The sequence below is a fragment of the Dromaius novaehollandiae genome, chromosome 15 (assembly GCF_036370855.1).
Source record: "Dromaius novaehollandiae isolate bDroNov1 chromosome 15, bDroNov1.hap1, whole genome shotgun sequence".
Lineage (NCBI taxonomy): Eukaryota > Metazoa > Chordata > Aves > Casuariiformes > Dromaiidae > Dromaius > Dromaius novaehollandiae.
This window is the reverse complement of record NC_088112.1, coordinates 14,090,341-14,151,288: the sequence shown is the minus strand read 5'-3', so window position 1 is coordinate 14,151,288 and position 60,948 is coordinate 14,090,341. Positions and strand designations below refer to the sequence as shown.

General features: G+C 60.2%; 7 protein-coding genes across 16 annotated transcripts; 3 read left to right on the top strand and 4 right to left on the bottom strand.

The window, feature by feature from the left end:
* Nucleotides 1-1,563: 1,563 nt before the first annotated feature.
* HIGD2A (HIG1 hypoxia inducible domain family member 2A) lies at nucleotides 1,564-2,474 on the bottom strand. Its single transcript, XM_026122665.2, has 2 exons — nucleotides 2,263-2,474; nucleotides 1,564-1,924 (listed from the first exon to the last, which is right to left on the bottom strand). The coding sequence occupies exons 1-2, from the start codon at nucleotides 2,375-2,377 to the stop codon at nucleotides 1,758-1,760; spliced, it is 282 nt and encodes a 93-aa protein (XP_025978450.1). The 5' UTR covers nucleotides 2,378-2,474; the 3' UTR covers nucleotides 1,564-1,757.
* Nucleotides 2,475-2,518: 44 nt separating this feature from the next.
* NOP16 (NOP16 nucleolar protein) lies at nucleotides 2,519-5,480 on the top strand. The gene is made up of 5 exons (XM_026122581.2): nucleotides 2,519-2,740; nucleotides 2,981-3,095; nucleotides 3,745-3,814; nucleotides 4,632-4,738; nucleotides 5,029-5,480. Exons 1-5 carry the CDS (start codon nucleotides 2,634-2,636, stop codon nucleotides 5,170-5,172), a joined length of 543 nt encoding a protein of 180 aa, XP_025978366.1. The 5' UTR covers nucleotides 2,519-2,633; the 3' UTR covers nucleotides 5,173-5,480.
* Nucleotides 5,481-5,801: 321 nt separating this feature from the next.
* Nucleotides 5,802-9,916, bottom strand: ARL10 (ADP ribosylation factor like GTPase 10). Of its 2 annotated transcripts, XM_026122605.2 has the most exons (4): nucleotides 8,967-9,869; nucleotides 8,136-8,298; nucleotides 7,772-7,947; nucleotides 5,802-7,314 (listed from the first exon to the last, which is right to left on the bottom strand). In XM_026122605.2, exons 1-4 carry the CDS (start codon nucleotides 9,159-9,161, stop codon nucleotides 7,138-7,140), a joined length of 711 nt encoding a protein of 236 aa, XP_025978390.2. In that variant the 5' UTR covers nucleotides 9,162-9,869; the 3' UTR covers nucleotides 5,802-7,137. The 2 variants fall into 2 exon arrangements, with proteins under 2 accessions (XP_025978390.2, XP_064377024.1); XM_064520954.1 differs by lacking the exons at nucleotides 5,802-7,314; nucleotides 8,136-8,298 and having other exon boundaries at nucleotides 7,777-7,947; nucleotides 8,967-9,916.
* Nucleotides 9,917-10,268: 352 nt separating this feature from the next.
* On the top strand, nucleotides 10,269-18,527 carry KIAA1191 (KIAA1191 ortholog). Its single transcript, XM_064520953.1, has 7 exons — nucleotides 10,269-10,541; nucleotides 10,627-10,817; nucleotides 11,798-11,924; nucleotides 13,401-13,525; nucleotides 15,552-15,658; nucleotides 15,974-16,113; nucleotides 16,651-18,527. The coding sequence occupies exons 1-7, from the start codon at nucleotides 10,514-10,516 to the stop codon at nucleotides 16,857-16,859; spliced, it is 927 nt and encodes a 308-aa protein (XP_064377023.1). The 5' UTR covers nucleotides 10,269-10,513; the 3' UTR covers nucleotides 16,860-18,527.
* Nucleotides 18,528-20,455: 1,928 nt separating this feature from the next.
* On the bottom strand, nucleotides 20,456-30,131 carry SIMC1 (SUMO interacting motifs containing 1). 8 transcript variants are annotated; one of them, XM_064520947.1, is made up of 10 exons: nucleotides 29,958-30,131; nucleotides 26,603-27,340; nucleotides 25,991-26,211; nucleotides 25,119-25,188; nucleotides 24,528-24,673; nucleotides 23,899-24,078; nucleotides 23,247-23,375; nucleotides 22,080-22,236; nucleotides 21,913-21,997; nucleotides 20,456-20,919 (listed from the first exon to the last, which is right to left on the bottom strand). In XM_064520947.1, exons 1-10 carry the CDS (start codon nucleotides 30,069-30,071, stop codon nucleotides 20,699-20,701), a joined length of 2,061 nt encoding a protein of 686 aa, XP_064377017.1. In that variant the 5' UTR covers nucleotides 30,072-30,131; the 3' UTR covers nucleotides 20,456-20,698. The 8 variants fall into 8 exon arrangements, with proteins under 8 accessions (XP_064377017.1, XP_064377018.1, XP_064377022.1 ...); XM_064520948.1 differs by having other exon boundaries at nucleotides 25,991-26,208; XM_064520952.1 differs by having other exon boundaries at nucleotides 26,603-28,130; nucleotides 29,958-30,096.
* Nucleotides 30,132-30,134: 3 nt separating this feature from the next.
* Nucleotides 30,135-33,152, top strand: THOC3 (THO complex subunit 3). The gene is made up of 6 exons (XM_026122738.2): nucleotides 30,135-30,388; nucleotides 30,522-30,678; nucleotides 31,488-31,692; nucleotides 32,046-32,207; nucleotides 32,297-32,397; nucleotides 32,732-33,152. Exons 1-6 carry the CDS (start codon nucleotides 30,206-30,208, stop codon nucleotides 32,893-32,895), a joined length of 972 nt encoding a protein of 323 aa, XP_025978523.1. The 5' UTR covers nucleotides 30,135-30,205; the 3' UTR covers nucleotides 32,896-33,152.
* Nucleotides 33,153-35,355: 2,203 nt separating this feature from the next.
* Nucleotides 35,356-49,915, bottom strand: CPLX2 (complexin 2). Of its 2 annotated transcripts, XM_064520945.1 has the most exons (5): nucleotides 49,757-49,915; nucleotides 44,245-44,344; nucleotides 37,527-37,638; nucleotides 36,980-37,155; nucleotides 35,356-36,800 (listed from the first exon to the last, which is right to left on the bottom strand). In XM_064520945.1, exons 3-5 carry the CDS (start codon nucleotides 37,555-37,557, stop codon nucleotides 36,603-36,605), a joined length of 405 nt encoding a protein of 134 aa, XP_064377015.1. In that variant the 5' UTR covers nucleotides 37,558-37,638; nucleotides 44,245-44,344; nucleotides 49,757-49,915; the 3' UTR covers nucleotides 35,356-36,602. The 2 variants fall into 2 exon arrangements, with proteins under 2 accessions (XP_064377015.1, XP_064377016.1); XM_064520946.1 differs by lacking the exons at nucleotides 44,245-44,344; nucleotides 49,757-49,915 and adding an exon at nucleotides 39,580-39,643.
* Between the last annotated feature and the right edge of the window lie 11,033 nt (nucleotides 49,916-60,948).

Below are 60,948 nucleotides of genomic sequence, written 5' to 3'. Positions count from 1 at the left end.
CTGCTCTTGAGCCTACTCCAGTCATCTTCCACACAGCTGCTGTTCCACAGGCCCCATTCTGCAAGGGAATGGGTGTCTTCAGGCTGTGAGAGCCGTCAAGAGCTTAAGCTTCCAGAGAGCTGCATTTCAGCAGCTTTACACACACCCTCTCCATAGTGGGCCAGAGCTGGAAGTGCCAGTGATGTAGCCAAAACCAGAATTTCTTCTGGGAAAGATGTACTGACCAGCTAATGAAGGAAGAGGAGCAGCTCGGACATATTCCCCAGAGCAGGCAGAGTCCCAGGCTCCTCCGGTGCTGCGGTGGAGCTCACCCAGCTCTTTCTGCTCAGCTCTGATGATGGATCATTCCAGTGGGTGAGAAGAGCTCAGATCCATTCAAGTCTTCCCCCCAAGCAATGCCCTCCTTTCCTTGCCACGGCCCACTGGCACCACAGCACCCTGGATGAGATGAGCCCGCATTCGTCTGCAGACAGAGGCAAGCTTCCTTGGCACTCTGACTTCCAGAGCAGCTTGCAAGGACAGAGGATTAGCAAATTGCCAGGCAGCTGGCTGTAAAGTTACCCAAGGCCAGAGAGAGTTTGGGCACATGAACTGACAGGCAGACACACAAAGAGCAAAGCCTTCTGCGTGGATCAAGGAAATACTTTGGGCACATGGGTGGTTGGAGGCATCACATCATCCTCAGGGACGTGTGCCCTGCTCTCTGCCTTTCCCCCTCGCAGACATGTTCTGCCTAGTGGCAGGACACAAAATCTAATCACAGCAACCCAGCAACTAGATCTGATGGCCCCACTTACTTCCTGCTCTGCATCTCTGACACAAGAGTAAAGCCTCACTGCTCTTGTCACCCACAAAAGATCCTTGATATGATCCGAATGATTTGGATGCAGACTGCGGGACTTGAGCCCCCTGTGAAGATGTCTGTCATGACACAGGAAATGCGAGTCCCTTTGGGAGCAGGATACTTGCACAGCAGTCAGTTCAAGATCATGAGAAGGAGTAAACTCCACAGGAACTTGCTTCCTAGTAAACGCAGCTGAAATAGCAGCATGTTCCAGAGAACGTAGCCATACCCCATGTTGGGGCTGAGTTCCCAAGCTGTTTTCACAGGGAGTTACATGTCTTGTGCCCTACTTGTATCACCACAGCTTCAAGGCAGCAGTGCCTTCTCCCATTCCTTCCTACGCTGTTTGTGCTTCTGCCTTCTCACTGCTCTGAAACTCCGTATCAGCCAGAATCTTGCTGCCATTAACTTTATTGCCCACAGGCTGCAACTGAACAGATTACATATTCTCTCCAAACAACTCATCCATTGCATATGAACTCTGTCCTGCCAGGATCAAGCCACAAACAGAGCTGTCCCTTCCTACCCAAGCAGTTCATTTCTCAAACACTTGTGCACCACTTGATTAAATCTAAGTATCAGTACAGATCATTATCCACCAAGTTACAAAGGAAATGATTTTAACAGACAATGATGGCAATAGGCCTTAGTGAGATACAGCCTGTCAGCATTGTAGGAGAATAAGTTCTCAGGGAACCAAAAAAATGCCATGGCCGAGATTTCAGGTTAATAACAGAGGTGTATTAGCTGTATTTCCAATACATGGGAACACAGAGCATCTTTGACAGTAGCTCAGCCACCACAGTTGTCTCTCAGGGAATTCATACGAGAACCCTCTCCACAGCCAGAATCCATCCTGCTACCTGGGCTGGTAGGTGCACACCCACAGCTGCAGTTCATCTCCTGCCTGATTTCACTTCCTAGATTTCATCGCTGTGACCACCATACCTCCCAAGAGGGCTGCAAAGGTGAAGCCCTGGGCCAGGATACGTGCCCTCATCATCTGCTGAGACCGGCGGATGTTGCCTCTCTTGAAGTTGATCAGTCCATAGGTCAGGACGCCGACAGTGCAGAGGCAACCTGCCGAGAGGGAAGGACGGAGGGACGGCATGAGCGGAGCGGGGCCGCGAGCTGACAGGGAGCGCGCAGAGGGGGTGCTCCGAGGGCAGCCCGCACTGCCGCTCCCTGCACCCGAGCTCCGCGGGCTCGTTAGGCAACGCATTCACCCCAGGGACACCCGCTCCTGGCGGCGGCGCCCACCCAGTGCCCGCAGCCCCCTTGCCAAGGGGGTCTGGGCTCCGGAAGGATCCTGCTTTGCTCCCCCTCCCCTCCCCCATCCCTCTCCGGGCACCCCCCCGCCCCGTTCCTCCCCTTTCCCCCCGCCGCCCCCGGGCCTCCCCTCACCGCCGCCCCCTCACCGAGGGGCACCAGGGGGTTCTCGCGGGTCTTGCGCAGGAACTTGTCCCCGAAGCCCTCTTCGCGGAACACGGGCAGCGGCCTCGGCTCCAGCGGCGGAGGGGGCCCCGCCGCCATAGCCACGGCCCGCCCGGGAAGGTGACTGCCCGCAACCCTCCCCAGCCGCCGTAGCCTAGAAGAGCGAGCCCTCGCCGCCGCCAATGGGAAGCCCGCTCCCGGCAGGCTGCGCGCCCGGCCCCCCCTGCCGCGGGGCACGCCGGGGGCTGTAGTCCTCTACGGGGAGCCCCGCAGGCGGCGCGCCGCACGCGGACTGCGCTTCCCGTAGTGCCCCGCGGCCCGGCCACGCGCGGCGGCGGCAGCGCGTGGGTCCGCCATGCCGAAGGTGAAGGGGAAGAGCCGGCGGCAGAAGTTCGCCTACAACGTCGACCGCAAGCGGCTCTACCGCAGCGCGCGCCGCCGCGCCGCGCCGCGCATCGAATGGTGAGGGCCAGGGGAGTCGCGGGGCCGCGGTGCTTGTCCCGGGGGGGTCGCCGCGGGACACGTGTCCGTGCTGCGGCCTGGCGTGACAGCGGCCCGTGGGGCGGGGGGGCGGATCCCGCGGGGGGCGGTCGGGGGGGCAGGAGCCCCGCGGTGCGGGGTGGTCCCACGCGGTGGAGGGGGGGCGGCTGCCCCACGCGGGGACACGCGTGGGCCGGGGCTGAGCCGTGCCGTTGCCCGCAGCTCCCACGTGCGCCATGCCTGGGACCCCGCCAAGTCGGTGGCGCAGAACCTGGCCGACATGGGCCTGGCCGAGGACCCCAACAAGGCTGTCCCCATCACGAGGAAGAAGCTGCTGGTGAGCGCGGCCCTGTCCTCGCACCTCCGGGGGGCCGGGGTGGGCAGGAGGGAGGGAGGGAGGGTACCGTGGGGAACAGCACCTGGGGTGGGCGGCTCTGGGATCCCCAAGGACTCTTCTGCCGAGGTCTTGGCACGGGGATGAGCGAATGTATCAGAGAAGGAGAGCGGGCTTTAAAATCAGAACAAATAAGCCCAATCCCCTGGGACTTGCCTGAGCGAGGTGGGGATGGGAACACTGCGGCCAGCTTGCTTTAGGTAACAAGGAAACCCACTTAGCGTAGAACAGTGTGAGCGCGGGCTGCCTGCACTCGTAGGCGAGGCTTCCAGCCTAGCAGTGGCCTCGTGAAATTTCACTTTTGTGAGAAAGAACAAAAGTTTCCCTGTTTGCTGTGGACACTTGTTTCTGTTCACACACGCTGTCCTAGGGCACAGAGATTGCTCATGACGGGTAGTGCTCTGCTGTACCATGCAGGCTTGCCTATAAGCTAGCTTAATGGTGCAAAAAATATCTCTATTTAGGCCATCTGAGATTCCCTAGTCCGCAGGGCCATTATGGAAGTAGTTAAGAGTTTTGGGAGCAGGGCATAGAGGGCCAACCGTCCTCCAGATGGACTTTCTCAAATTGCCTTGTCTCTCATTCAACACAGGGGACAGAGATGGAAATCGATGGACAAGAGAAAGGGAAGAAAACTGTGCGAAAGCCCTACGTGTTGAATGGTTAGTGCTGCTTTTAACCTACTCGGGGAGCACAGCTTCACCGTACACAGCCATGGCAGGTTTGCGACTGCCTCTCACTGTTGTCATCGCATTTGGGGCTCTGTTCCCAAGGCCCTGTAGGTCATTTTGTTTCTCATCTTTGTGCTGCAGGACTGTCCTTAGCTGTTGTGCTGTGCCACTGGCAAGGAAGGCTATTAAATCTTGTATGTTCTTTGCTTTGCTTTAGAGGTTTTAAGACTCATGGGCTTGTAAAGGATTACTCACCCGGCAGCTTAGGGAGTTCCCAGCCAAGGCTGGAGCTGAGCCAGTACAATAGTTCCGCCTCCCAGTGTGCAGTCTCTCTCATGACTTTCCTTTCCCTCCTGTTTTGCCTCTTCCTTAAGGCTTTTGTCTGCAGCCCTAAGAGGGCTCTTGTCACTCTGAGACGTGCTAATTTCGGACACCGGTTTGACAAGAAGCTGTGGCAGTGCTACCCCGAGGGTTTTAGCAGTGGCTGCGTGGTTCCGAACAATCACATGCTGCAGCCCGGGCAGCAAAAGGTCTGTTCCTTCCTCAGGGTGTGAGCTGGGCAGGAGCAGCAGCCTGGGCCTAGACACCTGCAACATACGCAAAGGGCCGTTCTCTTACTCCTTCTCTTGTGCTATCATGCTGGTGAGCAGCCCAGTGTGTGCAAGCAGCAGAGCTGCACTGCAGGAGCCAGCTCCTCTTCCTCCAGTGCTGACAAGGTCAATCTGTGGAGGCAGCTGGCACCTCGTGATGTGCTGCTTGGTCCCCTTTCATGCCTGCCTGCTTCACAGTGTCTCTGTCCTCTGCCTAGAGATGGAATATGAGGCCAGTCTCCCTGAGAAGAAGTCAAACACACTCTCACGAGACCTCATTGACTACGTGCGATACATGATACAGAACCATGGGGAGAACTACAAGGTAGGTACTGGCTGTCCCAGAGCAAGGAGAACCTGGAGCTTCTCACTACTGGCTACTGCAGAGAGGGAAATGCTAATGGGTCTTTGTGCTGGAACCTATTTCCCAGCCTGGCTGATGGTTAAGGGGAGGCAGCGCTTTGAACCGCGGCCAGATCCTTGTCTGACTCAGGTGCCGAATCGCAGCCAGCCTGGGTGGACCTGCCTTTTGAGAGTGGTTCTGATGACTGGGCTGGCTTGGGTGTTTGCTTATGTGGCCGCTCCTCTAAATTGTCCTCCTTTTCTCTGTCACAGGAAATGGCTCGAGATGAGAAGAACTACTACCAGGACACTCCCAAGCAGATCAAGAGAAAGATCAATGTGTACAAGAATTTCTATCCTGAGGAGTACAAGGTTTTTGTTGCATCGCTCAAGCAGGAAAAGATGGATGTGCAGTGACTGTCCTTGTTGTCAGGTTTGCCTGCAATTGCAGGCTTGAAGCTATCGCTTTCCGAGCCAAGAGCGGACAGGGAATGTATCTCCATGTGGTGGTCACCCACAGGCTGTGGCTCCTGGGCCAGGACTCACTGCCTGCAAGTTGAACTATACAAAGCCTCTGGGAATGGAAGAAGGACCTTCATGAGATGGGGACGGTTATGGCCGGGCATGAGAGACTCTTGGCTATGGTTTGCAGTCTTGGGGCTGAGTGTGCTGTGCCACTCCCCACTTCTTTTGCCTTGTTATAATAAATGGCTTTTTCAAACTGGTGTGAATATGTCTGGCTTCCATTCCTGCTCTTGCCTGGAGCAGTCCCTGCTTTAAAGAGTTCCTTGTGCTGACCTGCAGGGCTTGGGCATTGGGCATGTGTCACTGACAGGGCCCCACTGCCACGTCTGACACTGACGCTGTCACTGACAAGGCCCTACTGTCTGGGGTGCTCATGGGTGTGCAGCTCTGCTGCTTTCCCTGCAAGTAGCAGTGGTAGGAGAGGGGCCACATGCTGCTTCCCCTGGGAGAGACCTCCCTTCCTTCAGCTCTAGCAGCCTGGGCTGGGGATGCCTTCCCTTCCAAGGAGCTGGAGGACAAAGCAGGGTGATCAATCTCTTTTATTGAAAGGAGTCACTATACAAAAGATTTCACAGCAGAGACCAACCAGCACATGCCCTTTCTTCTTGATGTGTTCTCCAGCTTCCCCTATCAGTTTTCCAGGGCTCCGTGTACTGTGGCCTAAGCAGCAACCTTTCCACAGGCAGGCAGAGCTTGTGGAAACCCTGAGCCTGGCTCCAAACCCTGAGCCTGGCTCCTTCCCCTTCCCTGGGGCAGCTAAGAGGGAGGGAGACCAGAGGGTGGGCAAATTCCTGCTTGCTGCGATTCTTAACAACCACCACCTTATTCCTGCTCAGGGTGAGGGGGTAGTGCAGGGCTGCCCGATTCCTGCTTTTACCTCTCTCTAGTAGGGCTTTAAGTACAAAGTCTGGGGGAGTGCTGAGAGCTGGGCCTCCGCCCCAGGTGAGCAGCAGACCAAGCTGGTTATTCCCACTGGTGTGCCCAATGCTGGCCTGGCTGGCTGGGGTGGCAGGGCTGTGTAAGCAGTTACTCAGCATGTTTCTCAGGAGGGAGAGTCCACGTAACCTCTATCAGTTCAGGAAAGCTGCCAAGACAGTTCCTCTGCTGGGACTGCTGCTCTGCACAGCCCTGGGAGCTGACGGGTAGCGTTCTTCCCTAGAGCCTGGGTAAAATGGAGCAGCTGTTCTCCCTGCCCTGCACCATATGTTGCAGGCTATCATCCCTTCCCATCCCTCATGCGAGTGAGGGGCCGTATCAGCCTGCTGTCAGGTACGTATCTGCATGGTGGCTCTGGGGACCCAGCTGGCGCAAGACACTGTGCCCGAGGGGTACTGGTACTGTCCCAGTGGGGTGAAGGAATTGCTCCCTTCCATAAAAGCCTCCTGTGGGCGCTGCCACTCTGCTCTGTGCCCTCTCCATCATCCTGGGGTAGCCGGTCTGTGCTGGCAGTTGAGCAGGCTGGTTCACTCGTTTAGCCCCATTCATTTAATAGCTTGCTTGGCTGCTGTGAAGGCACAGGACCCTGCCCCATGCTGCACGCTGCCTGCTAACCTGGAGGTAAAAGCTGTGCTTGTGCCTCTGTCCCAAGGGAGACTTTGCCCTCAGTTGGGCAAGGTGGCTGCCCTCTCCCCTTGGCAGAGATCGGAGCCTGCTGCTCGTGTTCCCCAAGGGCTGCCGGCACCTCAGCTCTATCCCAAAACCTCCCAGGGTGCAGCAAACATACTGCAGGGCCAGCAGCCTGCTAACAGCGCGACGAAGCCCCCCGGCTGCTCCCATCCCGCTGGCTCTGTCCTAGCACTGCAGTCCCAGAAAAGGCAGCTCTTTCAGGCTCAGAGTCTGAGTGGGCACCCCAAGGACTCAGGGCTGGGAGAGCAGGCTGACCAGCAGGCTTTTGACGTGGAGGACGCTGGTGCTGGTGCTGAGGCTGGCCCAGGTCGCGCTGGTGGGCAGGAGGAAGAACTCACGCTGGTCGCTGAGCGTGTGCAGTGCCAGCTCATCGTGCAGCTCTGCCGCGCTCAGGGCATCGCTCTTGTCCTGTGACGGGGAGAGGACACGGTTCCGGAGGGCCACCCAGCCGGATGGCCCCACTCACCTGCGGCTGTTCCTGCAGCCTGGGACCAGCTCCTGGCCGACAGGAACCCCGTCCTGCCTGCGCAGCCCATGCACGGGCAGGGCCTCTTTCCTCTTGCATCTGAGTCACTTCAGTGCAAAATAATAGGAAGCAGCACCAGGCACGCGCTTGGCCATCTGCCTGGATACCGTATTTCCCCTGTGGGTCTTTGCACACTGCTGTGTGCCTAGGAGTTTTCCCGAAACTCATTAGCTGAGGCAAGAGGAGCAGCTCCCGCCTTGGTAGCAGCAGCCTCACCTTGTGATAAAGGCTGGGGGAGAACGTGGGTTTTGCGAGAGTCGATGGATATATCGGGCTTTCCCCTCCGGGCCCCAGGAGGGACAATTCCCCTGCAAATAGTGGCAGGGAGCAGACACCCACCTGCTTGTTGGCCAGCACGACCAGGGGCAGCCGGGGCTCCTCAGCCAGCAGCGCGTGCAGCTCCTGGCGTGCCGTGAGGAGGCGCGACCTGTCCACCGAGTCCACCACGAACACCAGCACGTGGGCCTGGCTCAGGTAGTGCGGCCAGTAAGCCCGCAGGTTCTGGCTGCCGCCCACTGCGGGGAGAGAGGCACGGTCAGGCGCCCAGTGCGGGAGCGAGCCAGGGAAACAGCAGCTCTCACGGGGACAGAGAGCAGCCCGGGGCACGCTGCACCCCCAGCCCGCTGCGGGTATGCAGGGGGGCTTTTGGGGGGCTGCCAGGGCCAGGCACCGTCCACTGGCAGGGGAGCCAGGCCAGCCTCACCCTCCAGCAGGTCCATCTCCAGCCCCTCAATGTACAGCCGGGCAGAGTTGAAGCCCTGTGTGGGCGCGATGCGCTCCTTGGCTGTCTCGCTGCAGATGTAGTGCAGGACGCTGCTCTTCCCCGCTCCGTCCAGCCCCAGGACCAGCACCTGCCTCCAGTCCGGCTGCGGCAGAGGACAGTGTGGGGCCGGGCAGGGGCAGCCCCATATTCCGGAGCCCCCAGCCCCGTGCTCGGGCAGTGGGTGGTTCAGAGACCAGCCTGCAGCAAGGACTCCTGCCAGCCCCACGGGGATCTGCACCCTGTGCCCCTTTTCCCAGACTAATGGGCTCCCGGGGGGGATCCCAAGGGTTCCCGGACACTCAGACAGGCTCGGGGAGGATCCCGGCAGGATCCCAGGGACACCCACAGCCTGCACCCTCCTCTCCACCCGACGGATTCCAGGGTTCAGACCAGTGCCCCCCTTGCCAGCACGACGGGCTCCAAGAGGGCCCTGGGGGGATCCTGGGGGGGATCCCAGGGGCTCCAGGCCCTAAGCCCCCCTCCCCGGCCTGGTGGGCTCCAGGGGCACCACGCGGCGAGCCTGACTCTGTACTTCCTTCCCCAGCCCGACGGGCTCCGAGGGGGATCCCGGTGGCAATCCAGTCCCTGCAGCCCCGACAGTCCCAGCGACGGGAGTGCGGCCCCGTTCCCCTCCCCTGCTTGGTGCGGAAAGGGCTCCCGGGGGGTCCCGGTCCCGGTCCCGTCCCCCTACCCCCACCCCGTCGGGGTTGGGAGGCTCCCGGCGAGGCGGATGGGGGTCCCGGGGCGGCGAGCGGGCTGCCGCGCTTTTACCGTGCCGTCGGGGGGGTCTCGGCTCTGCTGCTCCCGCAGCTCCCACAGCTCCCGCTCCCACCAGCCGGCCCAGCCGGCGCCGGTGCCGCTGCCGCGGAAGTAGATCTTCCAGGCGATGAAGAGGAGGGAGCCCAGAGCGGCCACGGCGGCCCCCAGGGCCAGCGTCAGGTGCCGGAAGGCGCCAGGCGGAGCCATGCGGTCCCGGCGGCGGCGGCGGCGGCGGCCCCGGCGCGCTCGGGGCGGCCCCGCGCTGCCCGCGCCGCTCCGCTGAGCCGGGAGCCGGGGCCGGGGCCGCCCGCGCCGGTGCCTCCCGCGGCGCACCGGGAGGGGCCAGCGGCAGCGAGGGCGGGCGGGAGGCGGTGCGGCGCCGCGGGCGCCCGGAGCGCCGGTGCCGGGGCGAGCGCGGGCAGGGCGCGAAGCGCAGCCCCGGCCCCCGGCAGCCCCGTGCGGAGGCGGGATGGGGATCGACGGCGGTGCCCTGCCGGCAGGGCCCCGCGGGCGGCGGGCTGCTCCGGGCGGCGGCAGCCCGGTGGGTGCAGCGATTCCAGCCCGCGGGGTTTGCGGGGGACACGGAGGGGCAGGCGGACATCCCCCACGTCGGGGCACCTGCGCCCGCACCCAGAGCAGGCCGGGCCCTGAGCAACCCCACCGGGCCTTGGCTGGTCTGGGGCTTCGCCGAGGCCCCTTTCCGTTAAATCTGCCCCTGATTTTGACGAGCAAAGCGCAGCAACCCCCCGGGCCCCACTCAGCTTCGTCCGTCTGCTCCTCTCCTGGCCAGGTCTGCTGCTTCCTCGACGCCCTTTCAGCCGCACCGTTTCCCGGTCTCCCTGTCCCCCCCGCCAGCGCGGGACGCGTCAGGGAGCAAACCCCAAGCCTGCCCCAACCTGCCCCATGCTCCCCAAACCTCTCTGTCCCCTCAGACCCACTCTGCCCAGCCTGCCCCATCCCAGAGCCTGCCTCGCCCCCCTGAAGTTACTCTGTGCCCCCAAACCTGCCCCATGCCCTCCCCAGCCTGTCCTGCCCCCCAGGTGCCCCTGTCTCCCCAAACCCACCCCACGCCTCCAAAACGTCCCTGTCCTCCCCTCGCCCCATCCCCTCCCCAACCTGCCCCGTCCCCCCAGAACATCCCTCTCCCAAAACTTTCTCCGAGCCCAACCAACTGTCCCTGTCCCCCAAAGCCTCCTGGCCCCCGCACCCGCCCCGGCCCCCCAGACGGCCCCGGCCCCCCACCGCCCGGCCGCCGCTCGGACTACAGCCCCCAGCGTGCCCCGCGCGCCAAGTCTCGCGAGACCTCGTCCGCCATCAGCTCCCGCCCCCGGGGGCGGTGCCCGCGGCGTTTCCCCGGCGGCCGGCGGCAGCGGCGTTCCGCGGCCCCGCGCCCTCCGCCATGGCGCCGCCGCCGCCGCCGCGCCCGGTCCCGTCCGCCGCCCGCCGCCGCCGCGCGCTGCCGGCCCAGCGGCGCGCCGCCTGTTAGCCCCGGCGGCACCCCAAGCCGCCTCCCCGAGCCCCCTCCCCGGCGGCGGCCCGAGCCGCGGCGGCGCGGCGCCATGAGCGCGCGGCAGCCGGACGCCCCCGGTAAGGCCTCCCCCGACCCCCGGTCCCCGCGGCGGCGGCGGGCGGGCCGCGACCCGGCGCTGAGCGCTGCCCCCTCTGTTCGCAGCGCTGGAGCAGGGCGGCGGCGCCCTCGCGGGCAAGATGTCGCTGCCGCTCGGCGTGCCGCGGCGGGCCTTCAGCTACGACGACGCCCTGGAGGACACGGCGCCCATGACGCCGCCGCCCGCCGACCTGGGCGCCAACGTGCTCTGGAGGCAGCCGGTGATCCCCGAGCGCAAGTACCAGGAGCTCGCGAAGGTGCGCGGCGGCCCCGGGGCCTCTGCCCGCCCCCGGCGGGGCCTGTGGGCAGCGAGCGAGGGGAGGCGGAGGTGGAGGTGTGCCGGGGTCCCCGCCCCCCCTGCGGAACCCGCAGCTCAAAAAGCCGCAAGTTATAAGCAGATGCAGTTAAACCTTTTCCAGCAGCCGTGGGGATGCTTTGAATGCAAACCCGGCTTTCTTTAGGCTAGAGGCTATTTTTTGAGTTGAAGAGGAGCGGGATCTTGAATAGAGGTTAAATAACTGTGAATCCCTTTGAGCTTAAACTCTGCTTTTGAGCGCATTCTGTCATCATGATATTTCTCTTCTGAAAGAACACCTGAAACGGGGCTTTGGCACACAAAGCAAGCTCTCCAGTCTGGGAACAGTAATTCCTGCGTTATGAGGAGGAAGTCTGTGTTTCACTTTAGAGATCCCATTTTCTGGCAGTCATTACTCTGCTCTTTGTTATGAGGGTCTCATGATCAATGGCAAAGGCAAGTGCGTTAGATGCACTTTCAGTAACAAACTGGAAATATAAGAAACGAAAGAAAATAAAGTCTAAGCACCGGCCTCTGAGCTACGTGGCTCTGTCATTTTGTAGCTATTTTGTGGTTCTGAGCTGTCTGTGAAAGAGGATTCTTGTCCACTCGACCTTGAAGTCCAATTTTTGTTATGAGAATGGAAAAAACAGTTGTGTTCTAGTTCCTTTCCTGTTGACCTTTTCATACCTAGACCAATAACCTGTTGGCTCTGAGCCCAGTGTAATTTCAAATGTTTTAAAAAAAGTTGCTTGTTCATTGCTAAGACTTAGCAGGTTCCATCTCCGAATGTTGCTGGGCCATTGCTGGAACAGCACAAGAATTTTTCCTTGGGATAAAGGCTAGTTGCTAGTGCAGCTTGGTCTTGCATCTCTTTTAGTTAGAGATGTGGCCTTTGAGGTACCTTCTTGTCTTCAGCTGTATCCTGCTTCCTCTGCACAGGTTGAGGAGGGGGACGCTCATGTGAATGCACCAGTCATAACGCCTTCATCTTCCACTGAAAGTGTGAACAAGGTACCTGTGGTGAAGGCCAAGGCCACTCATATCATCATGAACTCTCTCTTCACAAGTAAGCACTCTTGTTCTTGTATCTTGTAATGCCCAACAGGACGTGGGCCTAGGAGTGTGCTCCAGCTTGGTAATGCCTCAGGGGGACTACCAGAGTCCCTGGGCAGTTTGACTTTAGACTTGCTCTGCTCTTGAACTGTATAAGTTTTTGGAGGGTACTTCTTGAAGGAAGTGAGGAACTAGGTTAAAAAGCCTGACTTACTGCCTCTGCGTTTTCAGGTGTTGGAGTTGGGTGGTGAGGGAGGCGTGCAGTGACTGTTATTTGCTGATAGGGGATTGCAGTCCAGACCACCTTTTGCTAAAATACAGGGGCGGGTGCTGCTGCTACCATGTGTTTGCTTATTAGCTTGCTGTTACTGACTGATAAGCAAGGCTCTAAATTAAATCAGAGTGATGTGGAGAGCTGGCATGTTTAGCTAATGGAGCACTTGCTGGCATTTATGTTAGTTAATAGCAGTGGCTGTCTTAGTAATGGTAACACTTGCTTTTAAAACAGCTCATATAAATAATGAGGCTTTAAAATTAAATCGTGTCAGTTATGTGGGCAGAGAGCACCTGCCCATTTGCAGTAAGAGAAGATAGTCATGTGTTACTCTGTCCCTACTGCCTCTTCTTTTAACAGCTGGGATGTGAAGCTTCGTTTTTCTTTTTCTCCAAGCAGAGCTTCCGGTGACTATGAGGTTTTAGAACAGCATTTTGGAACATCTTTGAGCTTGTGCTTCTTTGTCTTTGCTCAAAGATAACCAACATACCTGAAAGTAATATCTAGTAATGCAGACCTTCTGCTGGAAAGCTGCTTCTGTTCCAGTCTAATGTAGTATTATAATCTAGTTAAAAACATGATGGCCTAGAAGGTTCTTGTGCAGTAGGAAGTCAGGAGTCCCAACCTACACATCCCAGGAAAAACTTCAGGAAATAAACAGGCAAATGTAATGTGTAAGCCCCCTACATCTGTGATGCTTGCAGAGATGGTACATTATGTATGACTTCAGCTTGGCAAGTGCTATCCTTATCTATTACAAAAGGAGACATTAAGCTTTTTCAGTAACTTTTTTTGTGCCCTAAGTCCTGTTAACTTTGTTCTTGGTTCCACTGGGGAGTGAACATCCTATGCTGATAGATGGTCACTTAAAATATCCAGTTTACTGGGACCTCTGAGATTTAAGGAAGCTTTAGTCAGGAGTGATGCAGCTTCCTGGATCCGATGGGTTTAATTACAGATGTTGCATTTGTGATATAGCCTGTGATCTGGGAGCAATCATTGCTCATCTGACTCAGCCCTATGACTCAGGATACTTTTCAAGTCAAAATAACTCTGTAGTTTCATCTTGCTGCCTCTGTCAACTCATCACAGTGTGTAGGTATGAATGTTGAAAACTGACTGGGTCTTATGTGTGGTTGCTGGAGCTGCCTTTGTGTTTGCTGGAACTGCATGTGGTGGTGTTTCTGTGTGAATATGTGCTCTTGTCCATTCTAGAGCAGACTCAGGAGAGCATTCAGCGCTTTGAGCAGCAGGCAGGGCTGAGAGATGCTGGCTACACTCCCCACAAAGGCCTCACTACAGAGGAGACAAAGTATCATCGAGTGGCTGAGGCAGTCCATGTAAGGCATACCACTTGTATTTTGCATTTGTTTTATTTTGTTTTTTGGGCCGTATACTGGCTTAATGCCTCTCTGGTGATGTAACTTTTGGAATGTGTTGCCAGGGCATTCCTTAACTTGCTTACTCTGATGGCGTTCAGCTTTTTGTAAAAGGGATTACCAATTTTTATTTTAAAGTTAGTGTTAGCCTTTACAGTTTTGAAACAAATGACTTTCTCTGAAAACTGCCATGTCTCACAGTCACTTCAGACTTAAAATCTTCTTTCCAAGCAGGGACATCTCCATACAGAATCTAGTCTCTTGCTGTACTGTTGAATGGTGCCCAGCAATTGACTGTTGCAGCTGTTTGTCCCAGCACTGTCTCTAAAGGGTTAACTTACAGAACATACTAGTTTTCTGGAGTTTGGTGGCAAATCTTGGTATTGAGGCTCTCTCTGGGGGTATTTGTTTCTATTGTGATTTTTCTGTTAAGACTTGGAAGAGACTTGCTAGCTCAAAACCTTTCTTTCAAAAAACATAATTTGAAGTTGTTCAGTGCAGTTTCTCTTTTCTTTCATGTGATAAGTACTTTGAAAGGAAGGAGGTATTTTGAAGTGGGTGAGGCACTCTCCAGCCTTCACTGTACAGAACAACACTAATATGTGGGGGTGGGGAAGGGAGAAGGCCTTTGACACTTATTAAAAATCAATGTGTTTGAACTGTGGAAGGGCTTGCCAGTCCCATCCCTGAAGCAGGTAACTTGTAGAACTTTAAAGGTCCTGTTGACTTTTTCCAGCTGAAACTCGTTTTGATAATCTTCCCTCATCTCTTTCCATGCTACTTTCCCACAGGTTAAGCAGCAAAGTACAGAAGGTTGTTCTTTACCAAATGTTTGCAGTAGTAGATAAGAGTGATGGGTAGAACTCTCCTCTTGGTTGCCTGAGTGGTGCCACTTCTCATTTGACCCTTGTAATGAATCCAGATATTCCTGGTGCACTTGAGCAGTAGTGCTAGTCAGGCTATCTTACTGCTAGAAGCAGACTAGACGGATAGCACTTGTAAACCATGCATTTCCAATGTGGAAAGTTAGAAAATGAAATTGGGCTTGTTTCTAACTGCAGATAAAGACAAAGGTCTTAAATCAACATATTTCTGAACTCAGTTACCCATAGTAATTTTGCAGTTAGAGTTTATTAATAGTGTATCCTCTGAGTGTACTCCTGCAAGGTCAAAGTTACAATAACAATCTTGTTAGTGAACTGCATTAGTGTGGCTTGGATGGCCACAGGAAACAGTCTGAGAAAGTGCCCATGTAGTCACTGTTTGAATTGTAACTGCCCTTCAAGTGACTTCTTCAAAGTTCAGCTTGTACTGTCTGAACGCCTTGTAATAGCCTGTTTTATGTACACCCAGTTCCTGACTTTTTATGACAAGGCATACCCTTGAAACGCAGTTCAGCTGAAAGTGTTTTAGAGCAATGTTTTCCTCTTGTCCTCAGTGGATTACTTCTCAGGGTCCGGTAGGTCTTACATTTGTTATACAAGGTCTGGTCTCATCTTCATTAGAATTTGTGTTAACGAACTGAAGTTGAAAGCTCTGTTGCTCTGAAAAGTGCTGCAGACAAACAGTTGTTGTGGCATATAGACTTGTCACCAGCTAGCTGAGTTGCTGGGGACAGGGTGCGTTCTGCTATGTTGCAGGCAACCTGCCTGTGAATGCAGGTGTTGAAGCAGTGCACTGCTGGTGGGCAGCAGCTGTGAACTGCAGAGTGAACAGTGTTCACTTCCTGCTTCTAGCTTGGAGGATATGTTTTGAGTGCGTAGTGGACTTCCAAAATGTTTAGATCTGACCTGGAAAGGAGCTCAAGGGCTGTATGCAAGCATTTTAACACTGGGTTTAAGCTTTAGGCGAAATAAGACTTAAATCCTTTATCACCAGTGACATCAATAATTGTCTAGTTTTGACAAAACAGCCTACTGGCTATTTGTTCCTTACATCTTGTATTAAAGTTCTGTTGCCTATGTGTTTCTCTTGCCCCTCCTAACAGAAGTTAAAAATGCAGAGTGGAGAGATGACAAAAGAAGATAAACAGACTTCCTCTGCTCAGTCCACTCCAAGCAGCACTCCCCACTCCTCTCCCAAGCATAAAAACAGGTACTCGTGTTCCTGGCAGGCTGCTGCCTCATTGGATTTCGTGCAGGAGGTGGTGGGAGTTACTCAGATAACCCTCTTGCCGACGGGGGCGTAAGGGGTGAAATTCAGAGCTTGCTATCGATCCATATTTGGATGGAATTGATCATGTTGAAAACTTATGGAACTTGAGTATAGCTTCATCCTGGGTGGTAACAAGCTTATTAAAAGATCTTCTAAATTGCCTCTGATAACTACAGGGAAAATTTCTGGCACAGTGGGACCACCTGAAGTATTTACTCTTTTCATGTTCCATGCATCTTAATGATTTTTCCCTAGGGGTTGGTTTAGTCAGGGAGCCTCCGCTTCTATCACTGGCCCAGACTTTGTTGCCATGGAAGCTGGTGGGGACAGACTGTCATCTGAAAAATGGAGCTTTTTTGGACCCAAAGCTATCCAGAAATCCACCAATGATCCAGGTATGTCCTCTAAGATCTATTAAACTGCAAGAGTTAGGGGAAAACTGTCAAGCAGCAAATTCAGTGGCTACTTCTGGAGCCTTATTTTCTACTTCTCTTGTTATTTTCTGGGACCACCTTGTCAACATGTACCATTCATATCACTTCAGTACCTAAATGTAAAGCTATTCGTGTTTTCTTTAAAAAAAACAAACAAACAAACAAAAAAAAAACAAAAAAAAAACAAAAAAAAAAACCATGGCCAAGGGCTTGAAGGTGTCAATCACTTGCATTGGGCTGCAGTGAAGACCAGAGTGTGAAGGTGACAGCTTGTTGCTCAGCTGCTTTCTCTGTCTGGTAGCTTCCAAACTGGAAGTGTCAACCCTTATGTGGAATAGGCTTTATAAGTGATGTAAGGTTGCCAGGACTTGCATAGGCTTTTCTGCAGTGCTGAGTGTCAGTGGTATTGTGCCCAGCATTGGCAGCAGTGGAAAGGAGCTTGGCTAGTTTCCCTAGCTCTTACTTGCTGTAATCTGTTTTTTTCCCCCCCTCCATCAGGAGGATTTACCATCCAGTCCTATAAGGGTGCCCAGAAGCCATCCCCAATGGAACTGATGCGTGCCCAGGCAACTAGGATGCCGGAGGATCCAGTGACATTCAAGCCACCCAAAATGGACATTCCAGTCACAGAAGGGAGGAAACAATCTCCACGTTCCCATAATATCAAACCCCGGGATCTGAATGTGCTCACTCCAACGGGGTTCTAAGAAGGATGCTTCTGGTGTCTTTAGTGGATTAAAGGGTGTCTTAGGCTATGCTTCCCTATCTCATTGTGCTGCAGTAAAATAGGAAAGTCTCTCTTCCAGTTCTTCATCTCAGTAAAGGAAACGGCTGTCACTGTTCCTCTAAAGCCAACCCTGAATCAGTCTTTGGTTTAGTACTAGCACAGGAGTTTTTCAATGTAAACCATCCTGTCTGCTGTATCTGCACCAATTCTGTCTGTGAGGCTGCACTGGGAGACATGCTGCCCAGTACAGTACACTACAGTAAAACCTTGAACCATGTTTTGTGGGAGAGGACAGCCTTGTGGTGTGCAAGTAGACTGGCTTGTCTACCTGTTGTCTAGTTGTCTTGTCCTGCTCAGTACTGAAGTATTCTCAAGAGGACCATTGTTCTGACTGGCATGCACAACACCAGCAGAAAACGAGGCAAATGCAAGCCAGGAATAAAATGGACCATTAACTGGCTGAAAGAACTTACTCTGGGAATGTGGTAGGTTGACTTTATACATGGAATTCCCTTATTTTCCAGTGTCACCTTATGATAGTTCAACACCTAGTGCTTATTTATTTGTTCTTGGATTTTTTTTAAAGGAAAAGCAGACAGTGACCATTATTATTAGAAAGTCAAGGAGCAGAACCTAGTGGGTTTGGCAGTAAAGGGGAAGAACAAGTGCTTCTCTTTTAACTCTTAATGTTCCTCTAAAAAATGATGGAAATGACTAGAGTTGGTGTGGCTTGAACCAAGTAACCCTCCCTCTTTCCTTCCTGAATTCCTGCAAAACAACACTGTCCTGCCTCCCTGTATAGAACAGACTTAACAGTAGTTTTGATGCTCTGGATGCTTCTTGATTGTTTCTTAGCATCTTGTAGGAATCGTGTAGAAGTGTATTAGACACACCAGTGGCACTTCTCAAATAGGGTCTTTTGTTTCATGAGTGTTAGATGCAATTTGCCAGCCTGAGGCAGGAGTGAGGGGCAGATTAAGGTTAAATGTTCCTCCATGATATATTGATAGAGCTATATATTTTTTTTTTGGCCTAGTCTTGCAAATAATTGCTGGAACAGCTACCACTTGCTATTCCTTCCTGGAAAATTGGGAAAGAAACTCTTATGTACCATCTAATCCCTTGAGCAGTGTAGGGAGGGATGGGTATAATCTCTGCCTGTCTGTGGCAAGCAGGTCTCTTCTGTTTCTTGATCCCATGATTGCATGTATTACATTGCTCCCTCAGCCAGCTGCAGGCTTTTGGTAGCAGTGAGGGGGTAGTCTTGCATCTGGCATTAGAAGCTTTTATGTTACAAGCACATTATACAGAGGTAGCTTAACTACTGGTAATCACTGAGCCCTGGGGTTGCTGCCTGCTCAAAACAAGCATTCCTGCCCGGGGTGAGTGGCCAAGGTACTTGGCTAATTGGTATCCCCCTCTGAAGAAGTATGTTTTGTGGCTCTGCTCCATCTCAAGCTTTAACAGCAGCGCCGACAGTGTATTGTGTTGAAAGCCTCCTACCAGCCAAGCAGTTGTCACTGTCACTAATCATTCACATGTTTGCAATCAGAGAATCTCTGGTTTGACATTAATTTATTTGTGGTCTGTATTCATGTCTATGTCCAATTTTGTTTGTTACAAAGAAAATAAAATCCTTGTGAATGGAGATCCTTGGTGTGTGTTAGCACTGGTAAAACACCTGTGCAGGAAACATGGGGCTGGTGAATCTCCACCAGGCCTCTTGCTGCTGGCTAGTGAGTGGGGTTAAGGTTCTGCTTAACAGTGTGGCGGCAGCACTTGCTGAGGTAAAATTTGCTGCATGAAATTCCCTTTTAATAGGGAGAATAGGTTTAAAGCCACGCTTGGTCCTGTCTTCTCTCATGCCTTGTGTTGATGAAACTAAATCTGAAAGCTTTGTACTTTCTCAAGCTGTTTGAATAGTGATGGTTTTTTTCTTCCTGCTTCAGAGATTGCTTCTTGCAGCTTGTGTGCTATGTGTGTACCTGTATTGTGGAGGTGGGTATGGATGTGGGAAGCAGGCTACTATTCACGTAGAGATGTCCTGCTCCACATGGTGTAGCTAGCCCTCTGCTTTGCCTTTGTTGTGGCATTCATACCTGCCAAGATACCCCTCGTAGAGTTCAAAACAGGGGCTGTGCAAACTGCTTTCCCAGAGTGGGGCTGACCAACCTGAGCACTGAAGTTCCTCATGTTTCCAAAGCATCAGGCAGAGCTAAAAATGGTGAAACAGAGCCTGAAGGGCACAGGTGCTGTCTGTGCTGCTGCAGGTCTTGGTTATGCAAGCTATTCCTGTAGCCCTTTGGAAGGGCCTGGGTTAGAGGGTGGCCTCTTGGTGTGATATTCTAATACATAGCTCTGTGTATTTTGCTCAAGCACCTTTTCTGGTGAGTGGAAACCAGAACTAGGTAAATGATTAAAGGTTTAACTGAAGAACAGATTTAAATGAGTACACTATAGAGGAAGAGCAGCTTTCTGTAGCAAGGAGCACTTGGAGTATGTGCTGTCAGTAACGCTTCTGGCCTATTACTCCACAAACAAACTTCCTCCTTTCTCCACCAGGCTTATCCCTGTGTTAGACAGAGGGGAGATCATGTATAGGCTCCGTAAACAACGAGGAGCAAGCCCTCAAGCCCCAGGTCATGTCTGGCCCTAACAGACTCTTCCAAACTGTTTAGGGCTCTCTGAAGCCAGGCTTCCACATATGGCCTGGCTGCATACGGGTGCCAGGTCCTCAGTGTGTAAAACACTGAAATAAGGACTACAGCATTCCTGGCCATGGCTGCACTGCTGGATCTCCCTGGACTCTCGTCTCCTCATAAGACTATTAATCCCAGCATCTGTAGAGTATGTGCTGCTAAATGGCTGGGCTGGAGCATAGGTCACCCAGGCCAGGGGCAGATGAAGGAATAGAGGGCAGGTACAAACTGAGTCTTTCCTCTGCTTGCAGGGGGGTGAGTCTGTGTTACTGCTGAACTGTCTCAAGGGCCCTTCCATGGAAATGCTTAACTGCTGTCTGACCGCAACTGTAAGTCTCGGCATCTGAGTTGGGTGGCAGTGGATTTGAATTTAGAGATTTGTGGTTCATTCTGCCTGCTGGATTGAATGTGGTGCCTGTTCTTTCAGCACAAGACCTGAGTAATGGTGCTCTTCATCTTCATGACAACATGCATGCTTCTCTGCACTGCAGATGCTTGAGTAAACTCTGCAAGAAGTGCAGCCTTTTCAGCTGATGCTGCTACCCCGACCTTCCTCTTGACCTGGCTAATGAACTTGGGCAAAGCCATGTAGATGTATTTGATTTGGAATGGGAAAGTTCATCCCCTGCCTGAGGATTGACCAGGAGTTGGGGAACTGCACTGTGAACCCCCTCACTGCCCTGCACACCTGGGTTTCTCTGAAAACAATATCAACCCTTCCTAATACTGGACAGGTCCTAGCATTTTGCTTGCTGTGCAGACTCTTGTCAAAGTTTATGGCTGCTCTAGGCTAGTGCCATCCTTGGGTACAGCTGCAAAAGTCAGAGTTGAACACTTCCTTTGGACAGGGCTGGCACCAAGATAGAAGAGTCTCAGAAAATATGAAAATAATTTATTTTTTAGAAGTGTACAAAGTGCCTTGTAAAACTGCAGGACAAGAGACAAGTTTGAGAGGAAGCTCTGAGACTGGGCAAATCAGAGATGTTCCATACAAATGTATAAACAAAACCATGTGATGGATGACAGTTGAGGTTGCAGCATAAAATGGAGAGTTTTTACTGCATAGCTTGTAAAGGAAAGAGGAGGCCCTTTGTGACCCCTGCCACAGTACTTGTTTCCATCACGTAGCAGTGATGATAAGGAGCAACTCTCGGAGCATGCACACTTTCTCCTCGATCTGCAGGGGGAAGGGCTCCCCCAGGACCTGCTGCAGTCGGCTGAGGAAGTCCTCTATGTTCAGGTGAATGTCCAGCTGGGTGATGTCATCATCATCCTGGAGCTTGGGCTTGGCTTTTTTAATGATTAAGTCCATCCGCTCACTGAGTGCGCTCCGTAAGTGCCCTAAAAGAGGAAATGCTGGTAGAAAGGGGCAATACACAAAGGGGTAGTGTCTGACTTGTTTGGGGACAGATAGCAGCATGCTCCAGGCAGTGCTGCCCTGTGGTGAAAAGCAGTCAGGGACAGTGTGCAGATCCTTTCCTGGTTAGCCTCGATGCTTGTTTACAAGACTAGCCAGGTAGAAGAAGGAACTGTCACCTCCTGGAGCTCAGTCTCGCAGATGGAGAGGCCAAGAAATAGGGAGGGGGCTGTAACATAGTTTCCTTCTATGCTAGTGGCAGATGGACAACTGTCTAGCTGGAGAGGAGAGTGTCTAAAGAGCTTCTCAACTAGAGTGATCTTCTGAGGGCTTCAGGGAGCAAGGGAGGAATAGGATCCTCTGCCCACATGTTTGTGGGTTCCTCTGCATTCCTCCATGAGAACCTTACCCTGGTCTCAAGCAGCTGAAGTTGGGAGGACACTTGAGCAATTTTCCAGTAAAACTGAATTTTAGGGATTGCCCTTTGACTGTGCCACTCTCCTGGTGTCAGAAATATTGCTTCTTCCAGGGCTACTGTGGGTGGTGCTCCCTTCCCAGTCTGGTAAGTGCTCATTGTGTCCTGGCTTCACTACCCCTTTGCCTTCTGCTTTTCCTCTTAAATGAGCCTATTCTTCCACCCACTCTGTGTGCAGCTTGGACAGCAGCTGATACAAAGCACCCCCTTGCCTACTTCCCAATGCTGTGGTTGATCCTTTAGGAAGTAGGCTATGTCTTAGGGGGTAAACTTGGCAAAACAGGTTGTGCTCTCTTCTTGATGTATCCCCGCAACATCATTTCCTAACCCTGGCTGCTGGGAATAGTTACCAGCAAGGATTGAGATACATCACCTTTCTAAGACTCAGTGGCTGTGAGTTCATTCAAGCATGACGTGAGGAGAGGAGGAAGTATGTTTTGGGCTGTCCTGCTGCAGCCTCTTGATTAGATAGTGTGCATTAAGGTCAGAACAGGCTGCTTACCCAGTACTACATTTTGATAACTCAGCAGCAGCAAACTCAAGTACTGCAGCATCTCATCCCATCTTTCCCATGTTGCTGCTTCTTCCTATGAGAGGAAGCAGTATTTGGTTATTAGAAGAGGTTTTCTCCTGAGAAAAAAATTACAAGGGAGAGGATGGACTAGATACCTGGTATTGCAGCAGCACAGAGGAGTGGCTCAGGAAATACAGGATCTTGGCCAGAGACAAGGGCATGTTTGTGGGCACTTCGCAGCTGTGCTGGAACATCAGCTCTAGCACTTTGCAGCGCAGGAGCTGGCTGTCCATGGTGTTCAAGAAGGCTTCCCTGAAAGACAAAGGGATTTACCATGGGGGAGACAGCACAGCCTCACCAGGAACAGCTGTTCCCACCATGTTCTTGGTGTCCTGCTGGTGCTGCTCCTGCGCAGATGTGGCGTGACTGAGGGGGCTGCCCAGTAGGGCAGTGGAAGCAAAACCACCAGATGTGAGACAAAGACCTTCGTTATACAGCTTGGCCACAGACGTGTTTATGTCGTCAGGTCTGACCTGTGACAACTTGAGGTCGGTATGGTCTGGGAAACAAGCTTAGCTGCCTTGCTTCACCCTGCCCAACAGCCTGTGCAGATGTTATCCATTCCTGCTGACTTGCAGGAAGCGCAGCCAAGCAAGTGTGAACAGGTCAGCTGCCAACTGGATCTAGCGGATCTGTCCTGGGATGAGCAACAGCTTGGTTAGATTTATTTTTGCTTGATTAGACCCAGCGTGTGCTCAGAGGGAGTTGTGCTAAAGGATCTGGAAGGGTTGTCTGCTGGGGGGCTGCCTGCTGGCATTGGCAAGCATGGGTTTGAAATGTCTGTAGGTCTAGTGGTCTAATGTCTACACTAGAGCCAGTCAGGGTCTGGTGCCTTGGCTTCAGATACTGCATTTCTTACAGAAAAAAACAAAAGCATATCAAGGCAAAGCTGTAGGAACTGCGTGACACTGCTGATGAACTTCTTGGTTGTCCCTGGGAATCAGTGACGTGTTTACTAGTAAGTGACTGTGCTGATGCCAAGTCCTGCTTTTTAAACTCTTTGCAGTTGTAAAGTCCTTCAACTTTAACAGGTGGCAGAATCAACAGTTTTCAGCAAGGCACCAGCTGGGGAGGTGCATTCAGTTATCATGTTATATCCCCGTGGGATCTTTCTGTCCAACAGCCGTGCTCTCACTGGCTGGGTCATAAATGAGTCTGTCTTTCTGTACCCTGTAGTATTTTTGTGCATCCAGATTTGGATGTAATCCAGGAATAAGACTTGCCCACAAAGGCAGATGCTGCCTTGCACTTGTTTGTCTTACCTTTGGCTCCTCACAGGAATATTCAGTATAAAAGGGAATATCACATCTGCGATTTTACAGGAGCTGCAGTTGGGAGATCTGTCCACTTCCACTGCGATGGACAACATGCGTTGGAGCAGGAGCATCACCCTAGGTTAGGCAGACAGTCAATACTGGGAGACACTATCCCTTGGCTTGCAAGTAAAGCAGTGGGGGTGGCATCTAGTTCAGATGCATGCCTTGCAGTGAGGGACGTAGGGGGAGCTAGCAGGTTAGATTTGGTTAGCTTCCTAGAAAGCCCCATTATGTCTCTTAGTGACGTTTAAATCCGATGCTCTTGGAAGAAAAGCTAACCCTCGGATGGGTCCCAAGTAGGTCCCTGCGGTATTGATGGGGCAACATTGGGCAGCTTGTGCTGTCCCTTGTGTGGGCTGAGAGGGCTCTGACCTTATAGTATGTGCGAGAGGATGGAGCTCAGTGAGCCACTTTCCGGCCAGGTGAGCAAATCTCTCGCTCACCAAATCTACGTCTGTCCTGGAAGAAAACTTCAGATGCCTTCAGGCAGGTAACCTGATCACAGGTACAACGTGGCTTCCCTGACTGGAGACCCTGGCTGCTCCCTGTCTTGGGCCCCATGAGCTAACAGGAGGGAGCCAAGACTTCTGGGGCTTACTTCTGGGAGAAGAAGGCTGGTGGAGCCGCCTCTGTCTGGTCAGTGCAGTCTGGCCATGGTGCAGATGAGCTGCATTCGGCTCTTGCTTCTGCCAAAGAAGTCATGGTTTCTTGTGGTTGCCCTCGGGGCTGGGAGAACCCGACTCCTGTAACTGCTGCAGCCAACCATTCGACCACCTCCCTGGGAGAGAAGCAGGAATGTTAGTGGGGAATGGGCCTGGCTTTGCTGCGTTGTGATCTCTAGCTTCACTCAGAGGTCAAGGAAAGACTTTGAGGATGCAGGATGTGCCCCACCCATTTGCATAGGCTGGAGAATAGCTCTGTTGAGCAGCCTAAGATTTATGTGCTTGTCAACAGGAGTGACTCCCTCTCAGTCCAGAACTGCACAATGCAAATCTGATCTAATTCCTGGGAAAACACCTGCTAGGCTGTGGCTGGAAATGTTTTGCATTGTCTCTACTCGTTTGCTGCCATAAACCTCCTCCTGTTCTTTACATCCGTGCCCTAAACTTTTTCTGTATCCCATGCTTGTTTCCTGGAAAGTCAGAACTGGAACCTCGACACACATTTCCTGAGCCTCTGCCTCTCAGCATCTGGTTGGAAGGTGTAGCGGGGAGGAGGTGTCCTTACTTGACATTGCTGAAGCACATGTCACAGGAAAGCACTTTCTTGGCAATCGACTTCTGCAGGAGGTGCAGCCGCAGGTTCTGCTGGAAGTCGTCCTCCAGGGTCTGCACTACGTACTCCAGGAACAGGAGTCGGCCAGGAGGCTTCTCCTGAGGGGAGATGCAGATGGTGTGAGCCTGGCAAAGCAGGAGGGCTGAGGAGAACCAGGGAATTTGGCTCTCTTGGGAATGGGCTGATTTATATGACTGAGGAATAGCCTGTTTGTTCTCCAGGATGGGCTGCCTGGCCCTGGTGCTTGACTGGACCTGCTCTACCATTGCACTAGGGCTGTTGCCCTTGCAAGTCCCTCTAGTTCCTATGTTGTCTTCAGATTAGACAACCTGCCTCCAGCTGTGCAGCAGTTTATGAAGCACCATGAATAAAACCAGGAGACACACCTGGCACAGGCTGCCATCAGCAACTGCATTAAAACTAAATCCATTCTGCAGCAGAGCAAGGGCATGTGAGGTCCCAGGGCAACACCTAGCCCTAAAAACTGTGTACTAGGTGGTCCCTGCCTGATGGTGACACATGCAGTCAGGAACTGCCAAGTACCTGGTCTTCCATGATGTATTTCAGCAGTGTCCAGTCCCATCCCACTGTGGCGGCATTGGCTGGATGGAGCCTGCAAGGAAAACACTGCCCATTTACGCTGAACTGCCCGACTGTCTGCCTGGAGGCAAAGTACCCCCTAACCCAGCCTTCCGTCACCAGCCTGCTTGCCCGAGGGCCCGTACTGCCTTCTCTAGCACCATCTCCTCTCTGGTCTAGCCCTCTCCCTTTCTTCTGCCCTGTCCACGTTCATTCTTCGGAAGCACCTGACTGGAGGTGTGCTCCGCGGAGAGCACCAGCACTGCCAGGCCTGTGGCCTCGGGAAATGTTGTGCCTCAGTGTGGGAACCCTGAGTGCTGTAGGTGAGCTGCCCCTGCCATCTCCAGCCCATGGCCCCTGCTGCAGCCCAGGGGAGGCATTTCTGTCACGTCACTGCAGCGAAGAATGAGATCTGCTCTTCAGGAACAAGGCAAACATTCCTCTATCCCAGAGGACTCCCTGGTGTCACAGGCAATCCCTGAGTCGTATGAAATGACTTAAATGCTCTCATGAAATAGCTGGAGCTGCTCTCCCTATTTTCTCAGCACCCCCTGCCTCTCTCACCCTCATCCTTCTTCCATTTGGGACTTTAGAGGCTCCGATCTGGGCCAGTACTGGTCCTGACTGCCCCCCCAGCCCCCAGACAGCCTAGGGCTGTGTCAGTTTTGGTAACCTCTGTGAACAGAAGGCAGAGGCAGAAGAAGGATCATCCTGGATTATAGGGGAAATTGCTTCCTGTTCTGTGGGTAAGGAATGCAGAGAATAACCCTTATGCTGGGCAGACCCCAGGGAGCATCTACCCAGCCCCAGGGCACCACAGCAGAGGGAAAACATACATTTGGATTTTCATCAGCAGCATGTAGGTGTCCTTCAGGATCTCCCCCCGGCGGGAGTTCAACAGGATCTGTCTGATCAGGTAGGACACGGTGTCTTTAGGAGGGCAGTGCTGGCAGGAGACGAACTCGCTCAGGAAATGCAACGTGCCCTCGAGGAAGTTCTCCTCAATGGTGGTGTGCACCATGCTCATCTTCCCGCTGGGGATGAGCTCCGGTTTCTGCTGCGTGCAAGGCAAGGCAATGGGTGAAAGCTGGCTCCCCCCGGCCTGTGCGTAGCTTGTATCCACTCTGCACCCACACCTGTGATGCCCTCACCCTGCACTGTAACAGCACGCGGTTTGCGCAGTGCTGGGCAGTGCCCTGCTCCAGGGCTGCCTCACTGCATTGATGCCTTCGCAGGTAAGTCACAACTGCCTTCCAGTTGTGATGTGCAGCCCACCGTTAAGGGAACCGCAGTAACCAGAGATCCCAACTGCTCAACAAAGCTTCCCCCGAATGAGAAGCAGCGCAGGGGCTTCCCCTGCTTCCTCCTCTACCTCTCACCCACTGCGGGACCTGTCACTGAGCAGACTCCAGCTAGGCCTGGGAGCGGCTGCTCTGAACCTCATTTACCTGCCGCATTTCTCTGTCAGGCGCTATGTCTTGGAGGAAGAGGTGATGGACTCCGGTCCTCCTGAAATAGAGCAGTTTGTTCAGCCAGGCCTTGCTGTCAGCCCGGGTCCTGGCTGGGGCCACTTGCTGCGTCGCTGCACGTGGTGCCACATCACTTGCTTCCAGCATAGGCCTTTTGGCTCCCGCTGGGGCGGGACTCAGGCTTGGGGGGAGCTCCCTTTGCTGGCAAATGGGGGGAGTCTCTTCCTCTGCACCACAGGCTCTCCAGCTGCAGCTGCTGTCCAGGCTGGAGGGGGACAGGGAGAGCTGGTCCGAGTCCAGCGGCATGCTGGCCAGGGAGCCCAAGTCACTGTTAAAAGTGGTGGTGCTGCAGTTCTGCCCAGGGCTGCACGAAGAGCCTTGGCAGCTGGAGGCAGGAGAGAAGCTGCCTCCACTCCCAGCGCTTTCCGCTGCACCCGTGGCGGAGAGAGGCTCTGCGGGGGTGCCGTGGGAGGGCCCTGCAGGCCTCTGCTCCACCGACTCCTCCCTTTCTTGCTTGGTGGGGAGGCAGAGCCTGGGCAGGGAGGCGCACGCTGCCTGGGAAGCAGGTGCTTGCCCGGGGTCCCGACCAGCACAGCCTGTAGCGTCGGGAGGGCTGCATGGGTCCTCCTCCTCCTCCTCCGTCAGGTCAATGATGGTGAGGCTGGCGCATGGCGCCGGTTCTGCGCTCGCCTCCTCGCAGGTCAGGTCGATGATCTCCTGCGGGGACAGAGGGGTCAGCGCTGTCTGCAACAGAGGCACTCGGGTGCCTTGGGCCTCCCCTGCCAGGAGCCTCTGGTGTGTTGGAACCATCCTGCTCCTCCCCAGCCCACGGGAGAGGAAATGGAAGGGAAGGGGATGGTCTGCACCAGCGCAGGAAGAGAAACCAGAAGCAAAGACCCTGCTGCCCGGCTGAGGCGGGCTGTGGGGCGGCAGCCTCGAGCTCTGCTGTCAGCCTCCTCCAGCAGCACAGCCGGGCCCAGGCCAGTGCCAACCCCCGCTTGCCCGAGGGTGCCTTACGGCTGCCTCCTTTGCTTCAAAAAAATCAAAAATAAAAACAAAACCCCAAAGCCTGGTGTGCAGCGTGGGGCCCCGGCTGTGCTCAGAGAGCCCGGCAAGCAGGGGGACCGTCCCCTACATTCAGCTCTTTGGGGCCCAGCCAGCTCTAGTGGGTTTCTCCAGTGCCAGGAATGGCCCTTGCTGCTGCGTTTGGCTGCAGAGCAAGGGGAGTTTGGGTTGTTCCCTCCTGCCCCCGTATAGCCGCAGGGCGGACGGGAAGCAGCCGGAGCGGGTGCAGGCAGTAGCTGTCCCCTGCTTGTTCCCGCGACAGGCTGGCTGACCCCGGCTCCCCCAGCCCACCCGCAGCGGGAAGCTTTGCCTCCACACCTCCGTCCTGGGGCCACGCAGCGCCGGGGTGGAGAGCTCTGCCCCTTCGTGGATCTGAACCTCAGCATCCCCTGCGCTCTCCCCATAGTACTCGCTATCCCAGGCCCGCGGGAGGGGGCTGCAGCTGCACGACAGAACAAGGAAGGCTTTGGCAGTTGGTCCCACGGAAGAGCTGTCTCAAGCGTGGGACAAGGGTGCCATCCAGTGCCCCAGCAGGTCTCTCCCTGGCAGCAGCATTTTTGCGGGAGCCAAACCAGCTGGGCCAGAGCTGCTCAGCAGGGCACGTCACCACAGCTCCCCCGGGGCCAAGATGGGCTGGAGATGTCTGCGAGCCCCACCAGCATCCCCCTGCGGCACAGCCTCACCCGCTACGCGGACACGATGGGAAGGGAATAGAGCTACCTTCACGTCCATGACACCAGACCAGATCTAGAGCAGCACAGAGACTTTGGGGGCTTCCCATCCAGGACTCGCCGGGCGATGCAGCCTCTTTAACCCCGAGCTCCAAGGATGTGCATCTACAAGGGGCCGCAGGAGCAGGCAGGGGGAACGCATCTGTGTCCGCACCAGCGGCAGGCAGGACACAGCACGTCTCAGAAGGTGCATGGAATCATTACATGCCCAGGAAGGGTCAGGGTCTTTTTGCTCTTGGAAAAAAATCACAGCGTCTCAAAACAGGAAAATGTTTTGAGAACATCTTCAAGAAAAGCCATTTAAATCCATTTCTTTTTCCTGACCCGCTGCCTTTCCCAAGCAGGTGGCTGCACTTGCTGTGAGGAGGTGACAAAACCCAACAGGCCTTGCTTGCTCAGGAAAAACAGCGGGGCCAAAGGAGCGGGGAGACCGCCGTAGCTGCAGCCCGCTGGGCAGCCCCGCCGCGCCCTGCGGAACTGCCGGGTGTTTGAAAGCTGCATCAGAACCAGGGCCAACGGCTCCCAGCACGGGGGCCGCCGGGCCGGTGTCCCTTGCTGGCAGATGGGGCAGATGGCCTCTCCCGCTGCGCTGCTGCCGTGCGGAGCCATCTCTCGCCCCACCGGTGGGGCCACACAGGTAGGCTGCGCCCTGGCTGCCCGAGCGTGACCCGATTCGTGTGGCTCTGCTACCCCCTGGGGCCGGGTGCTGGAGACGTGCGGCTGTGGGAGGCTGAGGCGGGACGAGGTGAGGCCAGGCCGGCTGGGGTGCTCCGGGGGGGCCCGAGCCCTGCAGCTGGAGGCCACATAGGGATCCTTGGTCAGGCTGCGCTCCGCACGGCATGGGGTGATGGAGAGATGGCCACGCTCGGGGGCCACGTGCCCACAGCACCGCTGCCTGGGGGCACACAGCTGCCCCCGCACGAGGCCTCAGGGGCCAGGATGCCTCGGGGGACATGGCAGGGGTGACTGGGACCCTCCTGGGGGGCTGTGGGCAGGGGGACTGGGACCCCCCGAGGGGACATGGCCAGGGGGACTGGGCCCCTCCTAGGGGGCTGTGGCCAGGGGAGCTGGGACCCTCCTGGGGGGATGTCCCGAAGGGGGGCTGGGACCCCTCAGGGGGACCTGGCAGATGGGGCTGGGACCCTCCTGGGGGGCTGTGGCCAGGGAGCCGGGGACCCCTCAGGGAGACGTGGCAGATGGGGCTGGGCCCCTCCTAGGGGCCGGGAGGGGGGCTGAGCCCTCTCGGGGGACGTGGCTGGGGACGCTGAGAGCCCCCGGGAGGCGCGGCGCGGCCCCGCGGCAGCCCAGGGCACCGGTGTCTGTTGGCCGTCGCGGCTCAGCGCTGGGCGCTCGGGCCACGGCACGTGCCGCGCGCCCGCCGCGGCGCCTCGAGGCTTTGTGTCCCCGCGCGGCACCCATCCCCTGCCGCGCCGCCAGCCGCGACGGAAGCGCCGCCATGTTTGTGAGGGGCAAGCCGTGCTCGGCGCGGCGGGAGGCACCGCCCGCCGCCGCCCGTTCCCCGCGGGCCGCTGACTCACCGCGGGGGGCGGCGAGGGGCACCGCGGCACCTTGCGGCGGCGACGGCAGCGGCGGGGCGGCGAGCGGCCGCCCTCCGAGCCCGAGTCGCTTATGAGGATGACGCTGTCGGCCATCTTCGCTGCGGGCGGCGGCGGCTCCGCCCCCTGAGGGCCGGGCGGGGCGGTGGCGCCCGCCGGGACGGAGCGGGCGGAAGTCGCGTCACGCGTCGGCGTCGGCGGGGCGGGCGCCCTGGCGGCGCGGCGGGGCCATGGCGCTGTCGCCCTACGTGCTGGCCATGCAGGAGCTCTTCCGCGCCAACACGCGCAGCCGCGAGTTCCCGGCGCACGGCGCCAAGGTGCACTCGGTGGCCTGGAGCTGCTGCGGCCGCCGCCTCGCCTCCGGCTCCTTCGACAAGACCGCCAGCGTCTTCGTGCTCGAGAAGGACCGGCTGGTGAGCAGGCCGGGCCTAGCCGGGCCGGGCCGGGCCGCGGCGCGGGGAGGGGCGGGAGGGAGCGGGCCGCGGGAGGGAGCGGGGCGCCGGGCCGTGGTCCTCCCCGCGGCCCACCGCCGCCCTCTGCCGCCAGGTGAAGGAGAACAACTATCGCGGCCACGGGGACAGCGTGGATCAGCTCTGCTGGCACCCCAGCAACCCCGACCTCTTCGTCACGGCCTCCGGCGACAAAACCATCCGCATCTGGGACGTCCGCACCACCAAGTGCATCGCCACCGTCAACACCAAAGGTGGGCCCCGGCTGCCGTGGCAGAGCCCCCCTCCTTCCCACGGTGGTGGGGATCCGGGGCACCTTCGCTGGTCACTTTTGTCTTTGCCTTGTGCTCATCTAGCTCAAGCAGGCATGCGGAGCGGCAGAGAGCACGAGGGTGACTTCAGTTGGTGCCAGGACTGGAGAAACCTCTGATATATGATGCTGGTTGTTAAAATGTCTTGTGTACTTGCCTCTGGAGTCTACAGGTGCAAGGAAAGGCATGTTTGCAGAGAGCTGTGGTGGAACTAAAAGTTTACGTGGATTCAGAAAGCAGTTAATCAAATTCATGGGCAGGTTAAAACAGATACCATATCTGTCTGAGGAAAGCTCCAATTTCAAATTGATGGGTCTGGGGACAGCATTGCAGGATGCTATAGCTGCAACTTGCCTCATTCTTACCCTCGTGCATATGTGCTTGTTGTTGGTTGCTGCTTTTTCTGGATCTCGAAGATCACTGGGTTAAGAGGCTCTTTGATTTGATCTTGCTTGGTCATTTCTGTGGTCACATCTTGGCTGAACTGGAAAAAGGAGTGGTGCAAACATGTTGGCTTGAAGCTGTGGTTCTGTTAAGTTTAGTTTTCATTAACTCTATGTATCTGTTAACCAGCTACTAAGCGGGGTTTCTGTGTTGAACTGCAGGTTGTCCCGGATTTGGGAGCAGTTCAGAGTTAGTGGAACAGACTGTGGGCATGGATCAGGAAAAAAAAGCCAACTGTCTACTTAACTCTTTGTGGTCCTGTGGATTGCTGGGTGGAAGTGGGACCTGCTGCCCTTTCTTCCCTCTAGGGGAGAACATAAACATCTGCTGGAGCCCCGACGGCCAGACCATTGCAGTAGGGAACAAGGATGACGTTGTCACTTTCATCGATGCCAAGACGCATCGTTCCAAAGCTGAGGAGCAGTTCAAGTTTGAGGTGAACGAGATCTCCTGGAACAATGATAACAACATGTTCTTCCTCACGAACGGGAATGGCTGCATCAATATCCTCAGGTAGGTGCCTGTGGCAGCAGCGGGGAGGGTAGGTGGACTGGCTGCCTTGATGCATCTCTGTCAACCGAGGCAGACGTTAGTCTGCAAGTCTCTCTGCTGCTTGAAGCAGCCGGCGTCCTGCGCCCCAGCGTTTCCCAGTCCTGAGGTGGGAACAAAGTTGCCTGGAGCTGAGGTTACCTCAGTTCTGGGCTGGGCTTCTTGGGGAGTTACACAGATGCTTTGCCTCATTCATCCAGCACTCAGGATTTTCAGTTTGATTTGCTCACCGTTCCAGTGCACCTTATGCCTCATCTGCTTGTGAGCAAGCCCTCTGCTCCTTTCACTGCTTCCTGTTCTTCCCTTCACCTCCACAGCTACCCAGAGCTGAAGCCCATTCAGTCCATCAACGCCCATCCTTCAAACTGCATCTGCATCAAGTTTGATCCTATGGGGAAGTACTTTGCTACGGGCAGTGCTGATGCTCTAGTCAGCCTCTGGGATGTGGATGAGTTGGTGTGTGTGAGGTGCTTCTCGAGGTAGGTAGCGCTGCCCTGAACCTTTTCCCTCCCCTCTCTGCTAACCCTGTGGGAGATTGCTCACTGTCTGCTTGGCCCTGCTGCTGCAGGCTTGACTGGCCCGTGCGAACGCTGAGCTTTAGCCATGATGGGAAGATGTTGGCGTCAGCATCGGAAGATCACTTCATTGACATTGCGGAAGTGGAGACAGGTAATGGTTCCCCGTCAGGGAAAGAGCGAGGAGGGAATCAGATGGGGAAGTGCTGGTGGAGCTGGGAGGGCACTGGGAGGATCATCTGCTTGCAGAAAGCTTGGTTGGGCACAGCAGAGCGCCATGAGGGGGAGCCTCTGCCTAGCTGGTCTGTTTTGGAGCTGTGTAGTGTCTATGTCTTGTCTTCAGGTGATTAAAGCACTGAAGCACCAGTTCTTCCCATGCCCCACACTGGAGGGTGGAGGTGGGTGCTTGGCTCTGGTGTGTGCTATGGGGCAGCGTGCAGTGTGGGGCCAGAGGCTCTCCAGCCTGACGTGGCCCTTCTTCTGTGCAGGAGAGAAGCTTTGGGAGGTGCAGTGCGAGTCTCCCACCTTCACAGTGGCCTGGCACCCGAAGAGGCCTCTGCTCGCCTTCGCCTGTGATGACAAAGACGGCAAATACGACAGCAGCCGGGAGGCAGGCACCGTCAAGCTCTTCGGGCTGCCCAATGACTCCTAAGGGAACTGTGACGGGCAGTGGGTTAGACCACCAGGAGAGGCAACACTTCCCTGCTGTCGGGGATGGGAGAATGCTTGGTTAACGTAGGATGGGGGAAGAAGACCAGTCCCGTCCTTACCTGCTTGGTAGTGTGGTGGTCCTTGGCTCAGCTCTGCGCATCCTGCTCTTGGGAGCATTTGTAAAAAGCAGCCTGCGTGCTGGTGGGGACGGTGGGGGATGCTGGCAGAGCCCCCTGCCGGTCTCAGGGCAGTCTCCTGCCCCATCTCGGGGAACGGAGGGCCCATTGCAAAGGCAAGGGGCTGAAGGATGCCTGTCACTGAATGCCCTTGCTGAGAGGCCTCCCCCGGGACAGAGCTCAGCTCTAGGGCAGCTGAGTGGGGGCTGCTGTGGCCAGGCTTCCTATCAGGGATGTTATGTGCCCATCCCCTTCTCTCTTCCCCGGCCCCCTGGCGAGGGCAGTCCCGGGAGCAGAGCCGACTCTGTAGCTGCAGCTTGCCCCTTCCCCTCCGGATGTCTCTTGTGCCTTCCCCACACTGGAGCAGCAGAGGGGCAGTGTGATGGGGCTGTGATTTGGGGGGTGCTGTCTAGGGGGCACGGGGTGGGAGAATGGCATTTTTTTGTATGTGTGGTTGTTTTTCTAATTTTGATAAATCCTCTTCTGTAACAAAGGTGCCTGTGGCTGCTGCGTGGGCGCGGGTCAGTGGGCATGAGGTGGTCAGTCGGGGGGAAGGTGGGGTGCTGCTGAACCGCTCTGCCGTGAGCTCCTGCCCCTTCCCCGCCTCCTGTACTTTGCCACAGGTGGGCTTTGCTTTGCAGAGGGGAGCTCTCGGCAGGGCTGTGGCTGAGGGGTCTCTGGAGAAGGGCTGTCCCCCTTGTCCTCACGGCCAGGCCCTTTCCCTGGTGGCTCTGTCTCCTGGCCTGGCAGGTGCTGTCGCCCCACCAGGGGGCGCTGCGCCCCCACGCTGGGGAAAGGGGATGCGGGGACAGTGGATGGGGATGTACCGCCTGGCCCTGGCTCTGCCGGCCTGGCAGCGTCCTGCGTGGCCCGGGCCGTGGTTCCACCAGCAGATGCCTACCTTGCCCATGCCCCAGCCCTGTGCCGTGGGGCAGAGCCCTTCCCTGTGCCCTCTCCCGGGACTGGACAGGCTGTGCTGTCCCAGACAGCACGTCGCCTGCTCCCAGCAGGCTTCGATGGCCCAGAGCCCTCGTGGGTGCTGCAGGGCTTGAGCGTGGGCCAGGGCTGGTGTGGTGCCCTGTGGCTCAGCTGTTGTGTGGCCTCAGGCCAGGGCAGGGCTTGAGCAGAGACCGGCTGGTGTCAGCCCCAGGCGGTGCCCCTGCCCTGGCTCCCTCTCCCCCGCCCCACTCTGCCTGCTCCCCCCTGCCTCTGCCAGGGTGGTTAGGCTGGCCTGAGCCCCACGTGGTGGCGGATACCACTCTGTCTCTTCCCTTCCCTGGGCAGGGCTGCACCTTCTGGGCCTGTCACCAGCGGCTGCTCCTCCTGAGCAAAACCGCAGCCCTGCCGCTGGCGCTCCCTGAGCGCTCCTGGCTGCGTTGCGTAGTGCCTCCCTTTCCTCCAGGCCTGCTGGGCTGGGAGGGAGGGAGGGAGGGAGACGCTGCAGGTGGCGAAGGCTTGGGCAGAGGCCAGAGGAGTGACAGGGAGCGCGTGGGGCCATCGCGGGCTGGCCTGCTGCGGGGACAGGGGCATTAGTGCCTCCCCACGCCCTCCGCCCCGGTGAGCGACGGGGCCTCCTTGCGACCTCGGCAGGCTGGGGCCGGGGGAGCGGGGCGTCGGGAGGAGGCACTGGTGCAGCCTGGCTGCGATGGAGACCTTGCCTGCAAGATCTCTATCATTTCCTAGCCTAATATTTTCTCCTGACAGAGGCTTTTCCAGGTGACTGCTCTGCTGATGCCGCCTGGGTAACAGCTGAGCTCTTTGCTGTTAAACGATGGCAAATCAGTCAGAGCGGAGGCCGTTCAGAGCAAATCATCAGAGCTGAGGGGGCTGTGGATTCCACCCCCCCGAAAAAAGGAGTCCTTGTACCCCACGGGTGTCCCCAGTCATTCTGTAGGGGGAGCTCCACAGGCAGTGGGGAAGGGGCAAAAGCCCCCTTGCTATACCCGTGGGTCGGTTGGGACTGGGGCACCCCAGAACCAGCTGCCTTTGACCTCGTCCCCAGCCCTGCCCTAGCCCTGGTGAGGGCTCCTGTGGGGCACACGCCAGGGGGCAGGAGGCAGTGGGGTTAGGAGCTGGGCTCCAGGAGCCGCATTGGGCCTTCCCCCTTGCCTATGGCCAGCTAGCTACGGGGCCTGGCTTGGGTGCCATCAGGGTGCCACACGGGGAGGCTGGGCCCCATGGCCTCCAGCACTGTGATGAGCTGCCAGGGCTCAGCCCCGAGCTGCTGTGGGGTGACGGAGACGGTGCAGGGCCGCAAGGAAGCAAGGGCTGAGTAAAGGCCAGAGCAATGTACAAATCCCTTTATTTTATTAGTTTGTCAAAGACTAGTTCGAGCAGGATGGTCACGGCATGGCTGCGAGGCCCCGCGCCGCCCTCCGTGAGTGGCTGGGGGCCTGTGGCGGAGGAAGCGCAAGGGGGCGGGAGCACGGCGGGGCGAGGGACGGGGTGGGGGCGATGGCATGCCCCCGTATCCCCCCGTCGGGGCGCGGGGACGTGCCCAGGGCGCCCTGCCCGAGAGGTCCGTTGCCAGGCCCGGGAGAACTGTGCGTCCAGCGTTCAGGGGAGGCAGCCGGGTGCTCCCAGCCTGGTAGCTGTGCGCGGACAGCCCGGGACCGGCTCAGCAGCCCTCGGCTCCGCGCTGGGTTTATTGCGGCCCACGGGCACAGGGCAGAGCAGGGCCCCCCGGGCAGCGCGGGGCACTCGGCTTGGCGCTGCGGGGGCCCCGGGAACGGCGGGGCGGGGGCGTGAGCGGCGAACACGAGGACGCATGGAGCAACGGGGCGCACCCTGGCACGGAGACACTAACGCGAGAACAGGGGCCAGCGGGGCCGAGACACGGACGAGCGAGCGGTGGGGACGGCGGGGACAGGGCGGGGGGGACGAGGCAGGGGGGGCCCTGCCCCGCACGCGCCTTTGTACACGGTCGGCGGAGCGCGGCGCCAGCTCCTCCTGGTGCTGAAGTATTGCAGTCTAACTGATATGGCTTTAACTATGGGGCCAGAGATGCGGGGAGAGGGTCCCCCGCGACCCCCCGGTGCGGGGGCACACCGGGCGGCCTGGGGGGACCCCCGTGCCCAGGGACCGGGGGCTGGGGAGCTGCGGGCAGGGCGCCTGGCTTTGTGCTTTGGGCAGGAAGGGGCTGGGGGTGGCAGTGCTGGGGGGGGGGGGCCGGCCGGGGCCCCCCGGCGTGCGCAGGAGGGCAGGAGGGAGGTGGGGCAAAGGGAGGGCTGGGGCTGGAGGACACGGGGAGCCACCCCAGGATCCTGCAGGGCCCGGGGTGCCCCGGCCTGCTCTGAGGTTATGTCAGTGCATTTGGTCCCGGTTCGCCCTGTCCGGCCAGGGACACTCCCCTTTGGCACAGCGTGGTCAGGGGGGGCCCTGCCTGGACGGGACGGGGGGCGGTGGTCTGGTCAAGGCAGGGGTGATGGGGAGGGGTGCGGGGCCCCCCCCCCCCCAGGGCCAGAGGAAGGGATGGAGGGGGAGGGGAAGGGCGCCCATGCCCCAGCACCCCATGGCGGGGTTGGCGGTGCTGTTACTTCTTGAACATATCCTGCAGTGGGCCGGGCAGGTACTTGAGCACGGTGTCCAGGATACTCTCTTCCTCCTCCTCCTCCTCATCGCCGCAGCCTGCCGGGATTGCCTTCTTGGGGCGCGTCAGGCTGCCCTCACATGGCTGCTCCAGCGCTGCCTTCTCCTCGGCCTCCTTTTCCTCCTTCTTCTTCAGCCCGTACTGCGAGGACACGGGCGCTGAGCGGGGCAGGCAGCAGGTGCTGCCCGTGCCGCACCCCATGCTCATCACCGCCGCCTCGGGCCACCAGCCTCCCCTACCGGCCAGCCCCAGGCAGGCGGGCTGCCGATCCCGGCCCCCTCCCCACGGGTGACGCGCGGGGACAGGCGGCGCGGGCCCACCTTGTCGCGGATCTGCTGCCGGACCTTCTCCCGCTCGGCCTCCATGCGGGTGTGCTTGGCTTTCCGCTCCTCCTCCTGCTGGCGCAGCGCCTCCTGCCTCTCCTCCTCCTTCTTCTGCGCGTCGGGGTCCTTCTCCTCCTCGCCCCCCAGCATCTTCCCCATGTCCTTGGTGGCCCCTGCGCGGCAGAGGCTCGTCAGCCCGTGTGCGGGGAGGGGGCACCCCACAACGCCAGCCTGGACCCCCCGGTGCCGGGCGCTGCCGGAGCCGCTGCGGAGGCTGCGGAGGCGCCGGGCCGGCTGCGCTGCCCTACTTCAGCAGCAGCCGGGGGAGACACCGGCAGCTCGCCGGCACCCAGGGGACCCGCCGGGGACTCCCGCTCGGCGCAGGAAACCCGGGATTCCCCAGGCAGGCACCGCGGGGGCTCCGCCGGCGGTCGCGCCGCACTGCTGCGAGTGGCTCTGCCTGAGGCCCTGCCACCCCGCAGAGTCCCTGCCCGGCCCCGCGCTCCCCGCCGCCACCGTGCCCCGGGAGCAGGGCGGCACTCACCGCCCAGCGCCTGCTTCATGACAAAGTCCATGGTGCCGGTGTGCGAGTGCGGCTAGGCCGGGGCCGAGCGCTCATCCACCGCCGTCCGCTGGGCTCACTGACCGGGGGCCGCCTGCGCAGGGAGAGAGGGACACGGTCGGCGCGCCGAGCCCTCCCCGGCACTCACCGCCTGCGCCCCACCGCGGGTGCCCCGGCTGTCCCAGGGCGGGGGGACACCCGTGGCACGGTGCCACCAGCCCCACAGCCCCTCTGTGCAGGGAGATTTTGGGGCCTGCAGGCAGAGGCAGGGGCGAGGGGACCTGCCCCCTGCCCGGGTGGCACCCTGGGTGCTGGCAGACCCCGGGCAGCGTGCTGTCCCCTGCCTGTGTCCTTGGTGGCCCCGGGCGAGCAGAGGGAGCCGAGGCGTGTGCCGCGCAGCGGTGCGGAGAAGAGGCTGTCAGCAGGTTGTGACCATGTTTGGGGGGTGCAGGCAATAGCCTGTAGCATGTGTGTGTGTCCGTCCGTCTGGTGAAGTGCCAGAGCTGCAGCGGGGTGTTTGGGACCGGACTAAGAGTGCGCAGGATACTGCATTTGCAGGCTGGTGCATGTGTGTGCGCGTGTGCGCGCAGGGGTGCAGTCTGTTTGCACACCGTGTGTGTGCCGGTTTGTGGGTTCACAGGCTACACATGTGTGCATAGTGCATGTGCAGGCTGTTTTCACGCTCTGTGTGTGTGCAAGTTTGTGGGTTTGCAGTACACGTGTGCATGCTGTGTACGTGGGTTTGCATGTTCGCTCTGTGTGTGTGTGTAGGTTTGGACACAATATGTGTGTGTGTGTGTGTGTGTGTATGGCTTTGCAGGTTTGCAGGCTGTGTTTCTGTGCATGTTGCGTGTGCTGTGTGTATGCATTTGCACACTGGGTGGGGGGGTCACAGGCTGTGTTTGTGTGGGGTGCAGGTATGTGCTGGGTGGTTGCAGGCTGCCTTTGCACATTCTGCGCGTGTGAGTGTGTGTGTGTGTGTGTGTGTGCGCACACAGGTTTGGAGACTCTGTGTGTGTGTGTGTGCGTGCGCGTGCACGCACAGGTTTGCAGACTGTGTTTTTGCCCTGTGTGTGTATGTGTGTGTGTTGGGGGGGGGGGGTTGTAGGCTGTTTGCACACTCTGTGTGTATATGTGCATGTGTGACTTTGCAGACTGTACATGCTCTGGGTGTGTGTGTGGGGTGTGTGTGTGCACACGCATGCATGCATGTGTGGCTTTGCAGACTGTGCTGTGTGTGTGTGTGTGCATGTGTAGGTTTGCAGGCTGTGTGTGTGTGGGGGGGGGGTTGCAGGCTGTGTGTGGGGGTGTTGCAGGTTGTGTGTGCGGTGCCCTGTGCGTGTGCGCACGGGGGGGGGGGCGTTGCAGACTGCTTGCGCGCTCCGCGTGTGCATGTTTGCAGGCTGCGTGTGTGTGTGTGTGTGTGTGTGTGTGTGAGTGTGTGGGCGCGCTGGGGGTGCCGCATCCCTGGCGGGTCCCTCTCCGCCCCGGGGCTCCCCGGGCCCCAGCAGCAGCGGGGCTGTGCAGGGCTGTGCGGGGAAGTTTGTTGCCCCCGCTCTGGCCCTGCGCCGGGGGCTGCGGGGGGGTCACCGCGGGCGCTCGGGGGGCAACGGGACACGGGGCCGCGGGAGGGGCGAGGGGGACACGCGGGACGCGGGGGACACCGGGGGGCGCAGGGACACGGAGGACGCAGGGGACACGCGGGACGGAGGGGGGACAGCGAGCAGTGTAGGGACACCGCGGGGGGGGGGGGGGGGGCGCAGGGAGCCCGGCGGATCCGGGGGGGGCACGGCGGGGGCGGGGGAAGCAAGGACACCGTGGGCCGCAGCGGGCGCGGGGAGGATGCGGGGATGGGGGGGTGCGGGGAGCCGGGAGGCCACGGTGAGGGGCGCGGGGCCGCGGTGAGGGGATCCCCCTCCCCCTCCCTCGCTGCCCGCCGGGCCGGGCCGGGCGCGGGCGCTGCCCGGGGCCGGCGCCGGTGCCGCAGCGGCGGCGCTGTCCCTTCAGCACCGGCGCGGCGCGGCGCGGCACTCACCGGCTCCGCCGCTCGCTCTGACCGGGGCCGCCCGCTCCGCTCCGCTCCGCCCCGCGCCGCCGCCCCGCCCCGCGCCGCCGCCCGCCCCCGGCACACGCGCGCCGGCCGCCCGCGGCGGCTCCCCGCCGAGCCCTGCCGAGCGCGGCGCAGGCAGCGCCGGGTCCAGCGCCCCCCGCCCCCACCGACGGGAAACCCCCCCCCCCGGGGGCGGCCGGCACCGGGGCCCGACCCCTCCGCCCGGGGTCCCCGCCGCGGCCGCCCCGCTGCCTCCCCGCGCGTCTTGCGCCCGCTTAGCGCTTCCCCCGACGGCAGCCGCGGACGCGGCAGCAACCGGCCTGACGCGGCGGGGCCCCGCCGGCCCCGTCCCCCCGCCGGCCGCGCTTGCCCCCCGGGGCCGGGCAGAGACGGGGGAGCCCCCCCAGGCCCCCACCCCCGGCACCGTGAGCCGCCCCGCGCCCGGCCAGGCCTTAACTCCGCTGCGCGCAGGGCCGGCTGCAGGAGTTATTAAAGTGCTTGATGAATCGCCTGGGGCCCCGCGACCATAGCTGCAGGCTCCGGCTCTGCTTTTGGGGTGCTGCCCCTCCGGGGGGGCCAGTGCGGCGGCGGGTGAGGGGGCTCAGCCCTGCGGGGCGGGGAGAGGGGGGCCTAGGCAGGGACACGGAGGATGCCCCCGGCCCCATCCTGCTCCCCGCGGCCGGGCACGGGGGATCCCGCGCCTCTCCTGTCACTGCCTCGCCCCAAGCAGAGGCGCAGGGGCCAGGCGAGCCATCACGCCGCCGGGCGGCCTCGGCACCTCCTAATTAATCTAGCCCTGGGTTATTAAAAACAAGAGCAGGCCTTTGCAAACCAGCTTGGCGGCAGCCTCGCGGGGTGCCTGGGACCTCGTGCCAGGCTGCGGTGAGCGGCCACGGCGTGGGCAGACCCTCCCACCTTGGCACCTACCAACAACTACATTTTCCACCTCGATGGGAAAAACTACCCCTGCCCTCACCCCTGGCCCATCTTGGGCTCGCGGCACCGCGGGCCGGGCCGGCTGCTGGTCCCGTCCACGCGTCTGTCCTGCGGCAGCCCTGCTCCGGGCGCTGACGTCAGCGCTCCCGGCAGCCGGGCAGTGGGCGGGCGGCACCGCTCCTATTGTATTAAAAATAATACAGCGGAGCGCAAATTCATTACAGATAAGTGTGACAGCCGGGAGGAATTAACGAGCCCGTCTCTCAGCGCCTGACAAACGCCTCCTTTTGTTCCTGGGATGGGGCCTGGAGTCTCGCAATCTTTGGAGATGCCTTGGCTCATTAAGCGCATCCTCCCCCGGTAGCTTCCTGCGTGCCCAGGGTCCCGTCCCGGCACGAGCCATGGCAGGGCCGCGAGGGCCGTGCCACGTGCTGGAGCCTGGTGCTGGAGCCTGGCCTGCCCTCGCCGGGGCTCAGCGGTGGCCCCAGGCACAGGACCCCGCGGGGCCGCCCCACCGCTCGCTGGCAGCCCCCGTTCCTGCTGCCGCAAGAAGCACGAGGCTCCAGCGAGCGGCGGCCAACCGCCCCGGCGCTCCAGCTGTCAGTGCCGGCGAGGCGACCGCAGCAGGCGGGCTGGCGGGCGCCCAGCGCGGTCCCACGCGAGGGCGAGCGGGGGGTCCCGCCTCTGCCTCCGCTCCGCCGGGATGAGGTGCGCGGGGCAGGAGGGTCCTGGAGCTGAGCCACGCTGCCGGCTCCATCCAGAGGATGCTGCCGGGCCTGGCCTGGCGCCGCTCCGCAGCCCGGCGGCAGCAGTCGCGGGGCGGCGTGACTCATGGGTGCCCGCGCGGAGCCGGCGGGAGGGGAGGGGAAGGCAGAGGAGGGGGGCAGCGCCACGGCCAGATGGAGGAGGAAGCGCCCGGCGCTGCCAAGTCCTGCAAGTCGCCTCCGTGCCGGCTCGCGGGGACAGCGCGGGCGGGACGGAGCTGGTGTCGGTGCCAAGGCCCTGGCAGCGCTTCGCTCTGCTCCCGCCGGTGCCCGGGAAAGGGCACGGGGCTGGCTGCGGCTGTGGCATCGCCTGGCACACCGGGGGGGGGGCAGCCCTGCGCCCCATCGTTGTCCCCGGACCCTGCACCACCTTGCAAGGCCCCGGCACCCATGGCCAAAGCTCCCAGGTGGCGCCGGGCTGGGCTCAGCCTGGGGAAGCTTGTGCCTGAGCGCCTGCACCCTTCTCCGCTGCACCACGGCTGCTGAGCCTGCTGCTGCCCATTAGCCCAGGGCAATTATTTTATCCAGTCTTCCCCCCCCCCCCCGATCTTTGCAGAAAATAATTATTGGCCCTCCTCATCTCGCCAAGGGATTAAAAGTGGTTAACTTCATTTCCAAAGGCTTTGTTATGTTGGTTTTCCCTCGGCTGCTGCACAAGGCGATTTCCACAGTGCCACTTAGGCGGCTTTTATCAGGTTGTCTTCTGGAGGTAATTGGGTTTTTCAGGAGCCTGTTTAAAATTCGCAACCCAGCCTTTTAAACAAAACAAAAACAGCGGTGGGGAGAAGGGGAAGAGGCAGCACAAAACACGCAGCAGCTGCAGCCTCAGCAGAGCGTCCCCCTCGGGGCCAGCCCCCGGCAGCGGTGATGGGGACGGGGACGGGAGGCATGCCGCAGCGGCATGAGCCCCGCGCACGGCGACCACGCGGCATCGGGTCGCGGCAGAGCAGAGCCCCCACCACCGCTGCCGTCCCTCCCGCTGGCGATGCCGCGGGGCCCCAAAGGGACCAGCAATGGGCCAAATCCACCCCTCCGCCCCACCCCGGAGCAGCTCTCGCAGCGTGACTCCTGCTGGCCCGATGCTGCGAGAGGGAATAACCTTCCCCTGCCCTCCCGGCACCGGGCGAAGCGCTCGCTCTGCCTCCTTGGAGCCAGCGCTCAATTTTGAAACTCAGCGAGCGGCAGCTCCCAGGGAACAGCACTGTGGGGCCGGGGGGAGGAGGGGGTCGGGGGGAGGAGGGGGCTGGCACAGCCCGGTCGTGCTCCCCTCCCAGTCCCGGGGGACCGATTGTTGGCTAGGCGAGCAGCTCCGAGAGCAAGAGCCATTTCCCTGCGGAGCTGGGAGGCAGCAGGAGGAGGAGGAGGGAGAAGAGGAGGAGGGGGCCTTGCTCTCCCGAAGCGTGCGACCTCCCCCCCGCGAATGGATCAGGCCCTGGGGGAATACCCTGGTGCCCCCCTCGCAGCGCGTTTTGCTGGCTGCACGGGGCAGCGTCCCCCCGGCAAAGCGCTCCTGCAACCAGAGGGACTCCGTGCTGACGGCCGCTGCTTTTCCTGCTCCTCCGCATCCCTGTTGCGGACCCCTCGGCATCACTATCGTGGCCCCATCTGCATCGCTAGCGCAGATCCCTCGGCATCGTTCTCGCGAACCCACGGGCATTGCTACTGTGGGCCCCCGGCGTCACTAGCGCAGACCCGCCTGCCCCCCTCTTGCTGGGCTCTGGGGGCCGCGCCAGGTGCCCACAGCCCCTCTCCCTGCCGGCGGCGGGCGCCGTGCCGCCGGGGCGCAGCGTGGGCCGCCTCGTGGGTGGCGCGGAGATGCTGCACCAGATGGTCGGCGGGGCCGGATCATGGCACCGCACGCAATTAGGGATGCGCGCAGCCCCCGAGGGGCTCTTTGCAAGAGCTGTTTGCAAACTGGCGCCTGAGCAAGTGCCCAGCTCGTCCCGTGGGTGCAGGCGCTGCGGGGCCAGAGCGGGGCGGCAGCGGGCGGCTGGGGCCAAAGGGGGCTGGGGATGGAGGGCACCAGGCTCCCAGCCGTTCTGTGCAGCAGCATCCCCGGAGTGGCTGCTTCACCCTTCAGAGCTCCCCATAAAGGAGCCCCTAAACGTGTGCGAAAGAGAGTGGAGGGGCCAAGTCTCCCAGCAAAAGGGCCGACAGGGCTAGGGACCCATCTCCAGGCTCCTGCTAAGAAACGCCCAGCCCGGCAGGGCCGCAGGGTGCTGCACGACGGCGGTTTGGCTCCGCCGCCCCCGTGCCATGCCCTGCAGCGGGGAGCTCTGGCAGCTGCCCCGGCGGGGGAGCCTCGCGGCAGAGCGCTGCGGCGGTGGCTCCTGGCCCGTGCGGCTCCTGGCGCGTGCCCGGTGCCTCTGTGCTGCGCATTATTAAGCAGAGCCACTGCAGCCCCTCGCTGCTTCTCCCAGCTTGGCTGCACAAGGAGCCGCTCGCGGGCACAGTGATTCCTCGCTGCAGTCTCGGGTGGAAGATTTAGGCTCACTGCGGGTACGGCTCGCTCCCCTGAGAGGTTTACGACCCCGCAGGTTGTTCATCCTGCCTCTCCCCACCCAATGAGGGACGAGCTCCAGCTCCCCACAAAACGCCGCCGTGCATTCAGCCGCCCTGCTCTCACCTACACGGCTTTCTGCTGCCCACACAGCAGGTACTTATAGCATTCACAACCCCAGCGCCGTATATATGGAGGCAGCCCGCCCCGCTGTGATCGATGGCAAGCAAGCACCCGCACAGCTCCGCGGGGGCTACAACCCGGGGGGGTTGCAGCCACCCCCGGGTCACCAGGGGAGAAGAGGCGCAGAGCACGAGCCCATGCAAATGGACCGCGGCAGCGGAACCCAGGCGGCAGCGCGCCAGCCGCAGCTCCCCGGGAGTGGGACCTCTGCTCCCAAATTCCCCCGCACTTCGCCCGCCACCACATGCCCGCACCGGCACTGCCTACCTTGGTGCGTGCAGCGCCGGGCGTCCGCTGGCTTCAGCGCCTAGGGCAGTGGGGCAAGGGCCCGGCAGGGGCGGCTGGGCATCTCAGGCAGTGCAGGACCCTGCGGGAGACAGGCGCAGTGGCAGGGTTAGCACCCGCCGGCTGAGCCCGGGCACCCCCCAACGCCACCTGGCCTCTGCTTTGGGGCCCTGGGACAAGACGGAGGGAGACGAAGCGGCATGAGCGCAGCCGAGGCCACCAAGCTGGCTGGGGACATGAGGACTGGCCGTGGGTTTATGCAGCCTGCGCACGAGTAGGTGGAGGAGCATCTAATCGCTGCCCTCACTGGCTTAATAAGATGCTTAAACAGAGACATGGACCACGGAGGGCTGCTGCCCTCTCCCCCTGCCCCTGGGAGGGGTCCGGGCCACCCCCGCTGGCGCCCTGCGCTGGGAGCAAGGCGCTGCCGAAGCCCACACCGATGGGAGCCCGGCTGGGACCTTGGCACACCATGGCACGGCTCCTCGCTGTGGAGGGCTCCTCTCTCGGACCGGGGACGGCGTCGCCTCGGCTGCCGGCCGAGGTCTCTCGGCCGTCTCCACAGACACGCGGCAGTTTGAATGCCTTCATTAAATATTTACAAGGCTCTCAACTCTTTGAGGGTTTTAAAATTTCATATTAACTCTGCATTCCTCCGCCTTGAAATGATGAATTTCTTTTTTAGAGGATGTAATTGCGAGTTAAAACAAGCAGGCAAACAAAAGCCCTTACAAAGTCGTTGCAAGCTGAGAAAGCCTTTTCCTTCCTTCTGACTTCAGCTGAACTTCGGCAAGCTTTTTTTCTGAGGTTTTTCCTTGTCACTTTCCTGAACGCCCTTGAAATACTCCTGACAAGCTCAGGGAGACGTGGACCATGCTGCCTGGGCTCTCCCAAGAGCCCTGGGCTCCGCGAGCCAGCTCCAGGCAGTTTTTATATAGGTGGGTGATGCCAAGGCTGGCCCAGAGCTGCCTCCTCCATCCCACCACTGCAAGAGCATCACTTGTCCCGGGAACCTCCCGGCCATTTGTGCCACCGCCGACCCTGCGCAAGCGGCCCCGGGGCCAGTGCTGGCTTTTAGCCACCCTAAACACCCGAAAGGGGCCCATAAACAGCCCTCTGGGAGCGAGGACGACGCGGGGGGGTTCCTGGGGGAAGGAGGATCCTGGGAAGTCACAAATTCATCCGAACTCGTGACAAACTCTTTGCCACCAGCCTGGGAAAGGAGGGCGGGCTTGGCAAATTGCAGATAAACAGATGACCCAAGGGAGCCAGGGCAAAACACAATTAAACAGCGACAGCGGAGGAGCACGGGCTCTAATGGATGGAGCCTGCATTTTTAAAAGCATTAGAAAGCCGGGAAGAGCTGTCCTGGTCCTGGAGGCGGGAGATAGTGTTAGCCCACCCGGTGCAGCACTGGATTTGGGGAGGCAGCAGGCTGCGCCCCGGCATTGAGCTTTCACAGGGATGAATCGCCATGCCAGCAGCCGGCCCCCAGCCCCGGCATGGGGACAGGTCCTGGGAGCCCCCATCCCACAGGGGACGAGACTCCCCCAGGCACCCTACACTCTGCTGGGGCTGCGGGGGGGGGGGGACAGTGGGACCCCCCAGGAGACCCCGGGAGGTGGCCATTTCCCTGGGAGATACAGCTAAAAGCTCAGCCTAAGATGGGCTCAATGGCAGCATGAAGGTGACCTTTGCCGGGGCCTCCTGCCACCTGCTTCGGGATGCGGGAAGCCGCGCGAGCAGGGTCTGGCGGGCTGCAGAGGCACGCTGAGGACGCGTGGCGGGGGGGCCGGCTCCTACCTCCCGCCTGGCGCCGAGATGGGCTGGGCAGGATCCGTCGCCCGTTCCGCCGGACATGCCCCAGGGTGCAAATCTGCCATTCGCCCTCCCTGAAATGCGGGAAGAGCAGGAGGGACGCCCTGCCGGGGGGCACCAGCAACCTGAGCAGATGCAGAGGGTCCTCAAGATGCTGCCCTGGGTCCCGCCGCGAGCGCGGCACATACACGGCATTTCTCCCCGGGCCAGACGGAAGTGGTTTTCCCTGCCGTCGCGATGGGCAGGGCCTGCTGGTATCCCGCAGAGGCGCCTCACCTGGCTGCTTCGCGGGGACAGCTGCGCTTGCTCACACTCGCGAGCTGCCTGTCCTGGCAACTGGCTGCTGAAAGCGGAGCCGATGTCAAGAGTACAAGAGCGAGCGGAGCAGGGCGGCCTGCGCCGGGACATGCCCCAGCTCTGCACCCGTGGGGTGATTTTATGCAGCTGAAGGATCTGGATACGGTGTGCAGGGAAAGGTTAATGCCTGAGATGAGCCCATTAGCGAGTGCACAGCTCTTCACTTTGGCATCTCCTGCTCGTGGCTCCTGCTTTTCCAGCTGACCTTGTCCAGCTGCTGAAATTCGTGTATCGCAGAGCCGCATAGGCAGGCCGGTGGGGGAAGGCAGGGAACAGCACACGTGGGGCAGGAGGCTCTGCCCCACGTCTCAGCACGCTCCTCACAGCCTGCCACACACTGCCCTGCACATCCGTGCTGGGGCACAAGGGGCTGGGGGTGTCGCGCCATGCCCGGCGGTCCCCGGAGCGCTCGCGGGTAGAGCCCGGCCCCCGAGCGACCCCCTTCTGCGGCCAGGGTAGAGCCCCAGGCTTGGCAGCGAGGGGAGGCGCTGGCCAGGACAAGGAGCCCCTCGGAGACGTTAGCGTGAGAGCTTTGGGGCCACCAGCACCCGCAGGGGACAAGAGTCGAGGTCTGGGCCCGGTGCCTGGCTCCTGGCAGCGAGCGGCAGGGCAGTGGCTCAGGACGGATTTGCAGCTGCGTCCTAGGCGTGGAGCCGTGGCCCCACTCTCCTGCGCGTCGGGCAGCCCGTGGGGAAGGGCTAACCTGAGCAGATGCTGCACAGCTGCGATGCACTGCATTGGGGCTTGCTCCCATGCCGGTGCGTGCTGCCAGAGCTGGTGGCAGGACCAGCCCAGCCCAGGGTGCTCCTCAGCAACCTCAGCGGCACCAACAGCGGAGACTCAGCACTGCCAGGAAAGGCGAATCTCAGCGGAGCTGCCGCATCAGCCTCCCCGTCTCCCTGCTAGTCCCAGGCTGGGACCTGCGGTGCTGCTCAGAGGGTTTTTCCCTCGAAAGCTGGTGCTGCAGCCCAGCCAGGACAGGCCTGGGCCACACGGTCCCTGGGCTCTATCATTTGATTAAGATGAATGATGTTTCTGGGTATTTTGTGAGTATTTCAGCAGCAAGCTGCAGGGAGCAGCTGAGCAGGGGAAAGACCTGGGCGGACTGGCTGCTTACAAGAGGACCAGGCACCTGCAGGACAAAACAGCCTGGAAAAAGCCAACCAGGGCTCCTAGCACATCTTGGGGAGGTACCAGGTGAACTAGCAAAATGCCAGAGCCAGGGCGGCCGGCCGGAGAGCCCTTGGCCAGGAGAGGCGCGCGGTGCAGGCCTCGGCAGGCGGGAGCGCCCCACGGAGCGGGCCGAGGCGGCGGGGGAAGCTCCCGGGATGCGAGCAGAAGGGGCGCTCACGCGAGAGTGCCCGCGGGAGCGCGGCTTGTTTACCCTGGCTGAGCAGGCCTGATTGCTCTCTATAAATACACCAGGCGAGTAAACACCAGGGAGGGAGAAGGCGCGTTTAAACTCAAGGATGATGCTGGCATAAGAACAAGTGGGAAGGTCTGGCCAGGAATAAACCGAGGCTGCAGACGAGGAGCCGGCTCCTCCGGCCGCTAGCACAGTCCTGCTCCGAAGCGGCCTCACGGCGGGACTTGGGGAGCCGGCCCCTTTGGCTCCGGCAGGGATTGCATGCCACCAGACCTGCACTGGCCCCTGGAGCTGCACAAGCCCTGCTGAGGGGCCGCGAGGAGCTTCTGGCCATTTGCAGAGCGCGTGATGCCCAAGCACCGGAGCTCCTCACCGCAGGAAAAGGCAGCAGTGACTGCGCCCACCAGCCGGCCTCCTGGCCCACACTTCGAGAGCTGGTGTGTGCGCTGGTCCGTCAGCTCTTCCCTGGATGGCTTCTCCCCAGACAGACAGTTTGCACCTGACCTCAGCTGGATCTTCACAGCTTGGGTGCTAAAATCGTGCCAGGAAACTCGATGAAGCTTCCCTCCTTTCCCACAGAAAGCAGGACAGGGCCTGGCTCACTCCGCCTGGCAGCAGGCTGCTGCAGAAACGCGGGGAAGAGCTGAGGTGCGAACCGCAATCATCCTCCAGCTCTGCGAGGTGTTAATAGCTCTGTCTAGTCGGGGTCATTTCAATACTAATGTCATCGTGCAAAGGCAATCGAAGAAACAAACACTCAGCCCTCAGCCAAGGGAGACTTCGAGACATTTTTCTGTGTCGGTTTGTCCCAGCCGAGCTCCCCCCGGTTTCCCCAGGACCACGCAGTGTTGGTATGCCGGGAGTGGCGCTGCCGGCTGCAGCCCTGGGTAGAGCGCGCTGTTTCTCCTGGCCATGCTGGAGCTCACGCAAGCACTCCTCAGGCTTGTCCCAGGGCCCTGCAGCCTTGGCGGGAGACAAGGGCTGGTTTTGTGGCGTGAACACCTCTCTGCTCCCTCGGCCTCAATCCATCCTTCGCTTCGTCCGTTTGCCAGTCCTGGGACCTCCGCCTGGCTCAAACTGCTCAGGCTCCTTCGCCGACCTCAGGCAGTGGCTGTCACCACCTCCCAAGTCCAGCCGGGTGCACAGAGCAGCTCAGTTCTGTCCTGAGCAAAGGTCCAAGCCCTGCTTTGCTCCTGTGAGTCACCACACTGACTGCCTCGGGCAGCGGCTGCCCGGTCACGCTCGTGCCATGTGGGTGGCACTGCTACGGCAGCATGCTGCCAGGCCCGGGACAAAGCAGGCCACCTGCCCAGTGCGCTGCAGACGCGGCAGCGAGAGGGGCCCGAGCCCCTCGAGGGGACTGGAGGGACCACGAAGGCACAGTGCAGTGGGGAGAGGGGCTGGAGCCCGGGGGATTAGAGGACCACAGAGAGACGGTGTGGTGAGGATGGTCCACGAGTGGCTGGCCTCAGCTAAAGGAGGAAGGATGGATGAGGGAGACAGTGCAATGGGAAGGAGTCGGAAGAGTGCGGCGAGGTACCCGGCTCCCCAACGCAGAGGGCTGCGAGAAGCCTCCGCTGGATGCGAGCTAGGGCTGGCAGAGGGGCCCAGGCTGCCTCCTCCCCGCTCCGGAGAAATCCCCACGCGAGCGATGGCCAGGCAGCGAGGAGGGAGCCCCGAGGCAGAGCCCGGGTGGGACGCGGCCATCCCCGGCCTCGGACCTGCGGGGTTCAGCCGGGGAGGCACCGCGCATCCCGCATCTGCATCCCGCACCCGCATCCCGCGTGCCGCAGCCCCGCGGCCGCCGCCCCGTTACATAAGGCGGCAGCCCCGGGAGGCACGGCGGGCCGGTCCCTGTGCCCGTGCCCGCCCGCCGGGCCCGGCCCCCCCGGGCTCTGCGGCACGGCGAGCCCGCCCCCGGCCCGGCCCGGCCCGGCCCGGCCCCGCACCCACCTGGCTCGGCTCGGCTCGGCGCGGCTCGGCTCGGCGCGGCTCCGCTCCACCCGCCCGTCCGCCCCCGGCGCAGGGAAGCAGCCGCCGCCGGAAGGGAGGCGGGAGCCGTAACGGCGGGGGGGGGCCCGGTGCTGGCTCCCCCTCCGCCGCACGGCCTCCGGGCGGGGCCGGCCCCGCGCCCGCCCCCGGCCCGGCCCGGCCCGCCCCGCCGCCGCCGCCGCCGCCGTCCCCCCCCGCGGCGATGCCCCGCTGCCCGCAGCTCCCCCCCGCGCCTGGCAGGCGCCCCCCGGCACCCAGCCACCCCCCCAGCCCGGTACCCGGCAGCTGCCCCCAGTACCTGGCCGCCCGCCACCCCCCGGATCCCGCAATCCCCCCGGTACCGGCAATTGCTCCCCCGGTTCCCAGCCACCCCACGCCCCAGTGCCCGGCCCTGCCCTGGTGTCCGGTCATTCCTGGGCGCTCGGCCGTGCTGCCAGGACCCAGCATTGACCCCCGGGGCCTGGCCATCCCTCCTGCCCCCCACCCGGCGATTCCCAACCCCCCCCCCCCCCCCCCCCGCCCCGCCATCCAGCAATTCCCGGGTTTCAGCCTCCCCTCTCAGGGCCCTGCGCTTTCCTCCCACCGATCCCCCCGTGGCAGCGGCCAGCCACCCCAGAGGAGGGCTCCCTGGACAGGGCATGCCTGGGTGCCCCAGGGTGCCAGCTGTGCCCCACCCCAAGCTAAACACTCCCCTCTGCACCCCCCGCCCACTGAATGCCCGTTTCTTCCTTGCCCAAGGTCTCAGAGGGATGTGGGGCGTCCCGAGGATGGGCGAGGATGGAGAGGCAGGAGCCAGGGCGGGCACGCTCCCCTCGAGTCCCCAGGGCTCGAGGACAAACCGGCCTGGGCTGGGGACAGATCCTGCCCAGCCAGGCTCCGCGGAGGGGTCACCATGTCCCCGGGGAGGAGGGCTCCAGCGTGAGCTGCTCTGCAGCAGCTCCCCCTGGGTGGGGATGAGCGGTCCCGGCCTCTGCTGCATCCTGGGAAGCAACGCAGGTGGGGATGAGGCCAGGGGCCTCCTGGAGATGCTGGCTGCTCTCTGGCCTGAGGATGTGCTTGGTGCCCCGTCCCCGCAGACGAGTTGCTGCAGGCCTTGCCAAACACCGAGGCCAGGGGAGCTGGGGTGGCTCGGCCGGGGCCGAGGAGAGCCGAGCAAGGGGAGGGTCGGGAGATGTGGCCTGTGGCGGGAGGCTGTGGAGCCTTCGGGAAGAGGGGACGCGGCCAGGCCATGTCAGGTTCAGGGCCTGGCTCCTCCCTGGTGCAGGGCATGGCAATCCAAGGGGATCTGCTGAGGTCCCCACCGGCCTGGCTGGCAGTGGCTCTCCTAGGGATACCCCACTCGCTGGCTCCCCGGGCCCGTGACGCTCGGCTGGCGGTGGGTGAAGCAGTCATTTGCCTGGGTTTTGCGCTGCTCCTGCCCTCCTCGCAGGGCTGGTGCGGGGTGGAGAGACTGATGAATAAATCAATCCCCCTCGGTGCTGAGGCAGCAAAACTTGGATGCAAATAGTGGAGCAGCGCTTGGGCCGTGGGCCTGGCGGCTGGAGCGGAGCACGCTTGTGAATTCCCCCCATGTAGCTGCCGCATGCAGAACAGCCTGCAGCCAAGTGGGCAGCTCCAGTTGCCTTATCGCCATGTTTTATTTATTAAAACGCTCAATATTCAGCCTTGCTTGCTCTGTCCCACATTCCTCCTCGTTGCTCCTGCCTGGAAATGGGAGCAGCAGTTTGGTGAAGGGGCGCCGGGCGACCGACCTCTGCGAGAGCAGAGGGAAGCACTGGTGAGGTGCAGCCAACCTCTTGCTTCCCCAAGGGCAGCGGTGCCCCGAGCCCTGGGCCGACGGCAGGCACAGCAGCAAGCCGCCGCCGTTTGCGCTGCCGGGCCGCGGCGACGCTTGTCCTCTGCGGCCCAGTCCTGGTCCCGGTCCCGGTGCCTGCCTGCCGCCCGCGGCTTGCAGCGGGGGCTTTCCTGCGCCCCGGGTGCCTTGCTTCTGATAAACCAGCCCCAGCGCTGAGCCAGGCTCTGGCGGATGGGCAGCTAGTGGCCATAATCCCCCAATTAAGTGGACGAGGCAGCCCGTTAAGTGCAGAAAAACCACAAATAAATAAGAATAAGAATAATTTAGGAGCAGGGAGGAGCTGGTGTCCGGGTGCCTTAGCATTTCCCCGAGCAGCTGCAGGGCCAGGAGCACTCTGGGAAGTGTAGTTCTGCCTTTCCCTCCTGCATCCGGGGAGGACGCCCCGGGCCGGCAGCAGACATGAGCTGTCGCTTGGGCGCAGCTCAGGCAGGAGCTGTCCTGGACGTGGTGGTTTGGCACAAGCTTCCTCCCAGGAGCCCTGGACAGATATAGAAACCGCAGCAAGGGAAACAGCCTCTCCTGGCACTATCGATCGCAGCAGCAGCCCGCACGCACCTCGCTGCTGAACTCGCAGGGCGATCAATAGTCGTTTTTCTTCCTAGCCTTCGCCCTGCTAATGGGAGCCACTGGTCCTTCCATTTCTCTCTGCAGACTGGAGGGACCGGGAAAAGCCAGTGGCACGGTGCCCCCGTGGGGATGGCTCCCACGGCGGAGGGGACACTCAGGGAAGGTGTAATCTTCCCCACGTGAAGCGTAAGAAAAGAAGCTATTTGAATATTATCTCTTCAGCCCGGCGAGCGTGCAGCCGGGCCCTTATCAGGAGAGGCGAGGCAGATAAATCAGCCATTCCCTTTACGCCGACGAGCTTATGATAATCATGCGGCACAAAACCTTGCAGGAGATGCTGGTCCCGGTGAGAAGGCGGCGGAGGGCAGGCCGGCTGCAGCCCCGGCACAGGGATGCCAGCTGCTCTCCGGCAAGGACGGAGCCTGCCTGGGGTCCAGCGGTGGGCAGGCGGCTGCCCCACCTTGGCTGCTGGGGCTCCTGTGGGTGCAGGAGGCTGCTGGTCCTCGTGGCCGAGCTCTGGCCAGGTCAGCGCACCCTCATCAGCTGCTCCACGAGGATGCAGCGAGGGATGCTGAGCTCCCCTCCGTGCCTTGGCTCTGCCAGCTGCGGTGGGGGGCTTGCAGAGGCAGCGCGGGAGCCTGCGGGAGCCGGGGGCTGCATGTTCCCGGTGCTGGCCCTCAGGCCCCCGGCCCCAATGCTCCTGTTAGCCGCTACTGGAAGCCGGGCGCGGAGATGCTGCCCTTCATGGCAGACTGCAGAAGATCGATATGTTTTTGAAGCCAAATCGGAGTTTTTGCCCTCAAACAGTGTGGCAGCCTGCTCCGAATGCTAAGCAGCTCCTTGGGAGGAGGTTTCAGAGCACAAAGGACAGCGAGCGGAGCACGTGGCCCCTCCGCCAGCCCTCGGGACCGCCCCAGCCCTTTCAAAAAGTAACAGCGGGGAATGCAACTTGGAGAAAAATCCCCCAGGTACCGCAGCGCCGGGGGTGGGGGCTGAGGCATCCCGCCGCTTTTGCAGAGAGGCTGCTGGGGATGGAGGAGGGCAGCAGGGATCTGCTGCTGGGGGAGCGTTTTGGCCAGAGGAGATGCTGGCGTGTCCTGAGCGGCCTTTTCTTGCATGCTGGCGGCACCAGCTTCTCGGCGATGGAGAAGTGCCCGTAAAATGCATCTCCACGATGTCAGAGCATCTGTCCCTGGGGGTCACCGCCTTCACCCCCCCCAGCCTTGCCGTGGGCTGCGTGCCGCTGGCCCCAGCACAGAGCAGAGCCGCCTTGAGGCTTCCCTACTCTGCGCCACCACCCCTTGCCGGTGGCCGAGAGGACAATGGCAGGGTCGGAGGAGGCACACCGATGAGTGGGAGCACTGTGGAAAAATCCTCCTGCTGTGAGCCTGGATTTGGCCGGTATCAGCTGCAGGCTGGGAGGGGCCCGTGGGCGGCCCGGGGAGCCGCTGCAGGGGCAGCCGGGAGGGAGCATCCCCACTCGCCGCGTCTCCCGGCACCGAGGCTGGACTGAGCAGTCCGGCTTGGAAATTGCCTGCACGCCTGCCTGGGGATGCAGCAGCCCCTGTGCCTGCCCCGGGCACGGCGAGATGCTCGGCTTATATATTTCCTCCAAAAGCTACCAAAACCACCAAACTCAAAGCAAAGTGTAGCCCAGCCTCAGTACATCCTATGGGCCGCACCCCGGCCTTGCGCAGAAAGCCCTTACGGAGGAAAAGGCTCCCTCATCCCTCTGTTAAGGGTGTTGACATGGCTTAGGCTGGGAAGGAGGAGGATGCAGAGCTGCCCCAGCTCCCTAAATCCCTCAGGATCTGGGGCTCGCTCCCTGCCTGCCTGTTTCCTGCCCTGCTGTTTGCCCAGGCATCCCAGCCCCAAAAGCCAGAACTGTTTGTTTGCAGTTTCCTAGGAGAGAAATCACGTTAAAAAAATTAATTACACACCTGAAAACAAAATCTGGCTGCTCAAGTGCACATCAGGGATAAATGTTGTGTTCCAAATTAGACAATTTACAGCTTGGCTAAGTAATGAAGAAACCCATCGTGGCGTGAAGCTGACGGGGGCGAGTGACCTGAGAGGCGCCGGGGGGAGCGTGGCTCTGCCGTGAGCTCCGCCGTGCTCCGAGAAACCCCCATTTGCTCGCACTCGGCCACTTGGGTGTAAATCAGCGGAGACGCCCTGACTTCAGCACGGTGACTGCAGCAGGGGTCCCGGCCTGGGGTTTTGCCGGGGTAAGTTCTGGCTGTTTTAGGGCCGTGAGTTTAGGGCCCTGTACTATGGGGTGCTTGCACTGCACCATGGGGCACCCACACTGCACCCGCACTGCACCATAGGGTATCCATACTGCACCATGGGCACCCACGCTGTACCCAGGGGCGCCTACACTGCACCATAGGGTATCCATACTGCACTGTGGGCACCAGTGCTGCACCCAGGGGCGCCTACACTGCACCATAGGGTATCCATACTGCACTGTGGGCACCAGTGCTGCACCCAGGGGCACCCACACTGCACCATAGGGTATCCATACTGCACTGTGGGCACCAGTGCTGCACCCAGGGGCGCCTACACTGCACCATAGGGTATCCATACTGCACTGTGGGCACCAGTGCTGCACCCAGGGGCACCCACGCTGCTCCTGCACTGCACCATAGGGTATCCATACTGCACCATGAGCACCCATGCTGCACCCAGGGGCACCCACACTGCACCCGCACTGCACCAGGGAGGTGCCCTGCACCGTGGGGCACCCGCACTGTGCCGGGGTGGGTGGGACACTGGCACCCTGCACTGCACCCGGAGGGACTGGTGGCACCAGTGGGTCTGCCAGGGCATTTAACCCTTTGCAGAGAGAGGAGCCTCAGCTGCTGAGCTGATAGTTTCAAGGAAAAACTAGCAGCCTCTCGAGCTGTTAAAAATAACCCCTGTGGCTGGGGGGGGTCCTTCCCCGAGCACTGCAGAGGTGCTGTGCCCGCGGCTTTGGGAGCTGCTGGAGCTGCTGCGCGCCCCAGGGTGAGGGGCCGTGCGGGCCCCTGGCCACCCCCGGCTGCCCCCGGCTGCCCTGCCTGCCTCCCCAGCCCGTGCTGGCCGCGTGGCCTCCGCGCTGCGTGGGAGGGCTGGCAGCGTGCTGCCGAGGAACGGGCAGCTCTCCAAGCTTGCCGCGGAGAAGAAAATCATTTCTTTGCCTTATTTTTCCCATTGCAGCGTCCCAGCCCGTGGTGCGAGCACAGGGATTTAAAGGAGCTCGGCCCCGGTGCCGTCGGCCCTGGTGAGCGCCAGGAGGCACGGCCCGCGTGGCCGGATCCACTCCTCGGCGGCAGATCAAGCGTGCAAATGGATGTATGGTGACGTGGTGCCTCTCGGCCTGTGTCCCTCCACCGCCTGCACGCATACGGTGCTGCGCTTTGCAGCCCCCTCAGTGCCTGCGACACCCCTGGGGTTGCCCGGGCTCAGCTGGGCGCTCTGTCGGCTCGGGCATCCGCCTACATCCCTGCAATGCGGTGTCACTTCCTCGGCCCCTTTCCACCGTCTCTGCGTGGGAGCAGGGCAAAACCCGGCAAGCGCTGGTGCTCCGGGTGCGTCTGGGAGGCACCGCCGGCTCCCAGCCGCGAGCGGCTCGGCGAGGGATGTGGAGCGCCAGACTGGGGACGCCAGGCAGAGCCACCGTGCCGGGCAAACCCCAAGGGGCGGCAGTTCGGGTGCCACAACACCCCCAACAGCCTCTCGGCCTCTGAAAGGCTGGAAAAAGTGAGGCGGGAGGGCTGGGACTGCCTGGCAGCCCGCTGCGGCTCTGCAGGGCGCTGCCTCCGAAACCTGCCGGGAGCGGAAAGTGGAGAGCCCTGGTGCAAGGTGGGGGGGACCCTGGCAGCTCCCAGCTCACCGGGGAGAGTAGGAAGGACGTGAATGGCAGAGAAAGGGCGCCTGGCTTTTGCCCTGCCCTGCCCAAGGGCGAGCCGTGGTGGGGTGCTGCAGCCCCCAAGAAGATGCCAAGTCCCTGGCCGCCAATGTGGGAATGAGACTCCCTCCTCCGGCGGCAACGCTCCGCTCCGACAGCCCCTGCCTCCGAAGCATGGCGCGCTGCAATGCCGTTATCTCCAGTGCCCGGGAGCAGGGAACAGATTAATATTCATCGCGAGGGAGCGGAGCATATGGAATATGAATAATGCTAATTGTGTCTGTATAGATTTAGCATAAGAAGCTTCCGTGCATTAAGGAGGGAGGGAATTAGCCCTTCTCCGAAAGATTTCAGGCTCATTTGTGTCGGAGGAACACCTGCCTGCCTGCGGATTTCGACATGGGGGTGAGAAGGAGACTTCTGGCCCATGCCCGAGTGCAGGAGTGGGTTGGGTGGCGCAGGGCATCCTGCTCCTCGCGCTACCTTCCCACCCCGGCTGCATTTACCTGCCCAGGTACCAGACCTGGCTGGGGAGGTTTTGCAGCCCCAGGAGAGCACAAAACCACCCGCTGGGGCCCTGCTGGTCCCAGAGAAACCTCCCGGCATCGCGGCAGGCTGCAGGGGTGCGGAGCAGGGCTGCTCCGCTTCACGCGTTGCCTGGGCTTTCCCAGGCCACCAGCTGCAATCGTTGCAGGCTCGATCATCAGCGCCTTTCTGCCTTTCCCTGTGCATCACTGAGGATGTGGGATTCCTCTCCTGCACTTTGATCTCTCCAATTTTTAGCTCATTCTGGCTGCCTTAGAGGCACTAATCCCTCTGCAGGCATCAGAGAGAATCCACCTACACTTCATGCAGCAATCACTTAAGTCTTATTGTGTAAACAAAATCTCAAACACGAAATCCCTAATCCTTAACAGTTGAGCCTCCGATACCTGTTCCCCCGTGTCCCGCCTGACAGAGGGTGGAAGAGGGGGAAGGTCAGTGCAACATTTACCCAGATCCTCGACCTGAGCTCAGATTAAGCATCCACTCATGCTTTTAACCTTGGGCTTTTTCTTTCCCTTTCAGTGGGCCGTGCTGGCGAGCCGCCCCCAGCTCCCTCCCCGTTCAGTTGCATTTACTCAGCTTAGGGGATCAAACGGGGTGACATTTGGAGCTGGGATATTTAAAATGCAAATCTCCCCTCAATAGCTAGTGGAATTTGCTCCCTCTTATGAAGGGAATGTCTGGGGAGAGCTCAGCAGTGCGGACGGCCCGTGCTGCATGCAAAACCCAGTCAGAGGGGGAGGGAAATCACTGCCTCCCACTCTGACTGCGCTCTTCCCCTGGTCCTCGCACTTCTGGGCAAACACTTGTGAGATAATCACCATCGCCGTCAGGGAAAGACGGCATCCGAATTTCCCACAGCTGGAAAGCGGAGAGGTAAGAGCTGCGGGTCCCGCTGGGAAACCTGCAATATTTCTGGGTTACAGGCGGAGAGGGAGGAATCACAGTGGCCGTTTGTGCAATCCCAGAATTGATGTTTTCTTCCTCTGTGATCGGGGTGCTGCTGATATATTATTGTCTCTCTCTCTCTCTCTCCCAGCTCTGAAATTAAAGCTTTCACCACTTTCCTTGCTGCAGAGGAGCAAATGCGTGTCTGAGAGAGAGATTTACACTTTGCTTTCCCTTTTGGAAATGGAGCGTGATTTTCCAGCTACTGCAGACGCTGGGCCTGTCCTGACGCATCAAGATGGGCTGTCAGGCGGGGAGAGAGGGAGCCTCCTCCCGCGCCCTCCTCCCGGGCTGCGGGCCGCGCTCCCGCCGCGGGGCTGGGGCTCCCAGGGGCTGGGGCAGCTCCTGCCCCTGCCGGTTTACACCCGTGGAAGATTTGGCCAAACGAAGGCCGCGGCCCCGCGTTGCGCCCACCGCCCCCTCCCCGCTCCTCTATGTGCCCCTGTCTGTCCTTCCCCTCTTCCCAGCCAGGATCCGGGCTCTGGACTCTGCTGATTCACCCCTGCACTGGCTGCTCTTGAAACCCCCTAAAATCACCCCAAGCATCTTTGGAAATAATAAAAAAGGGTGAACAGGCTCTTTTCTGCCCACCTGGTGCAAGATGTGACTGCAGGAAGCAGGTCATGCCTGGGGGGACTTGGCCTGGGGGGGTCGTGGGGATGCCAAAACGGGGCCCTTGCTCAGCACGGCAACAGTTTCACCAACAGGGAAAATGGTAAAGCAGGAAAAAGTTTGGTTGCCTCATTGTGCAAAGCGCGTTATCCTGGGAGCTTTTCCTGAGCTCTTGCAGAGACGTTGGAGGGCAGGCTGAGGGCTTCCCGCAAACAAAGACGCGCCAAGGACTAGCGGGAGCCTCACGGATACGCTCTGGGAGAGGAGGAAAAGGGATTTGAATTTCAACTTTGATGCATAATGTGCTTTCTCTAGAAAAACAGCCTTCTTGGCAGGGACCAGACAACTTCCCACTAAATCTCCTGGAGGAGCGTTGCCAGTTGCAGAGATAAAACCTCAATGAAACACAATTAGCCTCCACTCGGATTAGCCCAACTTGCCTCCCTCCTCCTGCCTGGACGCCCCAGCCCGGCAGCAGGACGGGGGACGGCTTGGTGCTGCCCTGCGAGCGGCCGCATGAGCGAGCCCGTGCGCGCCGTCACGGTGCGGGCAAGGATAAGCCTGCCTTCACGGCTAACGGGAACTGACGTGTGATGAATCCACGAAATTCGGAGCACTGCAGGGCAGCCCCTGCGATCGTGCCGCGGACGGGGGCTTGTCACGGTCAGTTTGCTGTGGCTTGCTGCGTTTTTGGCGGTGAGTGGGAGCCCAAGCCCAGAAGCAGATATGCAGTGGGGAGAAAGGGAGCAGAGGGGCACCTGCCTGTGGGGCAAGTGGCCGAGAGATCTTTTTGTCGGGTGGGGATATCTTCAATATTGATATTTTTTAGGCTCAGAAGCTGGGATATTTGCTAGGTTTAGGGTATCAAGGCTTAAGCATCCCCCACGGCCAGGAGGCTTGCCCCAGCTCGCCCATTGCTCCTGAGCGTCTTGCTGACCCAGGGCACGTGTCCATCCTGCTTGTGCCCTGGGGGCCTTTTTGGACCGCGGTGGCCGGGAAGTGGGGCCTGGTGCTGGCGCAGAGACCCGTGTGGGCTGGCAGGACCGCACGCTCCATCTGAGTCCAGCCAAGAGATGCTGCCAGGGCTCTAAGGGGAAACCAGTCCATTAATTAAGAGCTTAATTACTCAGTAATGAACGGTGGACTTAGCACAACCTTGAAACAGGCCAAGTGAGCGAAGGTGTCCTGGAGACCTCGGGGAGGGCGAGCAGGGGGGGGCCGTGGAAATGAGTTGCTTTGGACGTCTTTGCGGCTCTGCGAGTGGGGGGAGAAAACCCCACAACTGCGGTGGTGTGCGGAGATGTCCCTGCCCCGCTTCCCCCGCGGGGCCCCCCCAAGGCCACCCCCGGCCGGGGCTGCCTGTGGTGTCCCCGGCCCCGGGAAGAGGCCCCCGCGGCGTGCACAGTGCCCGCGGCAGCGCGGCCGGAGCCGTGCACAGCGCCCAGCTCTCTTGCAGGACTCTGCGCATTTGAGGCTGGTGCGTGAGGACCAATGACCCGAAAGCAGCCTGGAGCTGGCGCAGCCATCCCTCCGGTAACACGGTATATCCTGGGTGAGAGGAGGCCCGTGCGGCGGGCATTTCTTGTGGCAGGGGAGGGAGGGGAGTCCACAAGCTGGGAAGAGAGCAGGATTTCTTTGGCTTGGCTTGTTTTGCTGCAGAAAGGCGGTTTCAGCTCCAAGGGTAAGGGAAATGAAACAGAAAAATGCCTCCCATTAAGTAAGAAGGATCAAGAGCCCTGCGTAATAGTGCTGTCTGCGGGGGCTTTTCGCTCTGTATTTGCATCCAGTGCAGCCTCGTGCCAGTGCTCGGAGGGAGCCGTAGTACAGCGAGAACTGCTGCCTGCTGCTGCAGCAGGACAAGCTCCCAGCCCGCCACCCCGGGGGAGCCGCATCCAGCCCCGGCCCCCCCACTGCCCCGGGCTTCCGCGGTGGAGGCCAGGCAGATCCCGGCAGGCTCTGTGAGGAAGACCTCTGGCTGGTGGGGAGGAAGGATGACCACATTCACAGCATGGGGAGAGGAGCCTGCGGCTCAGCCCTGGGCTCTCTCCGGAGCGATTTCTCCTCCGGCGCCCAACGCCGTTGCTCTGTGCCGGGGGGGAGATTTGGAGCAGAGCATGGGGTCGCTCCAGATCCGAGGGCTTCTCCTTTCCCCCATCTCAGCAATGTTCTGAGACCTGGCAGCAGCCCCGATGCTGAGAGCTGCTGGGGCACTGGGGGAGCATCCAGCTGTGGGATGCTGGCTGAGCCTGGGGGCCATTCTGGCTCGTGTGTGTGGCCAAGGGGAGGTTGCAGGGGACCACCCCGTGCCCCGTGCTCACCACAGCCCGCTCTGGGGGTTGTGCGAGGGCTGTGCGTGTGTGTGCATGCAAGGTGCGTGCGGCACCCGGGAGGCGTGCGTGTGCGGGGGCGGCTGTTGTAACGGGTGTTTGCTGGGGGGGATACGAGAAGCGGGGGCATCTGTTCCAGCAGAGCTGCCTCTGGCACCCGTCTCATTGACAAATGGTGTTTGGTTTGGTGCTGGAGCCTTAATGAAAGCAGCGCCTGCTGCAGGCATGGGGAAGCGAGCGGCTGCCTGGAGTACACGCTGGGGAGGACGGGAAAGGAGGAAACAATCCCGCGCACAGCCTTGGGCGATGGGCAGATGGCTCCCGGCAGGACCGTGGGTCTGCCTGCCTGGCCCAAAGCACGAGGGGCCACTGTGGAGAGGCGGCTCCCAGCCCTTTGGGAAGTGCC

Bases quoted from the DNA above. Each gene is read 5' to 3' on its own strand.
- HIGD2A (XM_026122665.2), bottom strand. From the start codon at position 2,377: ATGGCGGCGGGGCCCCCTCCGCCGCTGGAGCCGAGGCCGCTGCCCGTG. The intron at 1,925-2,262 runs GTGAGGGGGCGG...CCCTCTCGGCAG, and splicing joins GAACCCCCTGGTGCCCCTCG to GTTGCCTCTGCACTGTCGGC.
- NOP16 (XM_026122581.2), top strand. From the start codon at position 2,634: ATGCCGAAGGTGAAGGGGAAGAGCCGGCGGCAGAAGTTCGCCTACAAC. The intron at 3,815-4,631 runs GTTAGTGCTGCT...TCCTCTGCCTAG, and splicing joins AAAGCCCTACGTGTTGAATG to AGATGGAATATGAGGCCAGT. The intron at 4,739-5,028 runs GTAGGTACTGGC...TCTCTGTCACAG, and splicing joins ACCATGGGGAGAACTACAAG to GAAATGGCTCGAGATGAGAA.
- ARL10 (XM_064520954.1), bottom strand. From the start codon at position 9,911: ATGGGGCAGGCTGGGCAGAGTGGGTCTGAGGGGACAGAGAGGTTTGGG. The intron at 7,948-8,966 runs GTAAAAGCGCGG...CTCTCCCCGCAG, and splicing joins GAGACCCCCCCGACGGCACG to TGGGCGGCAGCCAGAACCTG.
- CPLX2 (XM_064520945.1), bottom strand. From the start codon at position 37,557: ATGGACTTTGTCATGAAGCAGGCGCTGGGCG. The intron at 37,156-37,526 runs GTGAGTGCCGCC...TCTGCCGCGCAG, and splicing joins CATGAAGCAGGCGCTGGGCG to GGGCCACCAAGGACATGGGG. The intron at 36,801-36,979 runs GTGGGCCCGCGC...GTGTCCTCGCAG, and splicing joins GGCAGCAGATCCGCGACAAG to TACGGGCTGAAGAAGAAGGA.
- THOC3 (XM_026122738.2), top strand. From the start codon at position 30,206: ATGGCGCTGTCGCCCTACGTGCTGGCCATGCAGGAGCTCTTCCGCGCC. The intron at 30,679-31,487 runs GTGGGCCCCGGC...TCTTCCCTCTAG, and splicing joins CGCCACCGTCAACACCAAAG to GGGAGAACATAAACATCTGC. The intron at 32,208-32,296 runs GTAGGTAGCGCT...CTGCTGCTGCAG, and splicing joins TGTGTGAGGTGCTTCTCGAG to GCTTGACTGGCCCGTGCGAA.
- SIMC1 (XM_064520947.1), bottom strand. From the start codon at position 30,071: ATGGCCGACAGCGTCATCCTCATAAGCGACTCGGGCTCGGAGGGCGGC. The intron at 26,212-26,602 runs GTAAATGAGGTT...CCTTGCACGCAG, and splicing joins CTGACAGAGAAATGCGGCAG to CAGAAACCGGAGCTCATCCC. The intron at 25,189-25,990 runs GTATGTTTTCCC...TTTTCCTTGCAG, and splicing joins CTGCTGATGAAAATCCAAAT to GCTCCATCCAGCCAATGCCG.
- KIAA1191 (XM_064520953.1), top strand. From the start codon at position 10,514: ATGAGCGCGCGGCAGCCGGACGCCCCCG. The intron at 10,818-11,797 runs GTGCGCGGCGGC...TCCTCTGCACAG, and splicing joins AGTACCAGGAGCTCGCGAAG to GTTGAGGAGGGGGACGCTCA. The intron at 11,925-13,400 runs GTAAGCACTCTT...TGTCCATTCTAG, and splicing joins CATGAACTCTCTCTTCACAA to AGCAGACTCAGGAGAGCATT.